Here is a 71,827-nt window from a genome sequence, read left to right as displayed (position 1 = left end):
CTACAAAAAGTTTTCCCAAGCCTTGAACATCCCACGGAGCACTGTTCAAGCATGTGTAGTGGAAAACTAACACTGCACATCACTCTGAAAACACCATCCCCACTGTCAAATATGGTGGTGGCAGCATCATCCTCTGGGGGTGCTTCTCTTCAGCAGGGACAGGGAAGCTGGTCAGAGTTGATGGGAAGATGGATGGAGGTATGACTCACATCAAGTGCGAGAATGATGTCCTGCATGAATATCCTTTAGCCCCAGTGGGAGTGTGCTGTACCACTGTTGGGATGTCTTTGAATGTCTTGGACCTAGAGGTCAGCATCTCATTTTACACGGACAAAAATCTATTACAAAACCTATCTCTCTCCGCTAGCAATATACCCACAGGGGAAGAGAGGCTTTTCTCTAATTGTTTTTCCTTGGCTGCAGTTCTGAGCTGGTTATGAGTGAACCCAGCCCACATTAAGGCTCTGATCGGTGATTGGGTCATTCAGGCCCATCATTTACAAACTGCTATGTAGTGTGTGGTATTATTCATAGAGTTCTTTTTAAATTCTGGAAACAGCATGCATTTGGCACTGAAATTGAAGTTTGTATTAATGGAACATTTTAGTGTTACAACAAATAAAAGAACTCTAGCCTTCCACTACCAACTGCAGTTGAAACAAATATACAGAAATATGGATAAACGATGTATCTGCCATTTTCACAAACATTTAGCAACTAATGTTAAATAGCAACACTGTTGGTTGATACACTGCAATCTAAACAGAGGCTGTGAAAAACACATTTGCCACTGTGTCAGGAAGGACAAATGTGAATTTTAATATCCTTCTCAGTTGCATTTTCATATAGCAAAACATTGAAATGCCATCAAGTCTGGATCTAATATTATGTTATACAATCATCATCTAAATGAGATACAGGTTCTCTTATATCATATTAGAGGAAGAATGATTATAGTGGAATTATTATTAATTTATTATCTATCTTAATATTGTTATTATTATTATTATTATTCCCTGATTAAAAAAAACAAACATTTTTTGTGAAGAGTGTGGAAACCACTTGACCTCTTCACTTGACTTGACTGAACATGACTGAAGTTCAGGAATATAAGGTTGGAGCATTTACAATGTTTAAGAGACGCTAAATAAAATGAGGAAATCTTTAGGTGCATCTTCTTTGAGCTTTTATGTACATAAAATTCTTTTTTGTTGGAATTGCAACAGACCTCTGAACCAGAAAAAATAAATCTTATTGACATTACATGCTTTTCACAACATTTTAACTGTCTTCATTTTCCTTTAAATAAATGCAAACTTTTTGTACATTTTCAAATTGTCCACCATATCTCTTCAGTAATGCAAAATATCCAGTGAAAAGAATCTGCATGAGTGTTCAGCAGGAAGACAATCATGAAATGCTATATTTTCTCAGTGCAAAGGGCACCTCATTCCGCTCATCATGAGAAACATCCAAAAAGAACGGGAAAAAAAAGAAGAAGAAGAAAAAAAAAGGGAAGATGGATGGAGCCAATTACAGGGCAATCTTGGAAGAAAACCTCTTGGAGTCTGCAAAAGACTTGAGACTGGGGCGGAGGTTCACCTTCCAGCAGGACAATGACCCTAAACATAAAGCCAGGGCAACAATGGAATGGTTTAAAACAAAACACATCCATGTGTTAGAATGGCCCAGTCAAAGTCCAGATCCAAATCCAATCGAGAATCTGTGGCAAGATCTAAAAACTGCAGAGTGAGTTCCTGGAGCTCCTGCAAGATGTAACAGCCTCCCCCACCAGTTGAATTTAAATACAACAATGACAACTATTATAAAAATTAACCTAACAATGTGGTTCTGTTTGCCTCATCAGGTGGTGGCCTTGAGCTTGCACTGGAACGGTTCGCAGCAGAGTGTGAAGCAGCGGGAACAAGGATCAGCACCATGGGTAGCTGGACTCTCCCTTAGAGATGGGATAGGACGGCTTGCCATCTGGGAGGGGCTCAGAGTAGAGCCGCTGCTCCTCCACATCGAAAGGGCCAGTTGAGGTGGTTCAAGCATCTGACAAGGATGCCTCCTGTGCGCCTCCTGAGTGAGGTGTTCCGGGCATGTCCCACAAGGGAGGAGACCCCGGGGCAGACTCAGGACACGCTGGAGAGATTATATCTCTTGGCTGGCCTGGGAACACCTTGGTGTTCCCCTGGACAAGCTGGAGGAGGTGGCTGGGGAGAGGGAGGTCTGGGCTTCTTATGGATGGATGGATAGATGGGTTTAAAAGATAGCACTGTAAATTGCATGTGAGATGGGGAGTTTAAAAAAGTGAAACCTCAGCAGTTTGTGTAGAGAAAAAGAGCAGAAATGGAAGGATGGGGAGGTGGAGGTAGAGGTGGGGTTGGTGGTAGAGATAAGGAGAGCTCTATAAGGGAAAGCTTTGATCAGAGAGCTGCAGCAGTTACAGTTGTCTTATGATGGAGATACAGAAAGGAGTCGAGCTCTGTTTTCCAAAACTCCTCAACACTTCCTGCAGGAAGCCGGCACCTCACTGGTCCAAAGCTGTGCTCCTGAACATTGTGCTGTCATGTGTCTCTCTGATCACTGCTGCTCTAAACCTTCTGGTCATCATCTCAGTCTCTCACTTCAGGCACAAAGTTAATATTTTAAATGAAATGGATTTTAAAGTTTAGAAACACAGTGATTGATTGATAAGTGTAATGAATGTGGCACATACTTGATGTACTTTAGCAATGACTGTAATGTTTCATGTGGCTAGAAAGAATCATGTCTTTTTAAAGGAGGTCTTTTACATTAATGTAAAAGACCTCCTTTAAAATGATATCAGTAAGGATATATTGAAATGATTATTGTTGAATATATATATTTTTGTCTCTCTGCAGGAAGCTTCACACACCTACCAACATCCTCCTCCTCTCTCTGGCTGTCTCAGACTTTCTTGTGGGTCTCTTGCTGATGCCATTTGAAATCTTTAGGAACATGGCCTGCTGGGTACTTGGTGATCCTATGTGTTCTGTTTATTGGTATCTGACTGGCAGTGTTGGGGAGTAACGGAATACATGTACCGCCATTACGTATTTAAAATACAAAATATGAGTAACTGTATTCCGTTAGAGGTACCGTTTAAAAAGGTGGTATTTAGAATACAGTTACTTTGTTGAAATAAATGGATTATACGGCGGTACTTTCCTGTTTCATATTGTGGCAGGCAGGGCTGGACTGGGACAAAAAATCAGCCTGGGCATTTTGACTAGAGACCGGCCCACCAGCAAAAACCATAAAGCCTTTCAATAAAAACAAATGTCGTTGTGACAGTGATGTGCACTGTCTTGTTGGTACATATGTATCAATCTAATAAACTTAAACCTACACCATCCTCCCTATTCTGGTATTCTAAACAGTAGCCGAAACCCAAAGAGTTGGTCGAGTTAACCTCCTGAACTACACATGGTGGAAACCTAAAATTAAGCCAGAGAAGACTAGAGGTGAGACATGATCATTACTGAATATTAAAAATAATAAATGACAGATTTAGTGATATTTTCATAAACTATTCATTTACCACATCAATAAACAGCATGGCAGGGCAACATATTTTTTCTAACATGGCAACCTTTAAAAAGTGAAAGGAGATAGACAGATGAGAAAGAATAAAACTTAATTGAAGTTTCTAGAAAATGTGGAAAAACACTGCCATCATATACAGTTCCTACTTCTGAAGAAATTATTTTGGGATCCTCCAAAAAAAATTACTATGTACAATAATAGATTTCTATACATTTGACATCAGATAAAAATTTTGGTTGTAAGATATGGATAATTATTTGTTAAAAGCTAGACATTTTAAATGAGAATAAGAAAGAAACGTATTTTTTGTGCCCTCCTTTTCTTATTAATGCCCAACCTGGCCCCCTGGCAAAATTTTGCTAGATCCGCCCCTGCACAGTTACCAGCTTTCACCTACCAAGAAAAGGATCCTGGTGTTAATTGTCTCTCAGTAAGGACATCTCCTGGTTTCACCTTCATGTTTGCCACATATCCAAACGGATATCATGAGCAGCAACTTTACAGCTGTGGCTCCAACAAACATCAGCTGATACTAGAATGGTAAATGGTAAATGGCCTGTATTTGTATAGCACTTTTACTAGTCCCTAAGAATCCCAAAGCGCTTTACACATCCAGGCATCCATGAAAACAGAATTTATGACATTTAACGGAGTTAGAAGTTAGCAGGGAGTTAGCTCGCTAGCTTCTATCTAAATACAATATAGCATGTCCTGACTGCGGGGTTTTGGAAACAAATTAAAACGTACAGCTCTGCTATCACTTCCAACATAAATGAAGACAGAAAACTAAACAGCAGTGACGTTTGTAGGGTTACTGAAGTTTGGCTAGCTGGTATATAATGATGTGCTACGTGACCGCTCGCGACACAGCTATGTTAGCATAATATAAACAAGCTAACTTTTTTTCCTACTCGATAAAAGTTAACGTGAGTGTTCTCAGTGGTCAGGAACAAATGTAATGGCATGGCAGGATGCTGTAAAAGGACCAAACTTCAGCCAGGAGAACAACTGAGATAATCCATCCACAATACGAGGTTAGTCATTCATATACTGCTGCATGGGCTGGGCTGTAGTTACATCATAAGGTTTTAAAAACTGAGCTTAGATTTGTGGTAATAAAAGCCGAGGGAGGTCAACAGTGATCACTGACTGTTTTAGAAGCTTTTTGAGATCAAATAGAAGAAAATACATAACATTAAACATGTTAACAACACAAAAGCCATATTAAACGCAGACTACTTTAGGCCCGGAAGTAGGATTCGTCGCGTCATCACTGAACAACTGGATAGGCAGAATGTAGCATCATGGGCAGTGTAGTCCGTGCTGCAGGGAGAATAGACTGCCATACTCGTTATGTGTCTGTGAGCGCGAGGAGGGAGAAAAAGGCGAGTGGAAAAGTACGAGCTGTTATGAGCAGAAACGGGAGCTGGAAGCATGTAAATATAATAATAACCACTGCAGCCAAGAAGAGTGCCTGATGAGCCAAGTTGTAAGTAAGCTATTAAAACTCGACTGTACACTTTGTTTGTGTTTTCCTCCGAAACAATAAGTTCCGTTGGAGCAGCCTTTCAACACCTCTCTCTGTCTCTCACAAGCAGAGTTGACCCAGACAACAAAGTAAAGCTATTTTTCGGCCACAAGCCTGACACGACCCGAATTAGCCAGAGGTCCCTTTACTACGGTTCGGAGCCGCGGACCTTCAGTAACAGTAATAAATCACACAGCAATAGTACATAAATATGGAAGAAATATAGTATCATCAGAATTCAAGTATTTTTAGACATTGAATTTATGACACTGAATTTTTATCCTCCAAATTTCCCTGCAAAAATATTCACCTGCAAAAATTCACCTGCAAAAAATTCACTTGCAAAAATTCACCTGCAAAAAATTCACCTGCAAAAATTCACCTGCAAAAAATTCACCTGCAAAAATTCACCTGCAAAAATTCAACTGCAAAAGTGATGAACTTGAATGACCCAAGCCAGAGCAATCAGCACTAGATCGAGTCCAGCGGCTCTCAGCCAATTAAATTACTCTGTTTGATCACATGACACCGTTAGCCAGCAGCTTGTCTCCTAAAAGAGAGCTGTTTAAAGGTGAGTGATTAAGTTTTTCTCCTAAATAGAGATCATTACAGAACGCCTAGTCCTACTTAAAATCCCATTTATTTTTATTTTATTTTATCATCTACTCGAACTAAGGAAAACGTTTGACTAACTCAATTTCCACGCCTCCCCTGCCTGACTGCAGAGGCAGTTTTGAATTTAGGAGCAGCAAGATGGAAGTGGCGAACCCTGGCGATTCTCCGGTAATTATATTGTTTTTTATCTTCAAGTTTGTCTTTTGAAACGTTAATTTTATTTAAATCCGTTGCTCACGTATAAAGTACACAGACGGGGTCTTTGCTCAACTCGTCTGAGGCGTGTCTCACTAAGCGCTACATGCTAGCATCCTGCTAACCGAGCTACCCTTTACATGCTGTGCTTTAGAAAATAGGATACTTGTTAAAAAAAATACTTTTTTGCAGGTGAATTTTTGCAGGGAAATTTGGAGGATAAAAATTCAGTGTCATAAATTCAATGTCTAAAAATACTTGAATTCTGATGATACTATATTTCTTCCATACATAAATGTAGCTGTAAAATGTAATCCAAAGTATTCAGAATACGTTACTCTCATTGAGTAACATAACGGAATATGTTACAGAATACATTTTAGGGCATGTATTCTATAATCTGTAATGGAATACATTTTAAAAGTAACCTTCCCAAAACTGCTGACTGGCAACATTGCCTTTGCCTCAACAGGGAACATAGTTCTAATATCAATTGACCATTATGTGGCTTTTTGTCCCCCTCTGCATTACCCCACCAGAATTACTGTGGCAAGAGTCAAACTTAGTGTTTCTCTGTGTTGGTTATTTGCCATTTTCTACAGCAGTCTCTATATGAAGGATGTACTGATAAAGCAGGTATAATTCCTGCTATGGAGAGTGTGTGTTTATCATTAATGATATTGCAGGGATTTTTGACACGGTTTTATCTTTTTTTTGTTCCAGTTCCAGTTATCGTAATTCTGTATATGAGAGTGTTTGTAGTGGCTGTGTCTCAGGCTTGAGCCATGCGCTCTCATGTTACAGCTGTCACACTGCAGCGTTCATTGAATCACACAAACAAATCTGAGTTGAAAGCATCTGGGACTCTTGGAATTCTTGTAGTTGTGTTTTTAATATGCTACTGTCCATTCTTCTGCTTTTCTTTTGGTGTAGAAGACATGGTCAATAATCCATCTACATTTTTTGTGATCATGGTCTTTTACTTTAATTCTTGTCTAAACCCTTTGATCTATGCCCTGTTTTACCCCTGGTTTAGAAATGCTGTAAAACTGATCATCACACTGCAGATTTTCAAACATGAAACTAGTGAAGCCAACATACTGTAATAAGACTAATTAGACAAAATCATGCTCCCATAATATAGTAAACCTGTAACTTCATTAATCTATTATCTACCCTAGAAATGTAAAATTGCTTTCTACTGTATCATGATGCATGCAATTAAATTTATCTGAACATCCTGTTTATCTACAATGTTTATCCAATTTACTGGATTAACTATAAATTCAGTGCAATCAGTGTTAGCACATTTGTATTTATTTCTGTTCTATTCAAAACACAGACAGATAGAAAATTGCAAATTAAATTTATTTGATTACTTTTTTCTTATTTAGGTAGAAACATTACAAATAATTTTTATGTGAAAACTGTCATTTGTTACTTGTATTTAAGTTTAAGAATAAATTAGCTTCAGTACTTTAGATAAGATTAGATAAGATGAGATAAGATAAGATAAGATAAGATAAGATAAGATAAGATAGAACTTTATTAATCCCTCGGGTGGGTTCCTCTGGGAAATTCGACTTCCAAAAAGCACAGCACCGACAGAAGTTACAGAGTTACAGAATATTATATACACACACACACACACACACACACACACACACACACACACACACATATATAAATACAGAGACAAATATAAATAAAATATACGAAGGGGATAAATAGAATAAATAGGAATAAAAATAAAAATACAAGTGAATTGCACATTTCAAGTATTGAGTCTATTGCACTGTTGACTATTTACAAAAAGTATTGCACAAGGTATTGTACAGTGAGGTGAAGAGGCACTACAGCTTAGTTGTTCCCCCCTCCTTTGTCCTCCTGTTTCCCCTCCCTCTCCCCTCCAGAGAGGAGTTAAACAGTTTGATGGCGTGTGGGACAAAGGAGTTTTTAAGTCTGTTAGTTCTTGTCTTGGGGAGAAGCAACCTGTCACTGAACAGACTCCTCTGGTTGTTAATGGCCGTGTGCAGAGGATGCCTGGCATTGTCCATAATGTCCATCAGTTTTTTTAGTGTCCTTTTCTCTGCCACTGTCACCAGTTTCTCCAGTCTGGATGACTCCCTCTTTGCTGTGCTGCTCCCCCAGCACACCACAGCATAGAAAAGTACTCCAGCAACCACCGACTGGTAAAACATCCTCAGGAACTTCCTGCAGATGTTAAAAGACCTCAGCCTCCTGAGGAAGTACAGTCGGCTTTGGCCTTTTTTATACAGGTGCTCTGTGTTGCATGACCAGTCCAGTTTATTGTCCACCCACAGCCCGAGGTACTTGTATGTGTTGACCACCTCCACCTCCTCCCCCTCTATCTGAACCGGCAGTGGACCTTCTCTGGACCTCCTGAAGTCCACAACCAGTTCCTTAGTCTTTGAGGTGTTGAGTTGCAGGTGGTTTGTGTGACTCCATGCGACAAAGTTCCTCACTAGACTTCTGTACTCCTCTTCCTGATCATCCCAGATACACGCCATGATGGCCGTGTCATCTGCAAACTTCTGAATATGGCATAATTCAGAGTTGTAGCAGAAATCAGAGGTGTACAGGGTGAAGAGAAGAGGGGACAGCACAGTTCCCTGTGGTGCTGTGGTTTATGTATTTTTCTCATTATTGTATCTAAGTTTTCATACATATGACTGCTCTAATTAAATAATTAAAAACATTAGCATGCACATTAACAGGTTCCTATGTATTGCATGTACGGTTCTGTAAATGTAGCTATCAGCCGCCCACTGAGGCCCACTCTTTCGATTACACAGCATTGCCCAATTTGTAAACAAAGTGACCCATTGGAGGCTTCTGCAGCCACAACCAGCATTCGATGGGAGGCTGAAAATCATCCACAGGTGATCTCTGTAACAGCTAGAGAAGTCAAGTGGCCTGGATGCGTACAGTAGCAGGTGAGCGAGTCAGGGATGCTCAGATGGCAACTACTATTTATAGCAGCACCATCTAATGTGATTGGCTAGTAGCAGGATCAACAAGCCAGTATTGAAATATAATATTCATTCTGCTACATTGGCTAAACCCAGAGATTGCCTGATTTGTTTCCCCGGAGGAGGATAAGCGCCAGTCCACAACAGCCCCGGTTGTGGTCTCCATTTCAACTTGTGTTAAAAGTGTAGACTGCAAACTATATGCCAGTTTAATTGGCACATAAAACTAGAGTTTTGATAGAAAATACACACGAAACAATAAAAACAGCCTTTTCTAAGCACAGCGCTCGAAAGCACAAGGTGCTTGTGACAAAAGACAACCAATGGCCATTAGGTGACATCAAGTTAACACAGATGATATTCTAGCCCTACACCAGACTCTGCAGCAAGGACGTGGGCTCTGCCCTATGCTCTCCTGGCAAAACTATTGAATCAGCAGGCAGTGGCATCTGAAAGGGCCGTGGTTTCATTGATACAGGGGGATCATCTTTAGTTGAGGTCCAGGCTTCAAGGAGGGTTATATGCTCAAGCTGCCTCTGGTATGTTCTGCAGAAATGTGTTTAAAAATAACTGAGAGTAACATACGTTCGGTTCAGATAAAATATAAAGAAGGTTTGAAGTTCTGAGAAAATTTAAGCTGATTAATAAAAGACCCATTGTCGTTTATCCCCGCTTTTGCTTCCTTTCCCTTCATCAGCTGCATCGCTTGCTGTTCCCAACAGTGCATTGCAGGAAGACAGCAAAAAGGAATCATCATCTTTTGATAGTGCAGTGGTAGTAAAACAAACAATTAAACAAATAAAAGTAAACTGCTATAAATTACAGGGAGCAATAAAATAAACTAATAACTCTTTTAGATAACGTCCCCACCTACACAGGTATTTTTGAAAATGCAGCTTTTTCTATGCGTTTGGACCTTTCATTCACACCTAAACGGCGTTTCAAATCACCAAAAACTGAGATTTTTTAAAACTCAGTTTTTGCGTTTACGTGTGGAGAAGGAATTGGGTGTTCGTCACGCAACGTCAAAGGTGTGTGCCTTTTTTTTTACATCACGCTGTTTACATGAGAAGAATTTCTACAATGGCGGATACAGACACAATACTGTTACTGTTAATCTTACTATCTGCAGGTTTTACACGCTTACATATACACATGCAGTTACTGTCCCTCCATTTAGAAAGGCAGAGGCGTCATGGTGTAATTATTTTAGGTGTAGTTGCTTTTTTTCTGTGTAATAATATTCAACATTGCTATCAATACATTTTTCAAAAAATGCCTCTCTGTGCAAAATGGGTTCAAAAACAAACAACTGTGGGATACTGTTGCTGTGATTTGGACAGAGGGAACAAATCGTGACAGGATCAGCCTGATATTGTTAGTATCCCACTGTGACTTTACTGTATAAAGAACCAACATCTCCAAAGTGTCAGGAGAAGTTAGTCAAGAAGTAAGAAGTGTTTGTGAACTAAAAATCAAGAATGTGGGATACTGTTTGTCCGTGATTTGGGCAGCCCAGTGCGTGCTCCTGACGTAGGGAAAACTAATTCTGTTGGGAATTGATCAGTGGTCTTTGATCAGTGGTCTTTGATCAGTGGTTGTTGATCAATGGTCATGAGAATTTACATAATTATGATGAAGGAACTGACCTCACAGCCCATTGTTCCTTCAGTGGGCTTGTTTCAGTCATTATGCAAATGTACTGTTGATAAGATTGGGGAAACCTGCAGTCAGCTGAGACTGAAGAAGTCACTTGGATGAGTGATGAAACGTTTCTCCCACTGAAAACACTACGTACAGATGAACAGAATCAACTTTTGGAGATTTACTTACCTGGACGATTGAGGATGCATCAAGACGACTCACAGACATGCTTCATATTTAGCTCTATACAATGGTTTTTTTGTTTGTTGGCCAACTATTTTCTTATTCACAAAGGTTATATGGAGACATTTTGGTTATTGCCACAGACTCATTCTCTTACTACGGATGGAGGATGTTGCGGTTTTACAACCCATGGACCAAGACTCAATATGTTCACTTAATATCAAATTGAGACTCACTTGTGTTTAAGCCTCTCACACACCCACACTGCTCTCCTCCAGCTTATATCACCTCTGGAGGGTAATTGGTGATAAACGAGGGCAGATGAGCAGCAGAGAGAAACATGGGGAGGGGCAAGAAAGAAGGGGGGGGGGGGGGGGGAGAGGGAGAGGACAACACCATGCCCACACACTTCCACAGCCTCACAGGATGTAACAGGTTTCCTTTAAACTACACATGTAATGCGGATGTGAGAGAGGCTGTGATGAAGTCCAAGAGTTCTTAAAGGACGTATGTGCTCCGGTCCAGAAATTTGTATGAGATATTGGACACAGGTGGTAAAGTGCTGTCACACCCTGAATAAATTGTCCTCTGTTGTTACAGATATTGTTTCAGTTATTCTTTGGTTAGCTGACATATTGGTTACATAATCATATTGTTTATCAAATCAAATCAAATTAAATCACTTTTATTGTCACATCACATTGGTACAGCACATGTGAGTGAAATTCTTGTGTGCGAGCTTCACAAGCAACAGAGTTGTGCAAAATACAATAATGTAAACAAGCAAAATACAAGAATGGCTACATCTGAAACTAATAAATATATGTACAATATATAATAGTATATGCATTTCTGGATGTGTATACTAAATATTTTTCTACGTGTGTGTGTGTGTGTGTGTGTGTGTGTGTACACATATTTTACAAATTAAATAGAGTAAACAATAAATAAAATATATAAAAATATACAGAGTTGAGACATGTGCAAAACAGTGGCATTACTGTACAGTATGGAGTGCATAATGTTAAAGTTCCAGTAGTGAAGCTGAGGTGTCTATGACGTGTTCAGCAGTCTGATGGCCTGGTGGAAGAAGCTGTCTCTCAGTCTGCTGGTACGGGACCGGATGCTGCAGAACCTCCTTCCTGATGGAAGTAGTCTGAACAGTTTATGGCTGGGGTGACTAGAGTCCTTGATGATCCTCCCCGTTTTCCTCAGGCACCGCTTCCTGTAGATGTCTTGGAGGGAGGGAAGCTCACCTCCAATTATCCGTTCAGAGCACCGCACTACTCTCTGGAGAGCTTTGCAGTTGTAGGCGGTGCTGTTGCCATACCAGGTGGTGATGCATCCAGTGAGGATGCTCTCAATGGCACAGTGATAGAAGGTCCTGAGGATGCGGGGGCTCATGCCGAATCTTTTCAGTCTCCTGAGAAAGAAGAGGCGCTGCTGCGCCTTCTTCACTGTTTTGTTTGTGTGTACTGACCACGTAAGATCCTCAGCCAGATGTACACCAAGGAACCGGAAGCTGCTCACTCTCTCCACAGCAGCGCCGTTGATGGTGATGGGGGTGTGTACTTCTCTGCACCTCCGGAAGTCCACTATCAACACCTTTGTCTTTGCGACGTTGAGTGTGAGATGGTTGTCTTGACACCAGTGGGTCAGGGCGCTGACCTCCTCCCTGTAAGCCGTCTCATCACCATTGGTGATAAGACCCACCACTGTAGTGTCGTCCGCAAACTTCACAATGATGTTGGAGTTGTTAGTGGCTGTGCAGTCGTAGGTGTAGAGTGAGTACAGGAGAGGGCTCAGTACACACCCCTGTGGAGCACCAGTGTTCAGTGTGATGGGGGATGAGGTGATGCTGCCCAGTCTGACCACTTGTCAGTCAGACAGGAAGCTAAGGATCCAGCTGCAGAGGGAGCTGCTCAGTCCTAGATCCTGCAGTTTCCTGTCCAGCTTCGAGGGAACGATGGTATTGAATGCTGAGCTGTAATCTACAAACAGCATTCTCACATACGTGTCTCTCTTCTCCAGGTGTGACAGGGCAGTATGTAGTGTCAGGGCTATGGCATCATCAGTGGACCTGTTGTGGCAGTATGCGAACTGTAGAGGGTCCAGTGAGTCGGGTAGTGCAGAGCAGATGAAGTCCCTGACCAGCTTCTCGAAGCATTTGCTTACGATGGGGGTCAGGGCTACAGGTCGCCAGTCGTTCAATGAGGAGATGGTGGAGGATTTGGGTACAGGGACGATGGTGGCCATTTTGAAGCAGGCTGGGACTACATACAGAGAGAGGGAAAGGTTGAAGATGTGTGTGAATACTCCAGCCAGCTGAGCCGCGCATGACTTGAGGACGCGGCCGGGAATCCCGTCCGGACCAGTAGCTTTGCGTGCGTTCACCTTCCTGAAGCACCTCCGCACATCCTCCTCAGACACAGTGTGCGCACTGACGTCATCCGCGGTGCGCACACTGTCCGGTCTCATGGTGTTCGCTGTGTCGAATCTAGCGTAGAATACGTTTAGATCCTCACACAGAGAGGCCGTGGTCTGCGGTGTGCTGGTTTTCCCTCTAAAGTCTGTGATCGTGTTTAGTTCCTGCCACATACTCCGAGGGTTGTCAAACTGTTGCTCCACCCTGTCCCTGTACTCACGTTTGGCTGCTTTGATCGTCTTCCGGAGTTGGTAATGTGCGTGTTTGTAGTCCGATGTGTTCGCGGAGGCAAAGGCGGTGCTCCGTGCCGCGTGAACATCTCCGTTAATCCAGGGTTTTTGATTTGGGAAGGATTTAACTGTTCTGGATGGGACGACATCTTCCACGCATTTCCTGATAAATCCGCAGACTGAGTCTGTGTATTCATCAATGTCTCTGGCGGCCACGTGAAACATTTCCCAGTCCGCGTGATCAAAACAGTCCCGCAGCGCAGACTCCGATTGGTCCGTCCAACAGTGCACCGCCCTCCGGGTTGGAGCTTCCTGTTTCAGCTTCTGCGTGTAGGCGGGCAGGAGCAGGATGGAGCGGTGATCTGATTGGCCGAATGGGGCGCGGGGGAGGGCTTTGTACGCATCCCGGAAAGAGGTGTAGCAGTGGTCGAGTAGCCGGTCTCCACGAGTGTTAAAATGGATGCGTTGGTGGAGTTTGGGTGAGACTTTCTTCAGGTTTCCCTTATTAAAGTCCCCGGTCATGATAAATGCTGCCTCTGGGTGTGCGGTTTCCTTGCTGCTGATCGCGCTGTACAGTTCCCTGAGTGCTCGGTCAGTGTCGGCTTGTGGGGGAATGTAAACAGCCGTAATAATCACTGCTGTAAATTCCCTCGGTAGCCAGAATGGCCGGCACTTAATCATCAGGTACTCCAGGTCCGGTGAGCAGAAGGATTTGACCGGGTGCACGTTCGCATAATCACACCAGCTGTTGTTGATCATGAAACACACACCACCGCCTCTGCTTTTCCCAGTAAGATCCTGTGACCTGTCCGCGCGATGCACGGAGAACCCCGGTAGTTGTATTGCGGAGTCCGGTACCTTGTCCGATAGCCAGGTTTCTGTGAGGCAGATCACGCAGCAGTCCCGCATCTCTCGCTGGAATGAGATCCGTGCCCGAAGCTCGCACAGCTTGTTCTCCAGAGACTGCACATTAGCCAGTAATAAACTGGGTAACGGTGGTCTGTTAGTGCGCCGTCTCAGTCGAACCAGAACGCCAGATCTTCTCCCTCTGCGTCGGCGTTTGCGGCCTCCAGGGCCAGAGAACAAAGGCGTCTCAGGTGAGATGAATGGGGGGTCTGCAAACGGAGCGTCCGTGTTGCAAAACTTGAATTCCGGAAAGTTATAAGAAAGACCGTCTTTTATGTCCAGTAAGGTTTGTCGGTCGTACACAAGGAGACATGTGCTACTCGCAAAAAAATGAAGGAAAAGTAAAATTAAACACAGAAAAAAGCTGTTGCTTGGGGGAGCTCGCGACGAGGCTGCCATACTCGGCGCCATCTTGGACATCACATCACATTATCAGAGGAGAAGTGAGAATTTTATTATACTGGAGCCTAAGGTTAGGTGCAATAATACTCAACCGTAATATTAGCTTATAACTGTGTTGTCAGTTAGCCAGTGTTGTGTCAAAAAGTCATGTCTTCCATAAACTAATTTCCGGTATTTGTCAAAAACTGCTATGGACAACTTTTTGGTCTATAATATGTGAAACATATGTCAAATGTATCCCTCTCGGGTGACATCGAGTCATCTTGTGCCACAAACAACATTCCTGTAACAAGGTAGAAACTGCAATCAGTTTTTGGCAGTGATGTTTATTTCTCATTTATTCATTTGACATTAAAATTACTTTTAAAGAGTAATCTGTCCAAGAGGACAGTAGAAATTGCAACAAATATAATAATCATTCTGCAAACATATTTTAAGTGGCCCAAAAGGACTGGATTAGTTTTAACGTAGTTACAATAACACAGAGTTATAAATGTACTTAAAAGATGCAGGGGCGGTCCTAGTCTGTTTGGTGCCCTGTGCAAACACTCCCTCTTCTGGAAAAATGTGTCTGTACTCCAAATTTCTCTCCCATGTTTTCCTTAGTGGTGAATCTCTCTTGGATGGAAGATACTGCAGCATCAACAACAACATTAAAAAAAGGTCACCTCCAGCTCTTTGGGGCATCACTCAATGGCTCACCAAATGACTCGTAAGAGAAGTGCTGCTTTGTAGATCTCAGTCTTTTCTGTTGCAGAACAGCCTCTATGTTCATGTCCTGACACATATCATTGGCTGACATTTGTGCAGCTGATTAGCCTGTTGCTCTGTAATTGCGGAGACCTCTTTCTGTCTTTTTGAGGAGATTGACTGCTACATGCACATGTATGTTGGGAGACTGCATGAGCTTGCTCACATGGTGGATGTCATACCACACCACTGAACAAATGCTGAATCTGTATGATCCCACCTCCTCAGACAAAGACTGGGCCTCAATATTTATAACTGAGGGTTTGGTGTGGTCTCTCACCTCCATTAAAGCCTCTCTCACTGCAGATGCTTGGTACCTCAGGGGCTCAACACTGTTGATCTTACTTTCCCACCTTGTTTCAGACAACATCTTTAGTCTAATGTTAGCATGTTTTTCAGGATGGCCCATCTCTGAGTGGAGTCTTAAAATAAATTGTAAAGTTTTTGAAAAATCCCAAATTAACTTGTGGCATCAATAGATCCCTTTGAAGCATCAGCCGCAACCAAATTCAGTGTATGAGCTCCACAGGGAACAAAAGAGCTCTAGGATTCAGTTCCAGCAGCCTGGCTTGAATGCCCTTGTTTTTTTCCTCTCATGTTAGCCCCATTGTCATATGAATGACCTCTTCAGTCCTGAAAGGGAATTTTCAGCTCTTCCAGACTGTTTAAAATCATGGATGTGAGATGCTTCCCTGTGGATTCGTCAGTATTCTGTCCCCTGCGTGCGTGGTTCTGGTACACGAAGTGACAGATAGCTAAACATATGCCGTAAGCACTGAAAGCGTTGAATGATGAGTCAGGCGTGAAAGTAAAGTTGAGGGCTGTTTACTTGTTTGTCTTCATCAACGTACAACTTACAGTGATTTCCCAGAACTTGTGAAACTACAAAAAATACAAAAAGAAATATGCTCAATAAAGAATTATGTATTTGCTTCACATGGCGAACAGATCTAGGCATTTATATATACATCTCTCCAAATATGCATAAAATCAATAAAATATACAACACTCACTACTTATAAAGATGAAACACAATTCAAACTTACAAACAAAGCTTCTCCATGGCATAACACAGGTGGATGCTTAAGGATTAAACAGGGAGACTTCTGGTACGCCTCATTGTGCAAATCCCAATACTAAAATGGCTTCCTGCATTACCCCACTCATGTGACTCTAAACATCCAATAGGAAACTCTTCCTGTATCACCCCACTCATGTGACTCTAAACATCCAATAGGAATACAAGCCAAACCACATAAAAATTCACTTGACTGCAGTCTCCAAGCTAACCACTAGGAGATGCTAAAATTCTCACTGTGCACATAACATTACACTCCCCGCCTGGTATTGAACACAATACCACTATCAATTTCTTAGCAGTTCAATCAGCTAAAGAAAATAACACATTGACTGTCCATGGTAGATAATCAGATAGACAAAAGTACCACTACTTCGGTTACTGGTCTAAAGAAGGTCTTAATGGTACCTCCTTTCGTGACCCTCAGTTCGAGTTTCCTGACCTTTCCATCGCTGTCTGGGTAAGCCTTGGTGACAAGAGCCATTGGCCACTGATTTCTTTTTACCTGAGGGTCTTTGAGCAACACCAAGTCCCCTTCCTTGACATTGGGCTGACTATTTTGCCACTTGCTTCGATTTTGAAGAGTAGAGAGATATTCTCGCCTCCATCTCTCCCAAAATGTATTCGCCAAGTGCTGAACACGTTTCCACTGCTGACGATACATATCTGTAGCTTCAAATGATCCTGGAGGAGCAAGAGGGGTGCAGACCTTCTGTGTCAAGATCATTGCTGGAGTCAGAAGAAACGGTGAATCTGGATCACTTGAGATGGGAGCAAGAGGCCTTGCATTTATTATCGCTCCTACTTCAGCCATAAGGGTCGAAAGCACTTCATGAGTGAGATGCGAGGGACTGATCTGAGAAAGCATAGAGTCAAGAATCCGTCTCGAAACCCCAATCATTCTTTCCCATACTCCTCCCATATGGGAAGAATGAGGTGGGTTGAACAGCCATGTGCATCCTTCCTCACTGAGGTACCTTGAGATATCGGTTTCATCCCGTAGGAGAATTTGAAGTTCTCTGCAAGCCCCCTTAAAGTTTGTGCCACAGTCAGAGCGGATCATCTTCACAGGACCACGCATAGCAAAGAACCGCCGTAGAGCATTAATGAAGCTCGATGTGTCCATTGACTCTATGAGCTCGATATGTACAGCACGAACACTTAAACACGTGAAGAGTACTGCCCACCTTTTAGAGTTTGCGGCACCACCTCGGGTGCGACGGGTGGAGACATTCCAGGGGCCGAATACATCCAGGCCCACATTTGTAAATGGAGGTTCAGTGCTAAGACGATCAGGTGGAAGATTTGCCATCTTTTGCTCTGCGGGTCTACCACGAAGTCTGTTGCATGTAACACACTTGTGCAGGTTTCTGGAGATACATTTCTTTGCCCCTACAATCCAGATGCCAGCCGTGCGGATAGCTCCCTCAGTAAAAACTCTGCCTTGATGGTGAACCCGCTCATGGTAGTAGTTTACAAGTAGAGTAGCTATGTGGCTGCGGCCAGGAATGATGAGAGGATGCTTTTCATGTGTCTCGATTGAAGCATGCTGGAGCCGCCCACCAACTCTTAAAAGTTTGCTATCATCAAGAATTGGGCTGAGCTTCCTCAGAGGACTGCTTTTGGGAATTACTTCGCCTTTCTCCAAACAAGACACTTCCACTTGGTATGTCTCCTTTTGTACACATCCAATAATGGTATGCCTTGCTTGCGACAGTGTATCCATTTTGTGTGGCTTCAAACAGTGATGCCAACCTTTGCAGTCTTGCCCATTGCTATCCTTCTCAGACCTGAAGGATTGGACGATGTGGATTAGGGAGGCCACAGCTCTGACAAGGGGTTGCCACATGGAGAATCTTTCAAATCGATGCGACCCCATACTCCTATGGGGGTTTGCAACAGTAGTAATGTGGCTTCTGACCTCTGTATCAGAGTCTGGATCAATGAGGTCATAGGATGTTTCTTTACCTGAGTCTATGTCCCCAGAACGTCTCAGAAAACGTGGACCTGTAAGCCAGTTGGTGCTTAAGAGACGAGCTGGATGCACTGACCTGGTGGCAACATCTGCAGGGTTTTCATCAGTGTGGACATATTGCCACTGTTCAGGGCATGAGAACTTCCTTATCCGTTCCACTCTGTTGCTGACATACACATAAAATCTCCTGCTTTCATTGTAAATATACCCCAGCACCACCTTGCTGTCAGTATAGAACTTCAGACTATCAAGACTAATGTCCAGCTCTTTCACAAGCAGCTCAGCAATTTCCACTGCCAGAACAGCAGCACCTAATTCCAACCTGGGAATAGTGTGGAATGGCACGGGGGCTAACTTGGCTTTCCCCATTATGAAACCTACATGACATTTACCTTCCACATCTTCCACTTTGAGATATGCCACAGCCGCAATGGCCTTGGTGGAAGCATCCGAGAAGATATGGATCTCTGTACGTTGTGCAGTGGACAGGGACGTAGCAATGTAGGCTCGGGAGATTGCAAACTGTTCCAAATCCTGCAGTGAATCCCTCCAGGTAATCCACTCTGTTGCCTTTTCAGACGGGAGGGGAGCATCCCAGTCACTGCTGTCACGAGTGAGCTGCTGCAACAAGAGCTTTCCTTGAATAGTAACGGGAGCTACGAGACCAAGTGGATCAAACAAACTATTGATAGTTGCAAGAACTCCTCTTCGGGTGAATGGCTTCTCGCTCCTGGCAACACGGAATGTAAAAGTGTCATTCACAAGGTCCCAGCTTAATCCAAGACTTCGCTGCAAAGGAGGTGAATCTTTGTCCAGGTCGAGATTTTTCAAGTCTTTTGCATGATCTGTTGATGGGAAAGCCTGCATGACAGTTAGGCAATTGGATGCTATTTTATGAAGTCTCAAGTTGGAGATGGCAAGCATGCCTTGGGCTGCCTTGAGAAGACTGATAGCTGCTGTTGCAGATGGCAGTGACTTGAGTGCATCATCAACGTAGAAGTTCCTGTGTATGAACTCCTTTGCCCCCTCCCCAAACTCGCCCTCTCCATGTAAAGCTGCTCTCCGAAGCCCATAAGTAGCCACAGCTGGAGAGGGGCGGTTGCCAAACACATGGACTCTCATACGATATTCCACAACTTCCTTCGTGATGTCATTGTCTTTAAACCACAGAAATCTGAGGAAGTTCCTGTGGTCTTCCCTGACAACAAAGCTGTGAAACATCTGCTCAATATCTGCTGTGATGGCTACCTGTTCATGCCTAAACCGCATTAGGACTCCCAGCAGAGTGTTATTTAAGTCTGGCCCTGTCAACAGCACATCGTTCAAGGAGATGCCAAGATAAGGAGCGCTTGAATCAAACACAACTCGGATCTGTCCAGGCTTGCATGGATGATAGACGCCAAAACTGGGAAGGTACCAGCATTCATCTCCATTGTTGAGTGCTGGAGCTGGTTCAGCATGATCTCGATCAAAGATATTCTGCATGAAAGCCAGAAAATGTCTCCTCATCTCAGGTTTCCTTTCTAGAGTTTTGCAGAGACTGGTGAAACGAGTCAGAGCTTGTCCTCTGTTGTTAGGCAGCCGTGGTCTTGGCATGCGAAAGGGAAGGGGAGCTACCCAACTGTTAGCATCATCTATGAACATCTCATTATTCATCAACTGAATGAACCGTTTGTCCTCAATAGATGGGGCAACTTCATTGTCATTCTCTGTTCTTTCGAAGATTTTGTTGCCAAGTAAATGATCATCAGAGTTCTGAAACAGGCTGTCCAGAGGATGAAAGTGTGACAGGGTTTGAGAGTTGAGAGGTCTTATGCCTGTCCTTGTTGTAAGCTTCTCTTTCACAACTAGGTGGTTGGGACATGGACTGAAATGAGAGTGACGCCCATTCTCCAGAACGTTAGTGCGGTAGACATTAACTGCTTTCGGCTTGTGAGCTGCACCCAAACAGACGTCTCCAACTACGACCCAGCCAAGGTCCAGTCTTTGGGCATAGGGTGCATTATTGGGCCCGTTGCGTTGGTCTCTCACTTTATGGACTTGTAACACATCCCGACCCAGCAGAAGGAGAATTTGCGCATTTGGATCAAGTTCAGGGATGAGATGAGTGATAGACTTTAGGTGTGGGTGGTGTTTGACTACATCAGGAGTAGGTATCTCCGATCTATCATCTGGGATATGGCTACACTCAATAAGTGTGGGAAGAGGAATGCTGAGACGTCCATCCAATGGCTGAGCAACAAATCCAACTCCTCTTCGGCCAGATAACTCAGTGACTCCTGCACATGTGCGCAGCGTGTAGGGAGAATCGCTACCCTTGAGGCCAAACAGGTTGAAGAATTTGAACCGAGCAAGAGACCTATTGCTCTGGTCATCAAGTACGGCATAGACTTTTATAGATCTTTCTGGTTGTCCTCTACGATGCACTTTTATGAGACAGATTTTAGAGCAAGAGCGGGAGTTATTGGCAATTCCACACACTTCTGTGCATTTGGAGATTATGTCAGGAGAAGCCGCTTCATCTTCCTCCCCGCCATGCTCATCCTCAGGGTCTTTGACAGCCCATGGAGCTGGTCCTGGATGAAGTGCTGTGACGTGCTTGTCACTGTTACACTCTTTACAGTGAATAATTGTTTTGCAGTCTTTAGCAACGTGTTCAGTTGAGGAGCAGCATCTGAAACAAACTCCACTATCTCGCAGGAACGTTTTGCGTTCATCCAGTGTCTTAGCTCGGAAGCCCCTACACCGCTTGAGAGGGTGGGGTTTTTTGTGAATCGGACACTGTCCACATCCAACTTACTGCTAGCTGACTCTGTGGGCTTGATGGCAGATGTTGATGTAATCTCCGTTTTGCTGGATGAGACGTGGTTCCTGGAATGCGTGTACCTTCTAGGTGAGTTTTCTGGTTTCACTGTCGTCATCCCAAATGAGCTAAATGCAAAACTTGGATCATTACGATTGCGGGCTTCTTTGCAGACAAAGTCAGTGAAGAATGAGAATGGTGGAAACTGGCCTTGGTTTTGCAGCTTGTACGCACTGCCTTGTGTCATCCATTTTTCTTGAAGGCCATACGGCAGTTTCTCCACTATTGGGTTAATGCCGCGAGAGGTATCCAGATAGGCGAGCCCAGGCAAACAACCTTCTAACTTTGCTGACCCCAACTCCCTTAACAAGTCACCAAGCTCTCTCAGGTTGAGAGGGTCCCTGTTGCTGATCTTAGGAAATCTCTCCAGTTTGTCCAGCAGAGCTTTCTCAATTATTTCAGGAGACCCGTAGTTCTCTTCAAGTCGCATCCACGCCATCCTGAGCCCTGCAGCGGGGTCATTGACATGAACAGCTCTGTTTCTCCTGACTTGCTCAGATGATTGAGGACCTAACCATCTAGTGAGAAGGTCGAGCTCTTCATTGCAGGTGAGTTTTAGCCCTTCAATGATGTTCATGAAGGTAGACTTCCAGCCCCAATAATTCTCTGGACGATCATCAAACTTTGTCATCCCGGATGTCACAAGTTCCCGGCGAGCCATGTATACAGCAAAGTCATTAATGCCGGTATGGTTCAGAGCAGAGGGCTGCGCTGCTTGCATTCTAAGAGGATGTGTGTGTGGTTGAGGTTCCTGCAGGGGGGTGACACTACATGGATAAATCCCAGGGTAATTCTGAGCAGATGGATGCTTCATACCATTTTCTTCAAAGGTAGTATGGCTCTTGACACGAGCTGGAGTGGAGCTCAGTCCATCAATGGCTGTACGAATGGGATTCAGTTCGTTGTCCTGGAGTGGTGGAGCATGAGAGAAATCGCGTGGCCGACTGGAGGTGATATGGGACTCAAGGCCGGGCAACGACAGCTGACTAGAGTGCATTCTTGAGTGACACTCAACATAATCATTTGTTCTTTTTTCTGTGGAGTCAGGGGGAATTCCTATGATGTCCGCTGCCCTGAGATCTTGTTTAGAGCCGAGTTCTGCTACGGCTGATTCCAAAACCTCCGCCTCAGCTAAAGCCGCTGCAACTTCTTTCTCTTGCTTCAGTGTGGCCAGAGCAGCCTCCATGCGTGCCTCTTCTACTCTCAACTGGGCTTTTTCCACCATGAGTTCAGTTTCTTTTTTGACAAAGGTGGAGCGAGCACGCACTGCTTCAGCTCTTGCGCGTGCTTTAGCAGCTGCTAGGCTTGCTGAAGACTTGCAGGAGCTGTTAGAAGAACTAGCAACAGATCTGGTCACATATGATTTCACAGATGTTCCTGGAGATCTAGTCTTCTGTTGATCTTCTGTATCTGGCTTATTGTCCATGATGACTATTCGGCATGCAAGGTAAAACTAAACGAGGCAGGAAGACTAATGAGCGTTAGCGGTCTCTGCTATCCAGACTTACTGTATTATCCAAGGTGTGATGCTGTTTTTTCACTATTCTGTCCCCTGCGTGCGTGGTTCTGGTACACGAAGTGACAGATAGCTAAACATATGCCGTAAGCACTGAAAGCGTTGAATGATGAGTCAGGCGTGAAAGTAAAGTTGAGGGCTGTTTACTTGTTTGTCTTCATCAACGTACAACTTACAGTGATTTCCCAGAACTTGTGAAACTACAAAAAATACAAAAAGAAATATGCTCAATAAAGAATTATGCCGGGAAAACGGTGTTCCTCCCGGCTGTAGTAGGTCTCGACCTCCCGTTAGCTTCGAGCTAACGGGAGGTCGAAGGCCGAAGAATGCGGCTAAAACTTTTGCGAGATCCCGAGTTTGTTTTGCAAGATCTTGCCAAACTTTTGCGAGATCCCGAGTTAGTTTTGCGAGACCTTGCAAAAGTCTGTCTTAATTTTTTTTTCTCCCATGTCCCCTGCGGGGCTCCGTAAGAAGCAGATTTGCGTCGCAAAAACGCTTTTCTGCCTGATTCGCGCAATCAAGTAGCACGACTGACACGTTTGAAGTGCGAAGTAAAATACGTGCTGCAGTTTGTGTGGTCCATTTTGTGCATTCACGCTTATCGCGTCTACCGCTCGAGTTGAAAAAATCTGAACTCCAGCGTCAAGTCGTGCTGCAACAAACAAACAGGAGCCTTGTGATGTGATACTCTGACCTAGTTCAAAGGGGCAGGTCCAGCCAAAGCCATTCATTCTAGCAATCAGTGTTTTTGTGATGAGTCAGCAGGCTCTCCAGGGCAGAAACAGTGTTCTTATTTTTCTCCTCCTTCTCCCTGAGGCTCTTCCACTTTAAGCTGGGTCCTTTTTATTCCTGTCTCTCTGTAAATAGTTATATTTTATATATTTATGTTTAATGTTTTTCTGTTTGAGCATTTTAATTAGGGATGGGTACCGGTGTCCGGTGCCATGATGGCACCGGTTCTGACATAAACGGTAGTAACCAGACCGAAAAGCAGCGCACATTTCGGTGCTTTATTTCGGTGTTTTTTTTTCCTGAGCTGTGATACACTTCTAGCCAATCATTTTACGTTTCCGAGGATAGTAGGCGGGGCCAGGTACGTACGTTCTGTTAGAGCAGAGCTACAGATTAAAAATGCCCAAGGCGAAGCGGTCAAAAGTCTGGCTGTACTTCACAGCAAAATATGCAAACTCAGCAGCCTGCAACAAGTGCTTTAAGCTGATACTGTCAAAGGAGGTAACACCAAGAATCCGATTAAACAGCTGGCGACGCATAGCGGGTTTTTTTTAAAAGCCGAGAAATGCGCCGTATTTGATAGCTTGCTGCGAGACCTCACACCGTGCACGTCGGGTGGATTGCCAGTTATCGGACCCGGAGCAACATCCCCCAAAAACCCGAAGAATAGAGTCCTGGCCCCTAGCCCTGCCAGTGTAGCAGAAATGATGAGGATGATGATGCAGCAGCAGCCGTTCTTCTCTGCGTGAGTAGCTTAATGTTGTTAGTGTGTAATTTACGTTGAGTAGGCTAACCACGTTATTACATTAATGCAGGTAAGGTGAACTAGCAAACATCATCATAGCTACATGCAGCTGTCTTCTTGTTTGATGGCAGATACTCCCTTCACCCTGCCAAAAAGGCTAAAATGACCAAAGAAAAAGTGGAAAACAGTTAAACATGAGAGGTTTTTGGACAAAGTTTATGTTTTTTACATTGTTTAAGCACTGCTTCCAGCCAAGAGTGATACCATATATGCCACATAGCTGCAGAAAAGGCTGACATTGTTATCTTTTTACAAAAAAAACCAGCTGAACATGAGAGGTTTTTGGACAAAGTTTGTGTTCTCCATTCTTTAAGCACCGGTTCGAGCACCGTTTAAGCACCGGCACCGTTTCAAAAGTACCGATTTGGCACCGGTATCGGATAAAACCTAAACGATACCCATCCCTAATTTTAATATTATGTCAAATACATTTTTGTAATGACTAATGTGTACAGCGTCCTTTACGACGCTGCTCTGCTCTCCACAGTGAATAGAGGCAAAGCAAGGCAAGTTTATTTGTATAGCACAATTCAACAACAAGGTGGTTCAAAGTGCTTTACAGAGACATTAGAAACAAAAACAAATAAAAAGCATGATTTAAAATTGATTAAAACAAGCAAACAAACTAACTAAATAACAAACAAACAAACAAACAAAACAGTATGTAAAAAAAAAAATCAAAACAGATAAAATCAGAACAATAGATAAAATCAGTAGTTAAAATGTAACTTTTTGAAGTTTAAGCTTAAAAGTGTGGATTTGGTGCTTTATTCAAATGCAGCTGAGAACAGGTGAGTCTTCAACCTGGATTTAAATAAACTGAGTGTTTCAGCTGATCTGAGGCTTTCTGGGAGTTTGTTCCAGATATAAGGAGCATAAAAGCTGAATGCAGCTTCTCCGTGTCTGGTTCTGACTCTGGGAACTGATAAAAGACTGGATCCAGATGACCTGAGGGATCTGGAAGGTTCATACTGGGTCAGGAGGTCACTGATGTATTTTGGTCCTAAACCATTCAGAGCTTTATAGACCAGCATCAGAACTTTAAAGTCTATCCTCTGACGGACAGGCAGCCAGTGTAAAGACCTCAGAGCTGGACTGATGTGGTCCACTTTTTTGGTCTTAGTGAGGACTCGAGCAGCAGAGTTCTGAATGAGCTGTAGTTGTCTGACTGATTTTTTAGGTAGACCTGTAAAGATGCTGTTACAGTAATCAAGCCTACTAAAGATGAATGCGTGGACTAGTTTTTCCAGGTCCTGTTGAGACATCAGATCTTTTATCCTCGAAATATTTTTGAGGTGATAGTAAGCTGATTTTGTTATTGTCTTAATGTGTTTTTCTAAGTTTAGGTCTGCATCCATCACTACACCCAAATTTTTCGCCTGGTCTGTGGTTTTTAGGTGTATAGATTGAAGTTCTCTGGTGACCTGTAATCGTTTTTCTTTGGCGCCAAAGACTATTACCTCAGTTTTGTTTTTGTTTAGCTGGAGAAAATTTTGGCACAACCAGTCATTAATTTCCTCAATGCATTTACCAAGAGCCTGTACAGGGCCTTGGTCTCCTGGTGACATTGTGATATATATTTGTGTATCATCTGCATAGCTGTGGTAGTTTATTTTGTTGTTCTTTATAATCTGTGCCAGTGGGAGCATGTAAATGTTAAACAGAGGGGGTCCCAAGATGGAACCTTGTGGAACTCCACATGTGATACTTGTCTGCTCAGATGTGAAGTTACCTATTGATACAAAGTATTTCCTGTTTTCTAAGTATGTTTTGAACCAGTTTAGTACAGTTCCTGGGGGACCGGGGAAGATCGTGGTCCCTGGTCCTGGTCCTGGTCGTTGGTGTTGTTGAGAGAGTTGGAGGCAAATAGGGACCCCTCTTCTTGCCTCAGATGTCTCTCCTTTCTGAGGCTCTTCCCGGGTGGGGGCAGATGGAGCTCCTCCTCAAGGTATCTGCTGGGCTTTGTCTGTTCTTGGAGTACTGTTTGTTCCTCTTTATGAGACTCCTCGTTTATCTCAGCCTTGGCACCAAGCACAGATGGATGACGTATGGAATAAAACAAGTTGGAGGTGAACAGTTTCACCCCTGACTTGTTAAAAATAAATCCATTTGCTTTAAACAGATGCCTGCGTTCCCAAGAGAAGGGAGACTCTCTCTTCAAACGCTAGATCGACACCTGCCGTCTTGGAAACATACCGTCTGGCAGTACTTCCTCCCACATTTCTGCTTCACGCATGTGAAAATTGCATATTTTAAAGCACAACCTGTTGCATGGTTGAATTTTAGCCAAGCTTTAGCTGTTGGATAGGTATTAGATGTCTGGTTTTCACAAAAAGTGAAAACAAAAGCAGAAAAACAGTAGGTCTTTGGTGATGTAGGTCTTTGGTGTTTTTCAGTTTAACTGAGTGTTGCATAGTCTGACCTTGGAGCAAATTGCTGAGCTGTCCACTTCTAGGTGGATTGGCAGGTGTCTTGAAGGTTTTCCACTTGTAAATAACATTTGTAAAATGATGGGTGTCACACTGTTTAAAAAGTTGTTACAGCCTTTCCCAGACTGATGTCCATCAAAGGTTCAGTCTCTAATATAACTGCTGATGTTTTTTCTGCCTGGCAATATTTTAACAGACACCAGAATGTTGACCAGTAAACTGCCATTCCTGGGTTTATAGATGTGGTCACATTAATGCTGATCAGTTAATCAAATCCATTTGATTATCAGCACCAGGCTGGGTTCATACTCAGGACAGTTTTGCTATGAGGCAACAGTGCAAACCACAACATCACCATGCTGGTCAGAGACAATAACTAAGGTTCAAAATGTGAAAGAAAATATATAAAGCTGAAAATGTAAAATACATGAAATACATGGAAAATAAAACTAAGAACCAAACAGAGAATACCAAAAAACTGACCATAATCTAAGAAAATCTATTAACCAAGCGTGAATGAGACAGTCAGTGTTAAAAAAATGAAATTGTGAAGGAAAGGAAGAAGAGAAAAGGAGGGTCATGTTTTAGACTGAAAGAGATTGGTGGGAGGAGTGAGATAAATTAGCTGTATGAGAAGAATTTCTAATTAGAGAGCTGCAGGTGTCTGATGATGGAGATACCGAAAGGAGTCGAGCTCTGTTTCCCACAACTCCTCAACAGCTCCTGCAGGAAGCCGACACTTCACTGGTCCAAAGCTGTGCTCCTGAACATTGTGCTCTCATGTATCTCTCTGCTCACTGCTGCTCTAAACCTTCTCGTCATCATCTCAGTCTCCCACTTCAGGCAGAGATTAACTTTTCAACTGAAACTACAGTTTAAGTTTTAGATGTGTGAAAGCTTCCATTTACATTATATGACTTAGTGATTAAAGAATGAATTTTAACCATGGTCATAATGTCTTATTTGCTTGAATTGAATCATGCCTTAGTAGTGCAGCATTTTCACTGAAGACATGTTGACATTAACGATGTGCATTATATTCTTTTCTGTCTCCCTGCAGGCAGCTGCACACACCCAGTAATATCCTCCTCCTCTCTCTGGCCGTCTCAGACTTTTTTGTGGGTCTCCTGTTGTTGCCTTTGGAAATTTTTAGAAACACAAGCTGCTGGGTACTTGGTGATCGTATGTGTTCTGCTTATTGGTATTTGACCAGCAACATTATCTGTGCTTCAATAGGGAACATTGTTCTAATATCAGTTGACCGCTATGTGGCTATTTGTGACCCTCTGCATTATCCCAGCAGAATTACTTTGGCGAAAGTCAAACTCAGTGTTTGTCTCTGTTGGTTTTATGCTTTTTTCTACAGCAATCTTTATACAAAGAATATCATGATTGAACCAGGCAGGTATAATTCTTGCTTTGGAGAGTGTGTATTTTTTAGCAGCAATATTGCTATTGTTGCTGACCTTATTTTATTCTTTTTTGTTCCAGTAACTGTTATCATAGCCTTGTATATGAGAGTATTTGTGGTGGCTGTGTCTCAAGCTCGTGCCATGCGCTCTCATGTTACATTGGTCACACTTCAGCGTTCACTGAATCAAACAAACAAATCTGAGCTGAAAGCAGCCAGGACTCTGGGGATTCTTGTAGTTGTGTTTCTAGCATGCTTCTCTCCACTCTACTGCTACTCTCTTGTTGATGAAAATGCAATCAATAATCCAGCTGCATCTTTTGCGGTCATTATCTTTTACATTAACTCTTGTCTAAACCCTTTGATCTATGCCTTGTTTTACCCCTGGTTTAGAAATGCTGTTAAACTTATCATCACGTTGGAGATCTTCAAGTATGACACAAGTGGTGCCAACATACTGTAAAAAGAGTACGAAACCTGCTTGTGCAATGGTTAGCACTGACACACCACAGCAAGAAAGCCCTGGATTTGAATCCAGCTGGTGCATAGTTTTAATGTTCCCTTGTCTATGTGGGGTTACACAGCTTCTGCTCAGAATCAAAAGACTTGCATGGTGATTCTAAATTGACTAGGTGTGAATGGCTGTCTGTCTCTACTTTTTGACCTTTGACATACTGACCACCTGCCCAGGGTTTATAGTATGTGTCTGCCCCCTTGGACTATGATATGGGCAAATAGAAGAGAATGGACGGTTGAAACTGACTTACTGAATTATGGTTCTAAACAATGATAGAAAAAACATCACTATTGCTGTCACAGTTGTGACTGTGGTGCATATTCTAAATGAAAATTACGAGAAAAATATATGTAAGTATTTTTAATTCTTCTTATGTTTTTTATGTGTTAATTATTACCTAGTAAATCTCACTCCATTTCTTTTTCAGTGTATTCACCTTTTGGCTCCAATAATGTTCACTTCAGTGGTTCGTGTTTTCTTGTTTTCTCTGGTTATTATACACTGTTGTTATATTTGTATTTTATAAATACTGTGTTGTCAAACATAGTGTACAATAAAATTAAGATTAGATAAGAACTTTATTAATCCTGGGATAAATTATTGTGCCTTTTACATACACAAAAAGAAACACTGTGTTCAGAATCAGAGAGAGTAATAAATGTAACAGCTGGAATAAATTTAAGAACAGAAAGTTAAACAGCTAATGAAAAAGATAAGAAGAATTGTATAAAACATAAATATGAGTATGACCAGTAGTGCAAGATGACAGAAAGTGTCACAGTAATGATAATAATGTTAATGCTTCTAGCAAGTGCAACAATTGTTAACTAAAACTAAATTACAAACAATAATAATAATACAAATAATGACTTACTTTCTGTTACAGCTCAGTAATAAAGTGGAAACATTAGGATAACAGGGCAAAAATAAGACCTTAATAATGTGGTAATTTCTAAGTTATTACCACTCAGTTTTCAAAGTAATAACCACTTAATATCCAGGTAAAATCATGGTAGCACGATTGATTACAGTTGAGTCATAATACACTGAAATGTATATAATTGGATAATAAGTGGGGGTGTAGAAAAATACAGTTCAGTAACAAAGGGGTAATACTAGGGTAACAAGGCAGAAAAAAATAATATAACAATATAGTAATTTCAAAGCTATTACCACTTTGTAGATACCACTTTTCACACCTTGGCTCGTGTGATAAGACAGAGGAATAATAGGAGGCTCAGGACCTTATCAGGACACTCTCAATAGAATTTAATGATCTGGGACTCTCCACTAATTGCTCTTAGAACCTCTCAGATGACAGGCAAAATGTCTTCAAGAAACATAAGAAGTCCAGAAGCTTTTCTTTCCAAGCTCCTTCTCATTTAATGTTTTCTTCGTTATTTCTACTACTTTCTAAATTGTAGATACATAATAAAGACATCAAATATATGAAGCAATATATGGAATCATGTCGCAAAGAAAAAGCTTAAAAATAACTGTAAACATGTGTTATATTTTAGATTCCTGAAAGTAGCCACCATTTGCTTTGTTGACAACACTGCAAACCCTTGGCCCTCTCTCAATGAGCTTCATGATTTAGTCACCTGAAATGGTTTTCACTTCACAGGTGTGCCTTGTCAGGGTTCATCAGGGGGGGCATGAACCACAAAGAATGGATGTTAGACCAGTGGAAATCTGTGCTTTGGACTGATAAGTCCACATTTGGGATCCTGTTTCCACCCTCCGTGTGTTTTTGCATTGCAAAAAAGGTGAACGTGAACATGATTGGTTGAAACAGTTCAATGTAGCCTTAGGTCTGATATGGGCTCACGTTTCTTCTTCTTCAACTTTCTGGACATCTCCTTATATGGAGATGACCCTTCTATAGGCAACACTCCTATTACCATGATAACCACCTCTTTCCTCCCCCAGGTCTGTAGAATTAAAAAGGGGGGTATAGGGCTTTGGAGCGTGATGTCACGGGGGTGGGCGTGGAAAGTATTTTGGCCCGATCCGCCATTTTGGGGGTCTAGCGCAAGTGAAAAGGGAGCAAAGTAACACACAACAGCCATGGTTCGTATTTGCTGTGTGGTCGGCTGCAATGCTCGATCACACGACCGGCAAGAGAATAAGCTTGAAAATGGTTTATCTTTTCATTCTTTCCCAACCTGGAAGCAACATGAGGCAGCTCGTGTATCGATGTTACCAAACGAAGGTGTCTAGTCTGGATAGCAGCTGTGAGACGAGCTGATATCCAGTTCTCTTCCATCTCCAAATATCTGTCGGTGCTCCTGACATTTTCATTCCGGTAAGTTCTAAATATGTTCATATCACTCTTTATAGCCTATTAGTTTTATTTTCAATGCGCTCTGAGCTCATAGCAAATTAGAACAAACATCCTACTGAGTAATTTTGCAGAACTACCTTCTATTTATAGAGTTGCTAATTATTTGGCATTATTGCAGCAAACCAGCCTATGAAATGGATGAAACATCGTGACTGGTTTCTGCTTCAAACATACCACCATGCCAATCAGATTACTTCTTCCATGTGAGGGTGAAGAGGTGGATAAGATGGTGAAGGTTTGCTGCGTTTGGTGAACAGTGTGATAATAAAACCAGGGAAAAATGAAACCTGCTCCTGTTAAATATTCTTAAGTCTTGTGCTGTTAAAATTGCTGTATTTTTTCAAAAGATACAGTAAATAATGTTAGTAGTGGGTGATATCATGTAAACACTGTCATGATTTTATGTAAACATTTTGTCATTTGTAAACTATAAATGACATGGATTCTACATTGTAACTGATGTGATGTTCTATAAGGTGGTTTTAATAAAAAAAAAAAAAAGAGGCAAAAATTAGTTTGTTTCTTTATTCAACTTTTGAACAGTGGTACTCAGTCAGTACATATTCAGTAAATGCTAATTATTTACACAGCAGTGCACTACGGGCATAAATCTAGACCCCTAGATAAAACATTATGGGTCATTCCCACAACCCACAGCTTTACTGTGTTCCAGCAAAGTATCCAATAGCAGTGACAACTCCTCCACAGTAGCAGGTGGGATTTTTCTGTTTTGAGGACGGCTCCTTTTCCCTGTCACTACAGATGGTCTGTTTATGTTTTGATTGAGAGCCTTTTTTTGGGCAGCTGAAGAGGAGAAGTCTATCTTATGGCCAACCTCTGGCTGTATCTTGGTCATATTACCCAGCAAAACCCAGTATGCAGGTTCATCTGTAACAGTCCTTGTGCCACGGATCAACACTGTTGCTTCTACATTAAACAGAAGAGCAGTGACGTGGGTGCAGGTCTCCGCGACTCCGGCCTTACAGGTGCAGTGGGCGGCTTCAACCTTCCCTGTGATGCTCACAGTGACCCATGGCTGCAATGCTGGTTCATTCAGTCTTTGAGAGTGCAGGACCTGAAACACACACAGACAAAGTTCATTTAAAGACAAGAACTAATGAGCCAAGGCTGACATAAATGCCTTTAATCTACTTTATCATAAAAAAGTTAGCACATACATGTAATTTTTCATTTTTTTTATGTATCCATCTATAGAACGCTGCATGTTATATTCTAAATCTGCCTGTTCTCTGTCAGAAACCTGCCTGCAGAAAATGAACCTAAAGTATGTAATGCAAGGATGTCATCACTTTAGAGATGGAGAAAGCATAAAGTGACAATTATGAATCACTTAATATGATAAGGAGATTCTGCAGGTCATTAATCAATGTATAAAACTAAAATACAATGTATTTTTAGTGACACAGGATACAAACATGGAAGCAAGATGTATAATTAGAATTATTTATAATAAATATGAATAAATTGGTGCAATTTCTTTAACCATAAAGAACAACAATCCTTCAGGACAATGTCTCATCAATGCACTGAACTCACTATGTTATCCCTCTAACAGCCTTCACATGTTCTCACTGTAATTTCCCCTCATGAATGAATTTATGCTGCACTAATGTGAATGTTTGCAGGGAAATCAAAAGCATTTCACTCGCAGTACTCGAGCTGACTTACCTTTGTTTGAATGATAACTGCTGCACTAATGTGAATGTTTGCAGGGAAATCAAAAGCATTTCACTCGCAGTACTCGAGCTGACTTACCTTTGTTTGAATGACGACTTGTACGCGCTGACTCCACAGACAAGGTCAGGCTACGTCAATAGCGGTTGGTCTTCAGGGTTTCTACTCCACGGCCGTATTTCATACGGGTCCACATTTCCAATGCACGCTATTTTCTGCAAGTACCGCTGCTTCGCCTCTGGACGCAATCGGTCTCTAAACAGTTCATTCTCTTTTGAGCTGCTTTTAAGCATCTTTCTTGTAGTCGTCGTTCCAACACAGTGTGTTTGTGTTGATTCGTAGACCCCGAAAATGGCGCTGCGCTCCCATAATGCATTGCGGCGTGACGTCAACTCCAAAGCCCTATAGTGCATACTATAACAGCAGATTTATGATCGAGGCCACATTCCTGTGAGGAAGTTGTGAGGAAGTGTTGTTTCTGTTAGTATCCGTGTGAGTTCAAAACTATTCTACAATGCACTGTGTGCAGTAAAAGACAAAACACAAATATATGATGCTAATTATGAGATATTAGTCTTAACATTAAAATACACTAATACACTGTTGGGGATTAATTCAAAACTGAAGGCACATTGAACCAGTGTGGGTACCACAGCATCTTTTGGTGACCTCAAACACACCTCCAGGCTGTGTATGGCGTAGGGGTATTTTACCAAGAAGGAGAGTGATAGAGTGCTGTGGCACTGCCACATAGAATACTGAACTTGCCACCATTGAGAACAGGCAGCATAGTCCTCAAGACATTGAACGACTTCAGCCTAGATAAAGGCTAAAACTAAAACAATGTTATTAACGGTACAGGGGGACTACGGGGGGATTATTTAGAGGTCAAAAGGTCTATTCAGGGTCAACTTTTCGCATATCCCAATTTTGCCAGGTGGCTATTGTCCTTAGTCTACCATTTGTATAATATAGAGGTGGACAAAGAACTGCTTCACACAGTGTTCATAAAGTTATGACAAAGAGCCTGGCTACCAGTGCCAGCAGGAATGGAAAGGGAAATAAATGAAAATAAAATAACAACAATACAAACAAAAACAGAACAGCTTTACAAAGAATCACAACCTACATTTTAGAACCAAGATAAAAAGACTTAGATTAGCTAAAACTTAGATTAGCTTCTTAGATAAGCTTGACATAATGAGAGCTTGAGGAAAACGTCAAATGACAAAAAAGTTTTTTAGTGCAACAAGACACTACAGGCTTGGCAGCCACAGCTGGTACCGGCCACTTCAAGCCACTTCGACAATCTCATTGGACCCCCCCCCAAAAAAAAAAAAAACAGCTATGGAAAAGTACAGTAAGGAGTCACTGGAAGCCAGGTTAAATCTACCTTGGTCCATACCTCTCGCCACCAGTTTCTTTCTTTTGAGCAAAAAGGATGATAAACTCAGGCCTTGTATAGATTTTGGAGGACTGAATGAATTAACTGTGAAGAACCCTCTGAATCATCGAAACCAGTGCATATCTTACTTGCATCCTGTGTAGTGGGCGCTGTTACCTGGGAAATCAAGACATTGGTGCGCTGTGCACAGCCAGAAGAGCCTGATCCAGCTGCGGCCCACCTCACAGGCTATTTGCTCCACCTACCGCACACTCCCATGTGCTGCACTGGCTCCACACAGCGCACTTTGATCGCAAGGACAATTTCCTTGTTAAAATGCTTTTAGTGACTCTCTTTAGAAGGTGATGTATACAAATATGTTTTGGCATTTTTTACGCCCCTTAACGGTTTTAAGTCAGCCCTGGTCTCACATTGCCTTAGATTTTGTCACCGGCTTGCCGTACTGCTCTAGCAACTTTGTCATATTTTCCATAATTGACAGGTTCTCCAAAGTGGTCCATTTTGTGCTTCTGTCTCGATTCTCTATTTCTAGTCATCGCTATTCAGTGATATGAATTATATCAGAACGCGGCAAATAGACTCCAATTTGTTCATGTAAATGGGGAGTCTTCTTCACTCGGTAGGATTAATTACAGAGTACCACAAAGTCCTGTGCCAGGATGAACGCTGTTTACTTTATGCATTCTGCTTATGTATGCTTGCCTTAGGCAGTATCTTTGAAAGTCATAGCGTACATTTTCAGTTCTATGTAGATGACCCCTAGCATCATCTAGCCATGAATCAGATAGCACACCAGGTTAAAGTACAGGAATGTCTTGAAGACATAAAGACGTGGTTACCTCTAATTTTCTGTTTCTATATTCAGATAAATCTGAACTTATTGTACTCGGTCTTGAAAATCTGAGGAAAATAGTGGCAAACCAGATACTTACTCTGGGATTACCTTGGCCTTCAATAATTCTGTAAGGAGTCTTGGAGTCATTTTTAAACAGGATATGTCCTTCAATGTGGATATTAAACAAATATATAGGAGAGACAGACACACTCTATTACATTTAAAAGCGACCTTTTTAATAAAGCTGAAAGCTTAGGGCTGAATCAGGTGACCTTGAACCCTCACTGCAATAGGACTAGGCTGCTGGAGGATTCCCATGATGCACTGAGGGTTTCTTCTTCACTTGCCTTTTGTTACTTTTTTGTTTAAATACCACTTTAAGGGAGTTTTTCCTTCCCGTTGTCGTCAAATAATTGCTCATAGAGGGTGTTTTAATTTGTCGGACAATGCTTATGATTTTCTGTGAGTCTGTTCACCCCATTGCCATCCTCTATGCTGTTGCATGCTGGAGCAGCAGGTTAAGATGCCAACACATTTTATGTGTCACACAGAATGAAAAGGCTTCACCACATCTACGAAATTAAAAGAAAAAGGTTGGTCATATTATTCCTCAGAACACCTCAGCGATTCCCCTCTCGAGTATATTTGCTCCGGGCCTGCAAACCTGTGTTAAAAAATGAAATCAGTTTAATTATCATGTCAAATCTTTTGAACTCCTGGCTCCACCCAGAGCCTACATCCACAGAACTACCTAGAAACAAAACCTGTGTGTTAACATGAACTTCACATTTGAGAACCCCGTTTTTATTTTTTTCTCTTACTTTGCTCTTGTTTTCCTGCTGTACCATGTCCGATCGTGTCAGGCGTTGTGTGGAGGCGAGGAAGAAGGAACCCAAACGCAGGACTGGCAGGTAGGTGAAGGTTTATTATAGGGAGTGGGTGAACAGAGGGTGAACGGACACTGACTGGCTAGACAACTGAACGGCTGACTGAACTGAGGGAACACACGGGAAGGACAACGTAACATCAATGACACGACAGTGAACGAATAGAAACAGAGGGCTTAAATACACAGACTGGTGAGTATGATAATGAAAGACCGGTGAGTACACAGCTGAACATAATCTGACTAATGATACGTGGGAATAACTGGAACACAATACGCAGGCGGTATGCTGCCACAGAAAACAGATGTGAAAATAAACTGAAGATGACAAAACGGAAAACACTGGGTCAACAACCCAGGAACCCTGACAGATCGCATGCCCCTACCGGTTGTGCTCTCTTTTTTAATAATTGACTATTTTAAAGGGAAAAACCTGGGTCACTTGGACCAGTGTTTGTTATTCCATAACTGTATTTTGAATGTGACAAGTCTACCAATCCCCTATGTAATTCATAAATATTGTTTTGGTTCTGACTATTTTGCTCTATAACATTTAACTGACTTCTACAGTGGCCTGCTATGGTTAATGGTTACATGAGTGATATCAAAAATTTGGGTCTGGAAAATCCAACAGTTCATCTATATGTAAAAGGCACTTAGACTCAACTACGTTAATCCTACCATAAAACAAAACAAGGTACGACCTCTTCCCATGCTCCCAGGATGTAGGTGTGCATTCTGGAATGCACACCAAGCCTTTGTAGCCTGCTAAAGATCACACATCCTATCACTACACAATTGATTATACACCTCTAAGCATATATGGTTAAATATTTCTAAGCATAAATGACAATCAACAATACAAAACCTAACAGCATCCACCCTTTTCTGTGAATATTTGTCAACATTTACTCATCCTAACGTTGGTCCAGTCTTTGTCTCAGTGTCAAGTCAGTCAACACTTTAGTCCCCATCGTCAGTCCATCACAGCCCAGTCACACACATTCATGCACACACACTCACCCGCATTCACATGAGATATTACTGATAATAGAGTCCTGCGCGCAACCTTTTCCAGTGTCCATCACCAGGAAGATGACGTCATCATTTTAAAAAGAATAACAAGTGTTTATGATTTTGGACTGATCGGGTCCCCATAGGTAGCTGTCTCCTCAGCCCATTGTAATCTGGAAAAGCTCACCTTATATTTGCTCTCACAACAATGTTAATTCAATCTTGCAGGCCTGCTTAGAACAAAAAATAATAATCAGCTCTTTTTTTTCTAAGTCATCAAAACAGAAAACATCATCACCATAAGGGTGACACCTGACAGGTTTTCGCTAAGTGCACTGTTACAAAAATAATGGGCCCAGTTCTGGACATGTCCATGTATAGAAAAACTCTTACTAAAACAAAACCCCGAAAATCTGCCAGATTAATCACAGAAAAGTTTTGCTTACTAGTGTAACAATATGTTATGGGACATCACTAAATTATAATTTATTTATTTACCTTTCTGTGGCGATGCTCTGGACATTTCTAAACCTCCACAAGTTCAGCATCAATTTTCATATGCTCTCACCTTAACACGTCCAGCCTTCACCTCTCCCCTGTCCTCATCTACTCTTCTCACAGTTGCCTGTGTGTGCTCCCGAATCTCCTGCAAGCACAGGCCCAAATCAGCTGTTTCTTTCTCTCTGTTATTCTCTCTTCCTCTTTTCAGTCTCTTTTGCCGCTTAACTCCCAGCATGGCAAACATAAACCTCAGACAGTCCCATCAAGTCCATCCACACAATGATGTCACTGGTACACTTCCCAGCTGGTGATCAGAGCGCATGTTTCCCATCAATGATGGTATTTATACATGCTCCTGGAACCTTCAGAGTTTTAGGTCAGTCCTGCTGTCTTTTGCTTTTGCCTGCTGTTAATTCTTGAAGTCCACAGTGTTGCTCTGCCTGTCTTCTGTCTTCAGGAAGAGATTGACCGTCCTCACAGCTTCTTCTCAGGATAAAGACAGGATGAAAGGTGAAGCTGTGAAATTTTCAGCCAAAACATGGCCTGTTTGTCGTCCCAATTAAGTTAATCTAACATTTTGCCACTGTACTCATCCAGGAGGTTGAGCCAAGTCCATGGGCACCTGTATTAACACACTAAGACATTTCTTTAATATAATTTTCCTAGTTATCAACACATTCATTGTCTAATTCTTCTATCTAGATTTTAAGACATCTTTCTCTCTCTCACGTTGCACACACACCAGGCAATTTCCATCAAACTGCCTGCAAACATTTCACTTCCTGTCACAGACACACACACACAGCGGTTTTCACACACACTCCTCACCTCACTCCATTTCATCAATTTCTGCAACCTAATCGAACTCTTGTTTTATGTTCACTCTCTATATACTGTACCCTCTGTAACTCTACTCATTTTTAATGTACTCATTTTAAGAATGCACCCTCAGCCACACACACACAAATTGAGCAGCTTCACACAAATATATACTCAGGTCTTTACATTTGCAAGCATTAACCAAACGAAATCCTTCACATCAAAGTCTTCAACGTGTTTATCAGAATTCCTTCAGCACAATTTTTTTTTCTTTTTTTGTGTCCCGTTTGGATCTTTAGCCATCAGAATTGTTGTCTTAAGGCCAAGAAAGATGCCAAGCGGATATCTTCAGCACAATTAACAGTTTTTCCACACACATAACAATTCTTTTAGCTCAGCTCTGCGGCACAATTCACTCAGCTCCTTTAGCAGATCTTCTCTTACACAAGCCACACCCTTTTTCTATCACACTTTCAAAACAATATGCACTTTTGATCATGCATCCAAAGAACAATTTTACACTTTCCTATATATTCACACGTTTATACGTATAACAAAATAACACCAAATGCCAAGATACATTATTTCAATTTCCTTACCACACTTTACATCATCCTGTACTGGTACCAGTTTTCCCTACACAATTTTGACAACTTTAAAAGCCTATGAGCCCAGGTCCAAATTAATTAATCGATTAAACCGTTTCTGTCCCGGACAGAGGCCTGATTTCTAAGTCTTATTTTAATTTAAAAGTGTTTCCCCCACCCGCAGCTTTACCGGAAGCTTTACTTTACCAGCATCTCTCACCTAAAACTTTACCAGCCACTCTATGTTGAGGTGGTCATGCTCGAGGCCCGGCCTCTTCACTCAAACAATGCACCAAAAGTGGTCCCTGACCACTGGCCGTTAACCAAGGTCCCAAGTCTTGGCAGTGGCCAACTGAGATAATCCTGACGCCGCAGGGTCTTGCCACACGTCCGAAGCAAGGAGGGGGTTCTCACCCCTGAACTTGTGTGCACTCCTAGGGATCGCCCTCCCCGTCCTAAATCAATTTAAATAAATTTTCAAACACCACTGGGGACTCTAACCACCAGTTTACTGATGTCCAGGCCTGGCCTTCTGCCCAAAACGGGAACTCAAATCCCTTAAACAAGTGATCAATTACCTACTCTAATCTCTTTTCTCTTGGCTGACACAATATACTTAACATTGCACACAACACATGAACATTAAAATTCAACCCAACATTAACAGTAATACATTTTCATCAGATATTTCCCCAGACTTTACTGTTATTATCACAAATTTCCCAAAATCACCACGGATATTTCACCAGAAATCCACTGAACAAATTTTGTAATTTAGCTTAATTTTACTACAACTGAGCCAATTTAACTGTGAAGATCATCAACTCGGCGAACAGATAATTTAGAATTCCTCCAATAAGCACACTTTGCTTTTTTAACAGGTGGTGCTTAACTTTAAATTTGGACCTGTCCTCTGTTTGCCTCATGGCCAAATTGGTCCTCTCAGCCGTCAAAGAATCCGGGTTCACGGCACCAATGATCAAATCCGGTTCCTTTATATTCTTTTACTGACCAAGAAAAAACCCGACTCAGTGTGGTCAAAGCTCAAAAATCCTCTTTAGTCTACGTTTCTGGAAAAGTAGATGTGCACAGGCTAAATCCTGAGCAGATCTGAAGCATTACAAGCCAAATGAGCATAACATAATCAGTCATACGTCACACATGGTTTTGATCAAAACAACTGCTGCGCTGCACTCTAGTTTCACTTCCTGTACTCTGCAGGCCTGCACAAAGCGTCTTCTGCAGTTTCCTGTCTTACACAGTACTCTGTGACCTTTAGCACACATTCTAACTCAAAGTGGCGTTTTTTCTACACTGGCCTCTATAAAACATTATAAACAGAAAATAAGCACTAAGAATATATATTTATTCCGTAACACAGTTCTGTGATTTCCTGGATACTGAGTGATCCCCTTTGGTTATCCTGGTTCAGATTTCAATAGGAAGATGAGGCTTGTCTGCTCAAGTTGCCTGTAGTATCATCTGCAGACATAAGTTGAAAATAAAATAGTCATCCCATTTTAGTACTGTTAAAAAAAAGATGAAGATGGTTAACAATTATGACCCAAGTGTCTGCTTGTATAGAAATGTTCAACATTGAGTCCAGAAAAATAAAGGTTTATAAGTTGACTGTGGGAGAGAGCGAGTTTGAAAAAAAGAAAGCTCCAAAGGTTGTGTCATTAGAAAGAGGAGGGATGGGACTGGTGGGTGAAGGACAAAATAGATAAATGAGCTCTGTGAGGAAAAGCTTTGATGAGATGCAGCAGCCTGATGATGGAGATACACGAAGGACTAGAGCTCTGTTTTCCACAACTCCTCAACAATTCCTGCAGAAAGCCAACACTTCACTATTCCACAACTATGCTGCTGAATATTGTGATGTCATGCATCTCTCTGATCACTGCTGCTCTATCACTGCTGCTCTAAACCTTCTGGCCATCATCTCAGTCTCCCACTTCAGGCAGAGACCAACTTTTAAATTAACTTAGATTAAGGTTTAGATATATGAAAAGTGAGATTTGCATCATTGGAATTAGCAAAGAATACATTAAGTGAAACTAATAAATGTCTTTGGCTCAACCATGACTGTTAAGTTGTGTAAGGTTCACCGTGTCTTAATAAGGAAACAATTTCACTAAATACATTTTGACATAATTAACATATGACATAATCTCAACTATCTTATCACTATCATTTCGCTGCCCCACCTTGGGCATAGATAAACCTCAGCTGAAAGGTGAGGTTTATCTTTAGACTGTAATTTAATTTAGTGATGAGTTAAGTTAGTTTGGCACATTCTGTGTATTTTAAACAAGAATTGAATCATGCCTTACTAATAAATCATTTCTACTAATGGAATTTTCACTAAAAACAATGTAACATTTTTAATGTGTATTATTTATTTTTTCTGTTACCCTGCAGGCAGCTTCGCACACCCAGCAACATACTCCTCCTCTCACTGGCTGTTTCAGACTTTCTCGTGGGTCTCCTGTTGATGCCGTTACGAATTTTAAAAAGCACCACCTGCTGGATACTTGGTGATTTTAATTGTTTTCTTTATTGGTATCTGACTGGCAACATTACGTGTGCTTCAATAGGGAACATAGTTCTAATATCAGTCGCTATGTGGCTATTTGTGACCCTTTACATTACTCCACCAGAATTACTGTGGCAAAAGTTAAACTCAGTGTTTGTCTGTGTTGGTTTTATGCTATTTCCAGCATTAGTCTTTATGCAAAAGACTACCTGATTGAACCAGGCAGGTATAATTCCTGTTATGGAGAGTGTGTCATTAATGATATTGCAAGGACTATTGACCTTGTTTTATCCTTTATATTTCCAATTACTGTCATCATAGTTCTGTATATGAGAGTATTTGTGGTGGCTGTGTCTCAGGCTCATGCCATGCGCTCTCAGGTTACAGCTGTCACAATTCAGTGTTCTCTGAATCAAGCAAACAAATCAGAGTTGAAAGCAGCCAGGACACTTGGAGTTCTTGTAGTTGTGTTTCTACTGTGTTTCTGCCCATATTACTGTGTCTCTCTTATAAGGGAGGACTTTAGCTCAGTAGCTCCTGTAATGTTTGCATGCCTCAAACATTAATGATGACACCTTCAGTATTTCTCAGTTCCATTCTTTAATTCGCAGGCTTGCAGCGGCAACACAGTCTGCAGCGCTAACTTGTTCATCTACCGTTTTTCATTGTCCCTCTTTTCTATCCTCTCCTTCCGCCTAACATTCGACCTTTCAAAATAAAATCTCTGTAAACATCACAGCGCTCATTGTGATCAGTCTGTTCTTTTCAAACTCCTGTTTAAACCCAGTGATCTATGCCTTGTTCTATCCTTTTTTTCATAAAAGCTTTGAAACTAATTGTCACTTTAGAGATACTGCATTTGTTGTAGAATATGTAGACAGTAATTCATTGTGACAGGAATCACACCCACTTTTACGCTTTTCACAAACTTTATTTCTTATTGTTACTGTTTACACACTGGTTGCAGCTTTGCAGCTCACAGCCACAGACGCTAATAACAACAACAGTGAGGACCTAGTTCATTCTTTTAGTACAGGTGTGGCATGTTTACTCATGCCACTCAGGTGTGTCTGCCTCCCCACGCCACAGACCGCCACATTCATCTACATATTCTGTGGTCATAGTACAGGGTGGGCCATTTATATGGATACACCGTAATAAAATGGGAATGATTGGTGATATTAAAGTCATGTTTGTGGCACATTAGTATATGTGAGGGGGCAAACTCCTCAAGATGGGTGGTGACAACCGCCCCACAACCACATAACGATGTCAGCCTGGAAGAGGAGTATAAGCTCTTTGAGAAATAATTCTTTATTTCCATGAGATTCTTACTGACATGTATCTGGACCACAGTGAGGCTGTGAATGGGTGGATTAGATCAGTAGCCTTCAAGAATCCCAGGCGAATGAACCTGATTTCACACTTCATCCTCCCCCAACAACTGCTCTGGACTCCACACCATAGCATCCTGCCTCGTCTCTTGCCTCCAGCTGTTCATCTTTGCCACTACAGTATTACAACTCCTCACTAAACAGGTCCTTGCTGCTAAAGCCCTGAACCTCAATCACACTGTCATAGTGGTCCTGCTCGACAGCTGCCCTTGCTTTGTCAAAGGCTTCAGTAAAGCTTCTTTAAAGCCCGTTGCTGGTCAGGTTTATGTTGATGGTCAGCATATGCACATGGATAAGAGAGAGTTGGTTGCAGCCCACACTGCAAAATCTCCAGTGTTAAATTGACACTAGAAAGTGTCTATGTGTCCACTCTCCTGAGTGTTAAATTAATGCTTTTGACAGTGTTAGATTTCTAACAGTAACCTAGTCAGTGTTAAAGATTAACAATGACTAACACTGAGTAGTGCTGATTTTCTATCACTGGAAAATAACTAAAAATGCTGGTAACATTTCAGTGTTAGAAAAAACACACTGCTAATGTTAGTCATTGTTAATCTTTAATACTGACTAGGTTACTATTAGAAATCTAATACTGTCAAAAGTGTTAATTTAACACTCAAAAGAGTGGACAACTATAGACACTTTCTAGTGTCAATTTAACACTGGAGATTTTGCAGTGTTTCTTTTATCATCTGCATTGCTTCCTGTGCCCAAAAATAACCCACAGAGTGCTTGATCATTTTGCAGTCTCGGGTGGGATGCTGTAAAGTGTGCGTTCAGGCTGAGGCCACTGTCATTCAGTTCTTGACGACTGAAAGTGATCAGTACGTTGCTGGAGGACACAATAAAACAGAACCACAATCTGTTGATTGTGTATGAGGTTCTGTTGGTAGGGAAGAGAAGAAGGAGAGGTGAAGGGGGTGTGGAGGTGTGGCGAGATAAATCCCCTATGTGACAAGAAGCTCTGATCAGAGAGCTGCAGCTGTATGATTTTGGAGATGCAGAAAGAAGCCGAGCTTTGTTTTCCACAACTCCTCAACAGCTCCTGCAGGAAGCCAACATTTCACTGGTCCAAAGCTGTGCTGCTGAACACTGTGCTGTGCTGCATCTCTCTGCTCACTGCTGCTCTAAACCTTCTCGTCATCATCTCAGTCTCTTACTTCAGGCAGAAATTAACTTCTCAGCTGAAATTGTAGTTTAAGTCTTAAAAACCATATGGAATTAGTGAAGACATTTTTACATTATTAATGTGTAATATATTCTTTTTTTCTCTCTCCTTAGGCAGCTTCACACACCCACTAACATCCTCCTCCTTTCTCTGGCTGTCTCAGACTTTCTCACTGGTCTCCTTATGCTGCCACTAGAAATAATTAGAAACACGGCCTGCTGGGTACTTGGTGATCTTATGTGTTCTGTTTATACTTATCTGACAGCCGGTCTTTTCTGTGCTTCAACTTGGAACATAGTTCTCATTTCAGTTGACCGCTATGTAGCTATTTGTCACCCTCTTCATTACCCCACCAGAATTACCGTGGCAAGAGTCAAACTCTGTGTTTGTTTGTGTTGGTTTTGTTCAACCTTCTACGGCAGTCTTTTAACAAAGGATGTTCTAATTAAGCCGGCCAGGTATAATTCCTGTTATGGAGAGTGTGTGTTTGTCATTAATGATATTGCAGGGTTTATTGATCTTGTGTTATCTTTTATTTTTCCAGTATCTGTTATCATAGTTCTTTATATGAGAGTGTTTGTGGTGGCTGTGTCTCAAGCTCGTTCCATGCGCTCTCATGTTACAGCTGTCACACTTCAACGTTCAAGCAATCAAGCAAACAAATCTGAACTGAAAGCAGCCAGGAACCTTGGAGTTCTTGTAGTTGTGTTTCTCGCATGTTACCTTCCGTTTTACTGTTACTCTCTTATTGAAGTAAATGTGATCAATGACTCATCTACATTTTTTCTGATCATTGTGTTTTACTTTAACTCGTGTCTAAACCCACTGATGTATGCCCTTTTTTACTCTTGGTTTAGAAATGCTGTTAAACTTATTATCACTCTGCAGATTTTTAAGCATGACACTAGTGAAGCAAACATGTTTTAAAAAGATAAGGAAATCCACTCTACTAACAATTGAAATCAATAAATCAATAAATTCAGAAATCTGAAAATGAAAATTTTGACCTTGTCACAAATGAGGAAATATAGAAAATGTCATTAAAGTATGATAGTGTTGCGGCAATGTATTTTATTATTTCTTATTTTTATTTGATTATTTATATTATATGCCACTTCCGAGAAGGAAATTGCCAGTAAAATTTCATGAAGTACTTTTTTAAAGGTACTAATACTTTTTACATAGACTTTATCCAGCTTTTGGCTCAGTGTGATTAAAGAATGTGTGGGGATTATATCATTTTAATATCATGTTTATTCATTCATATCCTTTTTATTCGTTTATATCCTTTTTATTAAGCTTTGAGTAGCGGCATTTGATTAAAACATTTATTCAATATATTACACATATAGTTTCAGTTACAGAGGAGTTGGCTTTCTGTCTAGTAAGAGGTTATAAGCTTTAGTTGGCGAGGTGAGACATGAGACAGAGTGCACTGAGGTGTCTCGACCTCAGTGCGAGACACACACAGTTTGCCTGCACACACACACATAGTATATAGACTCATATTTTGCTTGTAACTGCATTTTGTGCCTGCATAAGTGACAGTTTTTTGTAGGATGTGGTTCTGATGTTCCAGAGATAAGCGAGAGTAAGAAGATCAACAGGAAGCACCTGGCGTCAAGACGGAGAAAATGCTCTTTTTGAATGTGTCAAAGGTTGTGGTTATTGTAGTTTATGCATGTTATGTATCTGCTTTGACGCATGAAGGGGCATAATAATACATAAAACATTCTGAGTAAGCTTTCTTTGGGGGATTCATGCTGAGGATTGTGATGGTGTATTTCCTCCACATAAAATCATTGTTTTGACGCACTTGGACTTGTGGTCGTTTGTCTCTCACCTCAATCACGAATCGGGACAAATGTTAACTTTAGTATTGTCTCTCTGTCTGTTGCTATTATCATTTACCACTGTTATACTGGTTTCATAAGTACCATATTACCATGTATTTTATTTTTAAAGGGGCCTACAGAAATAGGTCATACCATAAAAATAACTTTCTATCCAAATTTAAAGGTTTTCCAAAATTATGTTAACATTAACTGGAAATGACAAGTAATGAAAATAAGACAGATGTATAAGCAGGCTTAAGCTTTTATTACTCATTTTATATAATTATCTATATACAACAATAATAAAATATAATGTAAGAAATGTAACAATAGCTGTGTTTTAAAAATACATTTTTGCCATTGAAAAGACTGTTTAGGGCTTAGTGGTCATAGTTTTGTTAGGTGTTTGTTGTCCCGACACCAATATTTGTATAATTATACTCCTATAACGACAACTCCTCACACAGTGTGTATGATGTCATCATAGACAGACTGGCTGCCTATTCCAGCAAAATAAGGTATAAATAAATGCAAATTAAACAAGCTGTTTTATAGCTAAAACTTTGAGAAGCGTTACACAACAATTTTATTACATTGTGTAATAATGTATTAATGCATGCTCAATCATCCAGGTAAGAAAATCCCAAAATGCTGATTCTGTTCGTCTGGACGTAGTATTTTCAGTGAGAGAAACATTTCGTCACTCATCCAAATGACTTCTTCAGTCTCAGCTGACTGCACGTTTCCCCATTCTTATAAAAAGTACATTTTGCATAATAACTCAATCTAGCGCCACTGGCAAAAAACGAGCTGTGAGGTCCGTTTCTTCATCATTAATATGGTAATTGTTATGACCATTAATAATAATAATAATAATAATAATGGATTGGATTTATATAGCGCTTTTCAAGGCACCCAAAGTGCTTTACAATGCCACTATTCATTCACTCTCGCATTCACGCACTGGTGGAGGCAAGCTACGGTTGTAGCCACAGCTGCCCTGGGGCAGACTGACAGAAGCGAGGCTGCCATATCGCGCCATCGGCCCCTCTGGCCAACACCAGTAGGTGGTAGGTGAAGTGTCTTGCCCAAGGACACAATGACCAGGACAGAGAGCCCAGGGATCGAACCGGCAACCTTCCGGTTACAGATACGCTTCCCAACCCCCTGAGCCACGGTCGCCCCAACAACCACAGATCAAAGACAATGATATTGATCATTCATCACTGATCAGTGACAATGGCCATGAGTACTATTCTCAGAGAGTTGGGGAATGGTTGCAATCACAGCATTACAAGATCTGTCCACCTCAATTCAAAGAAGGTCTTTTCCTTTTTCATGTATATGGCCTCCTTGACTCCTCACTTTCTTCCTGTTCAGGATGTGTACATCCTCATCATTGAAAGAGTGTCCACTGTCTATCTCTCCTGTTGTACAATCCACTTAGGCAGCGGTTGTTTGGTTTTCACAATGTATAAATCATGGCGATCCTCTTGGCTCTTGACAGCGTACACTGTATTACTCTGTTCGTGTCAGGGGATTCGAACCTTGGGGTGCACCACTTTTTGGCACAGCTTGTGTTGAGGTTTAAAAGCCACAGAGACGCGGTGTTTAGAGATAATGTTTCTCAACTGTTTCGATAATCCTGACACATAAAGGATCACTAAGGGTTTTCGCTTAGACAGCAGTTGTCTTTCTCTCCTGGATCGCCTGGAGCTTTCTTTAGGTGCCTTCCCAGCTTTGACAAATGTCTCACTGGGATAACCACATTTACTCAGGGCCTCCATGATATGACGTTCTTCTGCTGGCCACTGTATGTCTGGTGATGGTGTTTGCTCTGAGAGTCAAACCTTAAAAACTGATCCGTATGTATTGGTTTAGGGTACACATTGACTTTTAACTGTCCCCCATTACTGATGAAAGTCTCACAGTCTAAGAAGCCTAACCTGTAATTTTTCTTATCCTCTCTGGTGAACTTGATGTGTTGGTTCATCCCTTGATATGTCCAGATTTGATTTTCACCCAGGTGTCATCCACATACTTGAACCAAGTAGGGTTTCAGCAAAAAGCAAAATCATAGCAGTCCCTTTATACCCTTTGTGTGGATACAATCTTTGTCTGTTCAGCAGTTGGGAGTTAAATTCTCAACATCATGTGAGCACCAGCCTGATCATGAACTGTGCTGTGGCCATCAACACAACTTAGAGTCAGTTGTTTTCCCATCTTTGCAAATACATTTTTGTACAAGACAGTTCAAATTACATACCAATAATTGACAGAGGTTAGATGACTGGAAAGACAAATTTTCCATCACACCAACCACATTCATATACATTTTGATGGTCCTCAAGACATTGAAAGACTTCAGCTTAGATAAAGGCTAAAACTAAAACAATGGCATTAACAGTAAAAAATGACTACAGGGGGATTATTTTGGAATATCAGAGATCAAGCGGTGCTTTTGGCATGAGAAAAAAAAGTTCTATTTAGGGTCTAATTAAAATAGAATTTCGCCAGGTGGTTATTGTCCTTAATGTACCATTTGTGTATTATAGAGCGGGAGAAACAACTGCTTCACACAGGGTTCATAGTCATGATCTGGCTGACACTGTCAGCAGAAATGGAAAGGGAAATACATAAAAACTAAAATAACAACAATATACAAAGAATAAAAAACCAGAACAGCTTTACAAAGAACCACAAACTACATTTTAGAACCAAGATAAAAAGACGATAGCTAAAACTACATAAGCTTCTCAGATAAGCTTGACATAATGAGAGCTTGAGAACAATGTCAAATAGCAAAAAAAGTTTTTTAGGGTAAAATAACACTATAGGCTTGACAGCCACAGCTGGATTTATTGCCCCCACCTCACAGTCAGTGATGTCAGAGTTGGTTTGGAGTCAAAATGTGAGGCAGAGTGAAAAGCCTAATGCCAGAGCTCCAGAAACCCTGATGCTTATAAGATTCAAGATTAAAGATTCAAGAGCTTTACTATCAGTACAGTGGTCTACACAGTATACCAGGGGTCTCAAACTCAAATGAGCCGCGGGCCACTTCTGGCACCGTCATCTCATTGGAGGGCCACTTTAGTGTCCAAGTAGTACAAAAAAACAAAAACGAAAACACCCACTAATATTTCTTAAAACGTAGTGGGTTTTTTTAAAAAAATTTAATTCCAAATATTGTGTAACAAGACAAAATTGCAAACATGAATGCAATTTTTTTCTCACTCTTAACTATCTGAAGCCTTTCAGTTTCAGTTTCATTTGTCATACGCAAGTTAGCGCAGGGTCAACATTGCAATGAAATGTATTTGACCAGAAGACAGTCACTCAGCAGTATAGTACAGTATAGTACAGTAGTTTCATTGAACTACCAAATAAACAGCTCTTTCTGGCCAGACACGTGGAAGCACTTTTGCTACAATTTTGTTTGTATTTAACAAAATAAAAATGCAGGCATAAGTGTACACATTAGTTTTCGACTGCAAGTGAAAATTGTTTTCTTTCCAAATAAATCTCTCACTGAACTAACACAGGCCTCAACATGTTTGCACTCTCTTCTTACCTCGGCCAGGTCCGCGGCTCCGAACCGTGGTAAGGAGACCTCTGGCTATTACTTTGGGTTCCGTGTCGGGCTCGTAGCCGGGAACTAGCTTTACTGTCTACGTTGCAAGCGAGAGACAGAAAGAGGCTTTGAAAGGCTGCTGCAGCAGAACTTTTTTGTTTCGCAGGAAAACACGAACACAGTGTAAAGTCGAGTCTTAATAGCTTACTGGGCTCGTCAGGCACTCTTTTTGGCTGCAGTGGTTATTTTTATATTTACATGCTTCCAGCTCCCGTTTCTGCTCGGTAGCACCTGTACTTTTCACTTTCCTTTTTCTCCCTCCCTCACGCTGTCACGAAATTAATATATTGTTAGTGCTTATTTAGTGCATATTGTTACTTGTTTTTAATGTAGTCTAAAAGGGCCAGCTCTGACTAGAGTCTGAGCCAAAACGTACTGACAGGAAACTGCATGCTTTTGCAGAGCATATGAGGTGCAGAAAGAAAGTGAAACTAAGTGTTGGATCGAAACTTAAAGTGTGCGTGACGTCTAGAGGAAGTATATATGTACATCAGGCAGGCTGCTGCTGCTTCAGAGCTGTGTGTGCTCAGTCTCCTTTTTTGGAAATGTAAAATTAAAGATCATTTTTTGAGTTAGACCACTTTGAGCCATGTTTTTCTTTGCCACCAAAAGAATGCAAAGAACTGAATTTAATAATTGGTGCAGTGACCCGGATTCTTTTGCGGCTGAGAGGACTAATTCGGAGCTTAAGGTACAATCTGATATGAGGCGGACAACAGACCGGTCTAAAAAGATTTAAAGGTAGGCACAAGCCTGTTCAAAGTAAAAGCAAAATTGTGCATATTGGATGAAATCTAAATTATCTGTTCACCGAGTTGATGATCGTCACCGTCAAATTGGCTCAGTAGTGGCGAAATTAAAGTCAATTATAAAATCTGTTAAGTAGATTTCGGGTGACATGTCCATGGTAATTTTGAGTGAAGTAAAGTAAAGTCTAGGAATATTTGATAAAAGCTTATTGTTGTTAATGATAAAGTAAAGTTTAAAGTTGATGTGTTGAGTGTAATCTTTTCAGCCAAGTGAAAAGAGATTAGAGAGTAGGTAATTGGACATTGGTTTCAGGGTAGGAGTCCCTTTTGGTCAGAAGGCTGGGCCTGGACATCAGTAATGTTTTTAAAGTTATTTAAATTAATCTAGGACGGCGGTGTGACCCCCAGGAGTGCACACAAGTTCAGAGGTGAGAACCTCCCCCTTCGCTCCGGTATCTCAGTTGACCACACTGCCAAGACTTGGGACCTTGGTTAATTGTCAGTGGTCAGGGACCACTTTAGTGCGCTGTTTGGTTGAAGAAGCGGGGCTTCAGGCGTGACCACTTCAACGTGGATTGACCGGTAAAACTTTAAGTAAAGCTTCAGGCCGCAGTTAAATACTGGACGCTAGTTAAGTGGAGTTATTGGTCAAGCTGCGGGGAGCGCTTTTAAATTAACATAGGACTTAGAAATCTGGCCCCTTTGTCCCGGACAGAGAAGGGTGTATTGACCAGCAAGGTGGGCAAACCTGGGCTTAGAGGCTTTTAAATTAAGTCAAAATGGTAGGATGACTAGTACTAAAGGAAGATGATGTGAAGTTGTGATTTGGAAAGGAAAATTATTTATCTTGGCAGTCGGTGTCTTTATAAATGTGTGAATGTATAAATGAAGTGTAAAATTGTTATTTGGATGAATGATTAAAGGTGCACATTGTTTTGAGAGAAAAGGGTGTGGTATGTGTGTGTGTGTGTGTGAGACGATTATCTTTTAAGGAAGCTCAGGGAAGTGTGCAAAATGCTGATGAAAGTATTGTGTGAATGATGCTACAAAACTGAGCTGAAAGAATGGTGATATGTGTGGAAAAACTGTTAATTGTCCTCAGGATTTGTGCCAAAAGAGCTCTGATAAGCACATTGAAGATTTTGATGTGAATGCTTGCAAATGCAAAGAGCTGAGTATATTTAAGTGTGTGCATGTGTACACGGAATCCAAAGTACCATCAGGGTGTACACCCCACCCCTGGCGTCGTTGCCCACCTCTCAATGTTAAATACACGTAGACATTGAGGGCCAGCAGGAGGGACCATGCGCTTACCTGCTGCTCTCTGGCAGGTAGCTCCATGCCCTCCTGGGTTTTAAATGCACCTTAGAACACACATGCATCAACATTACAATGAGCGGGTGGAGGGAGGTTCGGAGTCTTCTCTCACCCCCATTCTCTGCGACCTGCTGGAGCGGGGGGGCTAGGAGGAGGAGTTGGCCGTCCGACTGCGGTCTGGAGTGTGGGGCCTCCCTGCTGCTGCGGAGTCGGGGCGGTCTGCCTCCCCCCACCGCAGGGAAAAGGGTAACACCACCTGGGTCTGGGTGCAGTTCCCCCCCCTCCAGGGGCAAGGGTACCTAGACCCGGTTTGTAGAGTACGCTTGGGGAGTGTGATCGTGTGTACAGCGTCTCTTTATGTCTGTCTCCACGTTGGTTGAGTGTGGAGTAAGTGTATATGAGAGCATGAGGGTGGGAATGGATGTTTGTATATGTGTGTGCCTGTATGTCTGTGTCTATATGTCAGGTTGGGTGTCAGGCGCCACCTCTCTGGGGACATCTTAGGCCCTCCAAGGTATGGAGGCCTATCTCCCCCTACCACCACTTCCCCTGCCAGTGGCGGACTCCCTCAGATGTCGGTGCATTGGTCGTTCTTTGTGTCCGGGGATGGGCGTCCAGGTACACACCGGCTCACTCCTTGGCGGCCGCTTATCGGGGCCTGGAGCCTGGGGCTCGCTCGGGCCACTTCGGAGGTGGGGCGCCCCCGGCCTCTCGGCCTGGGGCTCGGTCACTCAGGCGCGGCTGGCTGCCGGCGGAGCTCACGGGCGCGTCACTGCAACTCCCCCTGGCTTCTGCTCCGCGGCTGCTGAGTGAGCCCTCATCTGGGACTCTCCTCAGCTCTTTCCGGGACAGTGGCGCAGCTGCCCCTCTGTTGGTCTTCCTTGGTCTCTTGTGTTCTGGGGGCCTCTGGATGTCTGGAGTTTTGATCTCCTCCATACCTGCTTCATGCCCTGGAGGACGGGGCTGTGGCCCCCCCACACCCTCTAGCAGATCATTACATGAAGGAACCTTTTAAAAACAAGCGCGTCCATGCTCACAGGTGTACACACGGGTGATCACACCCACAAACTACACACTTTTTGGCTCCTACCTCAAAGCACACTGTGTTCTGTTGATCTTATGTGCTGCACAATAATGTTTAATATTTAGTATTTACTGTCATATTCCCATATATCATTGTGATGTTGTTTATTCTATTACTCTTGTTCTGTTCTGCTTGTTTTCTTTTTTCTTTCTCAGCAGGTGACCCAGGTGATTGATATATGCATTTTTTTTCTGTTTTTCTTCTTTTTTTTCTTTTTCTGCTCATTCTGTTGGTTTTTGGTTTTTGCCCTTCTCCCCCGTCCCTCTTCTCAGCTGTTTCTCTTTCCCTCTTTCTTTCTCCCCTTCTTTCCCCCAGTCAAGTCTGTCCCATGTTCAGTAAGTGAAAATAAAATAAACAATAAAAGGTGAATCAAATGGACCATTATGGCAAGGCTGGGATGGTCAATTTGGTAAAGTAAATCCGTTGGGCATCTTTCTTTGCCTTTAGACAACAATTCTGATGGCAAAAGAGCCAAACGGGACAGGCCAAAAAAAAAAAGAAAAAAAAAGTGTGTGCATGTGTGTGTGTACTGAGGGTCCATTCTTTTTATATTAACACGTAGCAGAGTTACATAGGGTCTATAGACTGTAAATATAAAATAAGAGTTCGGTTAGGTTGTAGATGAAAATTTACTGAAGAGAAGAGTGTGTGTGTGTGTGTGTGTGTGTGTGTGTGTGTGTGTGTGTGTGTGTGTGTGTGTGTGTGTGTGTGTGTGTCTGGCAGGAAGTGAACAAGCTTGCATGCCCATAAAAGGAAACTGGCTGATATGTGGAGTGTGCAATCAGAGAGAGAGAGACGTGTTAAAAATCTAGGTAGTGTTAAGAAATGGTAATGAAAATGATATTAAATAAATGTTTTAGTGTGTCAATACAGGTGGACTCTTCTCAACTTGAAAACGTGAGTACAGCGGCAAAATGATAGATTAACAGAATTGGGACGAAAACAGGCCAGGCTTTGGCTTAAAGATTTGACAGCTTCACCTCTCATTCTGTCCTCATCCTGAGAAGAAGCTTAAAGGACAGTCAGTCTCCTGATGAAGACAGAAGACAGACAGAACACCGTGTACTCGAAGAATTAACAGCAGGCAAAAAGACAGTGCAACTGACCTATAACACTGAAGACTCCAGCAGCAGCATGTAAGGAAACACTTGATGGAACATGCACTCTGAATTACAAGCTGGGAAGTTGAACAGTGGGATGACTGTGCAAAAGCACTGGACAGTACTGGATACTGAGTTTCATATTTGCCATGCTGGGAGATATCCTCCAAGAAAAGACTGAAAAGATCAAGAGAGAAGGAATGGAGAGAGGAAACAGCTGATTTGGGCCTGTGTTGATCTGCGAGGCCACACAGAAAACTGTGAGAACAGGGACGAGGATCAGTGAGAGGTGAACCGAGACATGATGCAGTGAAAGCATGTGGGAAATTGGATTGAAGATTGAGACTGAACTCATGGAGGTTTAGAAATGTCCAGAACATCACAACAGAGAGGTAAAAAATAAAAAAATTAAAAAAAAGAGAGAGAGAGAGAGAGATAAAGAAATAAATAAACTAACAATTATTGAATTGAACAATTGAATAGAAAAGACACATATACAAATTGTTACATGTGAAATTATTTTTGGAGAGAATCAGAAGTGAGACAGTTTGAATCCACAGCTCAGTGCAAAGATGCATGAATTAAACCTGATTATAAAAACACATCAAGGCAATGAAGACCAGCTTACACTCAATATTAATCTGAATACAAATACATACACGCAATGAAGACATGCTTACATTCATGAATGCGAATACATGACATAAATGCTAAATGGTAGAGATTTAACACACTTAAGTTTGAAGTTGAGGAATAACTCAGGGAATTCCATGAAAATAGAGGGATTTTTGTGAAAAGGAAAAAGGATAAACCAGTGATTGGAAGTGTAAAGTAGTTTTAGAATAGTGAATTAGAAGTGCTTTTGTGCCAATTGAGCAAAACAAGTTATTACTCTAGAAAGAAAATAAAATAATAATTTAATTATGTGGTAATGTTTTAAATATGCATTTCTCTTGTCAAGGCAACTTCTTATGAGAGGAGAGAGTATGAAAATTAGCTGAATGTGTGGCGACAAAAAAAAAAAAGAACTGAAGCTTCCTTTCTGGCTGTGAAAGAAACATGTGTCATGACCCTGTGCCTTCTCGGCTGACTCTGTATGGCTACAAGTGTTTTTGTTGTGCTGCATCTCTCTCTCTCCCCTCCCGCGCACTGCGCTCTACCGGGGCGGAGTCGTGACGGCTCCAGCCCCTGGCTTGGACACCTGCAAGCAATCATCTCACCCACTTCTTAAGGCGGCTGCTGAGAGTGCTTCCTCGCTGGATTATTGTGTAACACTCGTCAGTGTCATCACCTATCTGAGCCGTTTTTCGAGTTTCTGTCGTGCCACTACTTACCTGCCTTTCCTCTCTGTGCCAGAATTCTCGCCAGCCTGAGGACCGCCGTTGGTGAGCTAAAGCCGGAGTCCGAGCTACCTGAGCTTCAGTGGATTTTGTACCTAGCCCTCGTCTTCCCGTGCCTGTGTTCCCCGGAGACCCTCTTCCTGTGCCCCCTCACCCGTATATATTTGCACCTGGTGTCTGTGTGTGTAAATAAATCACGAACTTAAGTGACGGTCTGCCTCCGAGTCCCTCCTGAGCCTGACAACATGTCTGTGAATGAGAAGAATTGCTTGGTAAAATATATAATGGTAAAATACAGGATAATTAAATAAAGTGGTCAGGTCTGTGACTAAGTGCAGTATTCCAGATTTGGAAAAGAAATTTAGAATTTAGTGATGATCGATTGTTATAATGTTTTTAGAAAGGGCTTAATGGGAATTAATGTTAATGTTGTGCAAAACTGTGTGGCTTTTAACAAGATTTTCTGTGTATTTAGCAGGTGAAATTATGTCAGTTGACCTCAGAGTGTCAGGATGCTGAAGAACCTGAGGCCAACATTTTGTTAGATTAGTAAGCAAAAGTTTTCTCTGATTAAGATTTTTGGGGTTGTTGTTTTATTGATGGGTTGATTCTGTCAGTTAGGTTTGGCTTGTTTTCTTATTTCAATAGAGGGAGTTTTATTAAACATGGACATGTCTATAATGGGCCTTTATAATTGTAACAGTGCACTTAGGGAAATCGTGGCAGGTGATTATGTTTTGTGTTTTGATGAGCTAATAATCAGCTCTCTTTTTCTCATTTTTGTTCTAAGCAGGCCTGCAAGATTGAATTAACAGCGCTGTAAAAGTTTTGGGAGAACAAATTTAAGATGACCTTTTCCAGATTACAACTGGCTGAGGAGAAGGCCATCTGTGTGGATCTGATCAGGTTGTAAGATAATAAAGAACTCTTTTCCAAAAACAAAAAACAAAACAAAATAAAACAAATGAATGAGCTCATGTTGCTGAGGGTGGAGAATTTGATTATTAGTCTCCACTGTCAGCAAATATCTTGAGTGAATGACTGAATGTGTGACTGAAATGTGACCTGACACTGAGACAAAGACGGGACCAAGGTTAGGATGCGAAGGGGGAATGCTTTGCTTTGTTTTGCTTTGCCATGAGCAGGAGGAGAAGAGAGAACGGAGGGGAGACTGAAAGGTTCACATGAGAGTTTGGAGCTGCAGACTTTTTTGGGTCGCTGATGTCTGCTTTAAGAAAATTCTGTTTTATTGACTGGGTTTAGATTATGGTAGTACATTATATAGTTGGGAAGATGCCAAATGCTAAAGGGGAGAAAATGTTGGACGTTACTCATGTTACTATTAACAAAAGCAGGCCACCGTAGAAGTCAATTAAATTTTATAGAGAAAGATAGTTACAACCAAAGTAATATATAGAAAAATAAAATAGAATAGGAAGTTGTTGACCTGTCCTTTATGGGCTGAACTGTCATTGCTTGCTGTACCGGAGGAGTTGGTGAAGATGATGGCTGAATAGGTGGCTGAGCTGATGATAAGGCTGATGAGTCGTCTACCAACTGAGCTATTGACTGGGCTATGGATTGTGAGGCTGAATGTGATGGAGGTGACGGCTGGGCAGCTGACTCAAAAAACACAGCCCCGGTATAAACAGTCACAAGGTCTGGCGAAACAGACAGAGTGTCTTTTCCACTCACCACAGCAACTCAGAAGTCTCGGGACCCGGCTGTGGCGATGGGCGTCGGCGGCGTGAACGTCGCTTCCTTCTCGGGGATAGCTCCGACCGGCCGGGTAATTCCACATCCGGCGGGCCGGGCCGCAGATTGCCCGGCGGGCAGTGCAAAACATTCACCACCGGGCTGGGTCGGGAAGCAGTAGCGGCTGGAGGTCGAAGGTGCAGTTCTTTCAGAAGGAAGTCCTGTGCAAGCGGGTGAAGAGAGTCCAGTAGCCAGGGGTGAGCAGAAATTAGCTGCTGTAGCCTGGCTTCTACAGCGCGGTGAAATTCCTCTCCCTCACGTTCAAGCCACAGGTTAACCAACCTCGAAACAGAGTCAATCACTTCCTCCCGAAACTCCTGGGAAGGTGCGGATAATGCTGGGTCCATGTTTGGTCGGCTCGTACTGTCACGGCTGGGGCAGCAGTCGTGTTGTGGAATGAAAGGAGGACCCAAAATGCAGGCAGCCGACTGATGATATGAGTGAGGGTTTATTTACAGGTGACAGTGGCAGGAACAGGCAACGAATCATGAGACATACTAACGGAAACCTAAACTGGGAAAACTAAAGAGCAACTAGAAATCCTCAGGGCACGGGGTGAAAAGTAGAGAGATGCAGACTGACGGAGGATACCAAAAACGCAGAGATACACAGATGAACGCAGACGAGCCGACAATGAACACAGACCGACACCCACTAAATATACACACACAAGGTAATCGGGTAATCACACACAGGAGGGAAGAACAGCTGAACCCAATACACATGAGGTCCGGAGGAGACAATCTGAACACAATGACAACAGACACAGACTTTCAGAACAAAACAGGAAATCTAGAACCTAAACCGGACACAAGGGGGGAGGACACAGAATAACTAGAACAGAAGGACATAATCATAAAACACAAAACGCTGGGCCAACGACCCAGCACCATGACAGAGGGGAGAAGAGACGGTGAGAAAGGGGGGAAGAAAGAAAGAAAAACAAACAAAACACCTGGATCACCTGTATGGAGAAAAAAAAACAGAAGAGAAAGCAAACAAAAAAAGAGCAGCATAATAAACACAGCACCATCACAATAAACTAGCTAGCAGTAGATAACAGTAGATACTGAAAATAAACGATATTGTGCAGCACGCAAGATCGACAGTGCACAATGTGCTTTGAGGCAGCAGCCAAGAAAGGTGTAGTCGCGTCTGTGAACACCCGTGTGTACACCTGTGTGTACACCTGCGTGGATCAGCATGCTTGTATTCCAAAGGTTTCTCTATGTAGCGATCTGCTAGGGAGTGTGGGGAGCCATAGCCCCGTCCCCCAGGGCATTAAGCAGGTATGGAGGAGATCCAGGCCCCAGATATCCAGAGGCCCCAGAGTACAAGGACCCGAGGAGGACCACCAAAGGGGGGGGGAACCGCAGGGAGTGTGGTGAGGGGAGATAGGCCTCCGTACTTTGGAGGGCCTGCGATGTACCCAGAGAGGTTGAGTCTAAGACCCAACCTGACATATAGACACAGACAAACAGGCGCACGCGGACACAAACGTGCGTTCCCACCCCCATATACACAACCAAATACTCGGCACTCACCCAACGTGTAGACAGACACAAATAGACACTGCACAGACAGTCGCACTCCCCAATCATACTCTATATCCCGGGTCCAGGTACCCTCGCCCCCAGAGGGGCAAGCCGCACCTAGACCCAGGAGATGTAACCCTTCTCTCTGGGGTGGAGGCAAGCGGACCACCTCCTTATCTGCAGTAGCAGGGAGGCCCCGCATCCCAGACCCCAATCTGACGGCTAACAGAACCGGGGTGAGTGAAGACCCCAAACCTCCCTACGCCTGCTCATATGTAGTGTTGCTGTGTGCTGTTCTAAAGTGCATTTAAAACACAGGAGAGCATGGTTCCTGCTTCCTCTCAGAGAGCAGCCCGGCTCCTCCCGAAAACCCTTAGTGTCTATGTGCATTTAAAAAGGCTACAGTCTTAAAGGGCTGTGCTTGTAACACTCTGCCTTCATATTAAATAATTTTTCATATAATATTTTTTTACAACTATTTCTTCACATCAATATGCGGGCCGCAAGTAGAGGTGACGTGGGCCGCAAATGGCCCGCGGGCCGCGAGTTTGAGACCCCTGCAGTATACAGTGTACCAAAATGCTGTTTCACTCTAAGCCGCATGGTGCATTTATAAATATATAAAGGATATATCTCCAAGAGATATAAAATTAGGAATTATAAATGAATAACATGCTAAGTTTCAGTAAGACCTTAGTAGTGGTTTCCAGTATGATATATATGTGTATGTGTGTGTATGTATGTGTGTATGTGTGTATGTATATGTGTATGTATGTGTATATATATATATATATATTAAATATATATAAAATTGTAGGTTGTGTATCCTTCAGGTGTTAATGGGGTTATTGAAAATGTGTATATGTGCGTATGTGTGTATATACGTAGGTATGGATAGATAGAAACATATATGTGTATATATTTAAAAAAAAAAAAAAAAAAATTACACATAACATATAATGTAATTACAAGGAGGTATTTCTGTAGTCTATTGATACTAGATAGTGGAAAAGGGGTGGGATTAAATAAGCTTATGCTTCTTCCTGCTCCTTTTTGAACATGGACGTTATTTGGAGTTGTGGTTGCTCGTTTTCCTTTTGTTTGCTTTGTTCATTTGTCTCTTTTAATTCTATTTTTTTTTATACTTTTTCAACATGTTCAAAATAAAGATTCAATCAATCAATCAATCAATCCGCTGTTTTTGTTTACAGTTCCTGTTCAAACAGTGTTCTGCCACACAAAGGATGTCCTACAGTTGCCTCCATCCTGTAGACTGCTGCCATCTGTGGCCACAGTTGGCTGTCATGTCTTGAAGCTAACTTCACTACAAGCCACTGGAATCAACAATTTGTGCGATGGGCATGTCTGTGTCCTCTTACGAAGAATTGAACCTCTGCAAACTGTGGGGGAAACAGCTTGTTAAAGTTGTTTGCTCATTGCAGAGTGTGGATGAAACCTGATGTTAATTGAGGTCACCATAACAAGACAATAATCTAACTATAATGAGCAATATTAATACCAGGTTAATGACAAAACTATTTACCAATTGTGTGTGAGACAGTGAGTATAAAAAAAAGTTGTGTTGCGTTAACAGGTTTGGTTGAGAGAAAGAGGAGGCTCCTCATCTTGAAAACTGAAAGAGCTTGGTGAGAAGGTGGAGATTAATCAGCTTTATAAGAAAAAGTTCTGATCAGAGAGCTGGGGCTGTCTGATGATGGAGATGCAGAAAGAAAACAAGTTGTGTTTTCCACAACTCCTCAACAGCTCCTGCAGGAAGCCAACACTTCACTGGTCCAAAGATGTGCTCCTGAACACTGTGCTGTCCTGCATCTCTCTGCTCACCGCTGCTCTAAACCTTCTCGTCATCATCTCAGTCTCTTACTTCAGGCAGAGATTAATTTTAAATATATGACAACTTTAATGTACATTATATCACTTAAGTGAATTTTGCTTGATGTATTTTAACCATGATTGTAATGTCCTGTTTGCCTAGACTGAATCAAGCCTTACTAATGCAGCATTTTCAATGAAGACAGTTTGACATTAATAATGTGCATTAAATTCTTTTGTGTCTCTGCAGGAAGCTTCACACACCCAGTAATATCCTCCTCCTTTCTCTGGCTGTCTCAGACTTTCTTGTCGGTCTCCTGTTGATGCCATTAGGAATCCTTAGAAACACAGGCTGCTGGGTACTTGGTGATATAATTTGTTCTCTTTATTGGTATTTAACCAGCAACATTGTCTGTGCTTCAATAGGGAACATTGTCCTAATATCAGTTGACCGCTATGTGGCTATTTGTGACCCTCTGCATTATCCCAGCAGAATTACTTTGGCGAAAGTCAAACTCAGTGTTTGTCTGTGTTGGTTTTATGCTTTTTTCTACGTCAGTCTTTATACAAAGGATATCCTAATTGAACCAGGCAGGGATAATTCCTGCTACGGAGAGTGTGCATTTGTCATCAATGATATTGCTGTTGTTGTTGACCTTGTTTTTTCCTTTATTGTTCCGGTTTCTGTCATTGTAGTTCTGTATATCAGAGTATTTGTGGCAGCTGTGTCTCAGGCTCGTGCCATGCGCTCTCATGTGACATCTGTCACACTGCAGCGCTCACTGAATCAAACAAACAAATCTGAGCTGAAAGCAGCCAGGACTCTTGGAATTCTTGTAGTTGTGTTTCTGGCATGCTTCTGTCCACTCTACTACTTTTCTCTTGTTGATGAAAATGCAATCAATGATCCAGCTGCATCTTTTGTGGTCATTATATTTTACTTTAACTCGTGTCTAAATCCTTTGATCTATGCCTTCTTTTACCCCTGGTTTAGAAATGCTGTTAAGCTTATCATCACTCTGCAGATTTTCAAGTATAACATGAGTGAGGCCAACATACTATAAAAAGAGTATGAAACTTGCTCTACTAAGATATAAAATCAGTTGTGCAATGTTTTGCGCTGTCACCCCACAGCAAGAAAACCCCGGGGTCTTTCTGTGTTTAGTTTCTGGTTTCTGCAGCAACTACATGCATGAAATTAAAAATGGAAGTTAGCTGGTGAATGGTTGCCTGTCTCTATGTGTTGGCCATAAATAGACTGGCCACCTATCTGGACCCTGATTTGGATAAGCATAAGGAAAAGAATGCATTTTTACTGTATTACTGAAACTGACTTTGAATTATGGGTATATTTAGTGATAGATGATGTCAGTAATGATTAGTACAGATGTAAAAATGAAAAAAGATATGAACTGTGACTGCAGTATGTCCTTACCAGTAAATTATAAGTAAAATTAACTTTTGCACTTATGATGACTTCTTAAGTAAAAATTATGAATTTGGATGTGTTAAATGTTTCCTACTAAATCTCACTCCCACTCTTTTTCAGTATATTCAGATTTTGGCTCAAAGTAATAAAATATTCTTAACTTCAGTGGTTCATGTTTTCTCTTGTTATTATATAGTGTCATCATCTTGGTGTTTTATAAGCACCATATTATCCAGTTGGGGCTGCTGCAGGGGCCCAATTCACCCATTCGCTGTAATCTGCCCCTCATTTTTTTTTAACACTTTATTTGTAGTGTTAAAAAAATCATTCTCCCACTGTTCTCGAATGTGTGTAATAGACAGGTTACACCTATTCATGATATTTGAGTAAATAAATGATATTCTGCCTTTTTTCATCTCATTGACCCTTAGTATGGAATCCAAACAGGGAGGAGCGGGTAATGTAGCAAAGTTAGAACCCTTTTTACATATAAAATCTCTAATTTGCAAGTATAGCAAAAAATTATTATTATTCAGATCAAATTTTCCAGATAGTTGTTCAAAGCTAGCAAACGTATCTGTTACTGTTTGCCATGAGGACTCACATGCAGGACTCTGAATTAGGAAGCTTCACAAGCAATTTATTTACACAGTTCACCGAGCGTATACACAAATCTGCAGAAATAGTGCTATGTACAAAAGTGGGGTGATGGGGCTCCAGGGAAATCCAGGGAAACAGACTTTCGCTCTTCTTGCAACAATCCACACATATGATCAGGCTCTCTTTCTCCGACACTCACCACACGGGAAACGGGAAAACAGTCCTGGGAGTCTGTACACAGGGAAATGTTCGGTAGTTCAATGCTCAGAAACACGAAGGGAAAACTTAGCTGGCAACTTGATGACACTAACGCGAGTCAAACACAATGATCAAGTGAAGAACAGCAGTCATCGTCTGGCTTAAATGCTGGTTGCGTTAATAAGCCTCAGGTGCTTCCTCCTCCAAGGGGCGTGGGCCGAGGGCGTGAACCCCGGCGAGATACAGGAAGAGAGAGAAAGAGAGGAGGCGAGAGAGAGAGAGAGAGAGAGAGAAACAGCTGATGAGCGCCCTGCTGATCCCCCAGGCTGTGACAGTATCAATAATATACAAATCTTCAATGCTGTGAATGCCCCTGTCGTACCAAGTTTTGATAGTTTATCATTCCAGTCCTTTAGCCATAAAGGGATGGCATTAAGATTTGCCGCCCAATAATACGTGTGCAAGTTTGGCAGTGAAAGCCCACCTATGTGTTGGTCTTTCCATAAATTCTTTTCCTGTGTGAGGTGATTTATTATTCCATAAACAAGAAGAAAACATTCGATTTAATTACTTGAATAAAGTCTTGATGCATTCTCAATCATCCAGAAAAGTAAATCTCCAAAAGTTGATTCTGTTCATCTGGACGTAGCGTTTTGTGAGAGAAACGTTTCGTCACTCACCCAAGTGACTTCTTCAGCTGACTGCAGGTTTCCCCAATCTTATTAAGAGTACATTTGCATAATGACTGAAACCAGCCCACTGAAGGGACAATGGGCTGGGAGGTCAGTTCCTTCATCATAATTATGCAAATTCTCATGACCACTGATCAACAACCACTGACCAAAACCCACTGACCAAAGACCAAAAAAATCTAAATCTTGAGCCCATAAAAGAGGTCAAAGTAACAGAACTCTACTCAAGGTTGACAAAAAAACAATACTGATAACTCAAACAAGCTGACTGTTAGGTTTAATGTATGTATTGTAGGTTGCCATTTAGAAAGCTAGAATGCTTCTGTTTGCTATCTCGGTAACCTAAGCATATGACCACGTACATGACTTTGATAAGGGGAACAAGCAGCCTTGAGAAGAACAGATTCTACCAACAACAATCTGGGAGAGCTGCACTCCCATCATATAACCACACACAATGTATAATCACGCTTGCACAGCACAATCACACTTTGTATCTAGTTATAGTAATTTCTCATAGGTAATACAGCAACAAGCTTTATGAATATTCATGTGTATAACCAATAAAAACAACCTGCAGGGGGAAAGCAAGTTGAAGTGGGTTGGAGACAGCTGCTTCCCCCTCGCGAGTGAAAACTTGAGCTCTGTGTGACCTTGTTCCTGAGTGAGTTTCTGTTTTATCCAGCAGTATCAGGGGTAAAACTCTGAAACTGACCTAACTAAACAAGATGAAGGGGAAACTTAAATAGTGGCTGATTAGCCCACAAAAACACAAAAAGGGGTAAAAACACACAAAGCCTAACTGAAACTAACATAACAAACTAATTCTAAACCAAAACCAGTTATTCACTGTCCTTTAAATTAATTCCTATATTTAAAGACAGACAAATGTGAATCCAGTGTTATGTATAAGCCTCTACACTGATATTGCCACTGTGTGGCTGAAACTGCAGCCATCACACTGACAAAGAATATCCATGCCTCATCCCCATTAGAAAATTGAATGGACCACTTAAGAATATTGAGGAGGAGAGTAAAAACAACCATGGTCCAGAAGAGCTTGGTCGTTTTTACTCTCCTCCTCAATATTGAACCCTTAACAGACTCCATTAATTTTCAGTACACTCATAATGTCATGGTACAGAACCTGAATCATTGCTTTAAAACCTGGGCTGAAAGCAAAAAGCACTCAAAGTTTACCACAAATATTGGTGTTTAACCTGGTCAAAAGTTTTTTGTTGGTCTATAAAAATGAGACCAATATCTATGTCCAAAGAGCTAGAGATTTTCAAAATATCTTGAATTAAAGTGATATTATCACTTATTAGTCTGCTTGTTTGGTCTCCATGAATGACAGAAGCCATCATATCCCAAAGTTTAGTCCCCAAGGCTTTGGAAAGAATCTCACAGTCTGAACACAGAAAAGAGACTGGTCGCCAGTTTTTCAAATTGCATAGAGCTCCCTTCTTTGGTAGCAGAGTAATGACCACTCTTCTAAAGCTCAGAGGCAGAAAGCCTCTATGCAGACTATTCGTGATAACCTCCAGCAAATCCTCATCCATCACCGACCAAAAAGATCTGTAAAATTCGACAGGAAGACCATCTATGCCAGTGTGATGCCTGTTGTACTCCTTAGCATCTAACATCCTCTTCAACTTTTCTACCTTAGTGAACATAATGATGTCGGGCCAGGTAGGATCCAGAAGAGAAGGAAGTATTAGCACTGTGGTGCAAAGCTGAGCTGAGCTGTTCTGTAACCACTCTGAAGGGGGATAGATCTATAGTCAAGAAGAGCCAGATAGGAATCCCTGGCTTTTTTAACAGTTTGAACAGCCAGTACCAATACTCTTTGGAAACCTTGGACTGCTGGTGAGATGCTTCAATCTATATGATCCATGACCCATATGTAACTGCAAAAATGCCAAAGAGATGTCATGAAAACTGAGGGCCATTATCTTCCAAATGACTTCCAAAATACCATGGTTTGCAAAAATAGACCTTAGATGTACAATGGCATTTAAACACAATATATAATCACATATAATGTAATGTGTAAAGACTTATATCAAATGATAAAAATAGATTTTACAGCGTCACACCAACAGTCACAGGACATGCTTTGACCTTTTTCCATTAAATGTAAATACCTGAATCAGTCACAAAATTATTGTCAACTGCCATAAATTATTCATAATTATCTGCCCATACTGACCATGGAACACCAGTATGATGAAACTTAAGACTATAGTTTATGAAAAGTTGAATGAGTTGTTATAAAAATTACAAATGGATAAATTCATGGAAGATGATATGCTTTATCTAAAACATGAGTAAAGATGATTTGGTAATGTGACTTTAAGTTTGTACAACAAATTAATTTATGTTCTGACTAAGCTATTGCAACCTTTGAAATAAGATCTCAAAGGATTATTTACACTCATGAAAACTTCTTTTTCCATATGACTATCCAGTTGCTGAGTTTGCAGGCAGTTTTTTTTTTCTCGTATGTGCATCGAGACTTGGTGAGGGATGGTGAAGGAGCTCAGACCCTGGTTCAGCCCGGAGAATTGTGGAGTTAAAATGTATTCATGGTGAAATTTACGAATATCCTACGAATGGGTCTATATGGTTCTGTGCGGCCTACACACAGTTTAATGCTTATCCTATGCCCTGAATTGACGAGCTCCGGGACTGATTGGGCACTGCTCTTTTTTCACAACACTAGATTTGACCAAGGGATACTGGCAAATTAACTAGTCTCCAGAGTCTAAGGAAAAAATGACCTTCTACATCTTGTATGGCTTTTGCCAATTCGTTTTCAGCTTTGCTTGTTCAGAGCCAGGCCACTTTCCACTTTCTCATGTACAGGGTGCTGCAACCGCACATGCATGTGCTGCTGCCTACTTGTATGACATTATCAAAGACAATGACACCTGGTCGGCGCATGTACAGATGATGGCCATGATGCAGGAGTCTCTGAGGCAAGCGGGGCTCTTGGCTGCCCCCAAAAAGTGTGCTTTGGACATACGGAGGTACAGTATTTGGTGTACCACTTGGGGATGGGCAGGTGCACCCTCAAACAGGAAAGACAGCGGCAATCGAATCCTGCCAGACCCCCAAAACCAAAAACAGAGGTGAGGCGGTTTTGGGGGGCTGGTCAGCTGCTATCACTTTATTTACTGACCAGCCCCCTTACCTACCTGTTTTGTCAGCAAAAGGATCAACTGTCAGGGTCCTGGGTCTGAGCGACCCAGGATCCCTGATCAGTTATGGACTAATATTATAATATATATTTTGTATTGCTGTCCCTCGTTATCCCTGCTTGTATGTGTGTGTGTGTATGTGTTTCTGCGGGCGCCTTCAGGCCTGGTGGGTGTGGCCTTGCTGGCGGACTGGCCACACCCGAGCTGGTCTGTTTGTGAGTGTGAGCTTACCAAGTGAACTGAGGGTACTAACTACTGCCTCTATTTTCCCAGGAAGGATTGCTGGATGAGAGGGCAGCAGACACAGAGTGCACTGGCACTAGGGAGCAGGCACATGGGCACAAACACTGGGAGAAGACACGGAGTGGAAGTCGGGAGCACACGGGGATGTATTATTGTTGTGTATCAGTTCCATCACTGTAAATAAACGCACTGCTTGTACATAGAGCACCGCGCCTGGGTCCTCCTTCTCCACACCCCCCACGGTTTGCCATGCCGAACCGTGACATCAACTGTGTACAGCAAGAAGTTGTCTGAGCGAAAGAGTGCTTGGCGATCCAGGGGGTGACCAACATTCAAGTTCAAGATAGAGAGAGAGTTACCTCCTATTAGTATTGTTACCTCCTATTAGTTAGAAGGGACAGTGTGTTTGAGTGTGTATGCATATGGGTGTTTGTGTCCATAGGCTGGTGGATACTGATGTCTCTGTACCAGATGGCCTTTCAAACCTCTGCTCAGACCATTCCAGTGCATTAATAATGTCACTGCCTTAATTGCATTGGTATCCAGCTCTGCAATTGTTCAAGTTCAAGGTGATCAGTGGGTGTGTGTGTGTGTGTGTGGCACGGTGTGATTTATGGCTGAGCTGCAGGGGAGGTGTGGAGGTTTCAGCGGAAGTGCCAGGTCATGCTGCCTATTATCAATTAAACACATCTCCCTTAATTTGTCTCAATATTACTCTAGGAAAGTCTACCTGACTAGGTAGAGTTAAACTGAGTGTATGGAGTCCTGTGGGGGGTTCTGCCATAACCATCTTGTTACACTAGTATGTAAGTAATCAAAAGACCTCATCATCATCAACCCACTGTCATGGTCCTGGGTCGTTGACCCAGCGTTTTGTGTTTTGTGATCATTTTCCTCTGTTCTAGTTCTTCGGTGCCCTCCCCCCTTGTGTCCGGTTCAGGTTCTAGATTTCCTGTTTTGTTCTGAAAGTCTGTGTCTGTTGTCATTGTGTTCAGATTGTCTCCTCCGGTCCTCATGTGTATTGGGTTCAGCTGTTCTTCCCTCCTGTGTGTGATTACCCGATTACCTTGTGTGTGTATATTTAGTGGGTGTCGGTCTGCGTTCTATGGTGTTCCGTTCCTGTCTCTGCCCCACACCCCTTTTGTATGCTCTCAGGTTTGTCATTTAGTTCTGCCAGTTTAGGTTTCTTCAGTTGTTTTCTCATGCTTCGTTGTCTGTTCTGCCACTGTCACCTGTAAATAAACCCTCACTCATATCATCAGTCGGCTGCCTGCATTTTGGGTCCTCCTTTCCTCCAACACCACACGGCTCACCCCGCCAGCCGTGACAGTACAAGCCGACCAAACATGGACCCAGCATTATCCGCACCTTCCCAGGAGTTTCGGGAGGAAGTAATCGACTCCGTTTCAAGGTTGGTCAACCTGTGGCTCGAACGTGGAGAGGGAGAGGAGTTTCACCGCGCTGTAGAAGCCAGGCTACAGTAGCTAATTTCTTCTCACTCCTGGCTACTGGACTCTCTTCACCCGCTCGCACAAGACTTCATTCTTAACGAGCTTCACCTCCAGCCGCTACCGCTTCCCAACCCAGCCCGGCGGTGAAGGTTTTGCCCAGCCCGCCGGAGGTTTTGCCCGGCCCGCCGGAGCAGTCGGCAGGGAGGAAGTGACGATCACGCCGTCAGCACGTCACCCCACAGCCGGATATTAGGACTTCAGAACTGCCGGCTGTGGTGAGTGAGAAGGACCCTTTTTTGGACTGTGGGACAGTTTATTCAGGGGCCTTGTTTTGTGCAGCAGATGACAAGGAGAACTGTTTGTTGCCTGTTCATTCTCCTGCTCAGCTGTCTTTACCCCAGTTAGCTTCCCAGCCAGAAGCTCAGTTAACTGCCCAGCCGTCACCTCCATCTCATTCAGCCTCACTACCCATAGCCCAGTTACAGTCACAGTCAGACTTATTAGACACCATGTTACAGTCCATAGCCCAGTCAATAGCTCAGTTGGTAGGAGACTCATCAGCCTTATTATCAGCTCAGCCATCGTCTTCACCAACTCCTCCTGTACAACAAGTTGAGTCAATCCAACCCGAAAAGAACTACACTGAACAAAAATATAAACGCAACACTTTTGTTTTTGCTCCCATTCCCCATGGGATGGACGTAGAGACCTAAAATCCATTCCAGATACACAATATAACCATCCCTCCCAAACAGTGGTCACAAATCAGTCCAAATGTGTAGTAGTAGGCACATCTGCTATATTGAGATAATCCATCCCACCTCACAGGTGTGCCACATCAGGATGCTGATCTGACATCATGAGTAGTGCACAGGTGTACCTCAGACTGCCCACAACAAAAGGCCACCCTGGAATGTGCAGTTTTTTGCGCTATTGGGGGTCTGGGGACCCAGAAGCGGTCAGTATCTGGTGTGACCACCATTTGCCTCATGCAGTGCAACACATCGTCGCATGGAGTCTATCAGATTGTCAATTGTGGCCTGTGGAATGTTGGTCCACTCCACTTCAATGGCTGTGCGAGGTTGTTGGATATTCGTGGGAACTGGTACACGCTGTCGTATATGCCGGTCAAGCACATCCCGAACATGCTCAATGGGTGACATGTCCGGTGAGTATGCTGGCCATGCAAGAACTGAGACATTCTCAGCTGCCATCTGCCCTGAACAATGTGAACCATGATTCATCCGTGAAGCGCACACCTCTCCAACGTGCCAGACGCCATCGAATGTGAGCATTTGCCCACACAAGTCTGTTACGGCGACGAGCTGGAGTCAGGTCAAGACCCCGATGAGGACGACGGGCATGCAGTTGAGCGTCCCTGAGACGGTTTCTGACAGTTTGTGCAGAAATTGTTTGGTCGTGCAAACCAATTGTTCCAGCAGCTGTCTGGGTGGCTGGTCTCAGACGATCTTGGAGGTGAACCTGCTGGATGTGGAGGTCCTGGGCTGGTGTGGTTACACGAGGTCTGCGGTTGTGAGGCCGGTTGGATGTGCTGCCATATTCTCTGAAACGCCTGTGGAGACGACTTATGGTTGAGAAATGAACATTCAATGCGCGGGCGACAGATCTGGTTGACATTCCTGCTGTCAGCATGCCAATTGCACGCTCCCTCATTGCTTGTGGCATCTGTGGCATTTTGCTGTGAGACAAAACTGCACATTCCAGGGTGGCCTTTTGTTGTGGGCAGTCTGAGGTACACCTGTGCACTACTCATGATGTCAGATCAGCATCCTGATGTGGCACACCTGTGAGGTGGGATGGATTATCTCAATATAGCAGATGTGCCCACTACCACACATTTGGACTGATTTGTGACCACTGTTTGGGAGGGATGGTTATACTGTGTATCTGGAATGAATTTTAGGTCTCTACGTCCATCCCATGGGGAATGGGAGCAAAAAGAAAAGTGTTGCGTTTATATTTTTGTTCAGTGTATTTTTCAACTGTTCATTCCAAGCAGAGAGACAAACCACCCAATATTGTAATCAGTCCTCAAAAGCTGGCCAGTTCAGAGACTGTGAGTGTGATTCTGGACCCCTGGAGGTTAAGAAGCCAGCTGAGGACTGCACCCGGCTGTCGCTGCCTGAGCTGAGTCAATGCTCTGTGCAGCTGCAGGCTGCTTTGTGTTTGCCAGAGGCCCGTGCGCCTGCTGGCTCTGATCCGTCCCTGCCAGAGGCCCGTGCGCCTGCTGGCTCTGATCCGTCCCTGCCAGAGGCCCGTGCGCCTACTGGCTCTGATCCGTTCCTGCCAGAGGCCTGTGTGCCTGCTGGTTCAGCCCTGCGTGTGCCAGGGGCCCCTGTGCCCGCTGGTTCAGTGACTATTTCCGCTGGGGGTTCTGGAGAGCCCGGCCAGCACTTTCCTGTCTCCGCTGGAGGGTCCGAGGGGCCCGTTCAGCCGCCAGTCTCCGCTGGAGGGTCCGAGGGGCCCGTTCAGCCGCCTGTCTCGTCAGCTGGAGGGCCCGAGGAGCCCGTCCAGCCTCCTGCCTCGTCAGCTGGAGGGCCCGAGGAGCCCGTCCAGCCTCCTGCCTCGTCAGCTGGAGGGCCCGAGGAGCCCGTCCAGCTGCCAGCTGCAGCCTCATCATCCTCGCCGGCTTCAGCTTCATCTTCGCCTGGTCCGGCATCTGCATCCTCAGCGTCGCCTGGTCCGGCTTCAGCATCCTCAGCGTCGCCTGGTCCAGCCTCTGCTTCTGCCTCACCTGGTCCGGCCTCTGCTTCTGCCTCGCCTGGTCCGGCATCTGCATCCTCAGCGTCGCCTGGTCCGGCCTCTGCTTCTGCCTCGCCTGGTCCGGCCTCTGCTTCTGCCTCGCCTGGTCCGGCATCTGCATCCTCAGCGTCGCCCGGTCCGGCTTCAGCATCCTCAGCGTTGCCTGGTCCGGCCTCTGCTTCTGCCTCGCCTTGTCCGGCCTCTGCTTCTGCCTCGCCTGGTCCGGCCTCTGCTTCTGCAGGGGCCACGCAGCCTTTGGGTCCCAAACCGCCGCCTCGACATCGGCGGTCATCTGCCAGGCCGCTAGTTGGGCGTCATCGTCGATATGGACGACCTCCCAGACGCCGCCGCTGCCTTCCGCGTGGCCGGCCTCCAGACTTGTGTCACTGCCACCGTTGCTGTCCGCACGGTCGGCCGCCTGAACTGTTTCCTTGTCGCCGCCATTGCTGTCCGCACGGTCGGCCGCCTGAACGGTTTCCCCGTCGCCGCCGCTGTCGTGTGCACGGTCGGCCCCCTGAACTGTTTCCACTTCGCCACCGCTGCCTTCCGTGCAGTCTGCTTTTGGATCTGTGTCGTCAACGCGGCCGGCCTCAGACGATGAATCGTCCTGGACTTCTGAGTTGTCAGCCTCCGGGCCGGCCTCCTGAACTGTGTTTTGTTATTGAACTCCAGCATGTGTGTTTGTGTTTTGGACAATTCACTTGGTTCGCTGGAGCTTGTTTTTGTTCGGTGTTGGTCCCTCCGTCCTGGGCCCCCGCCGCCCGCCCTGGGTTGGTCGTTTGTTTTTGTTTTGGGCTGTCTGGAGCCAGCCCTTGGAGGGGGGGTACTGTCATGGTCCTGGGTCGTTGACCCAGCGTTTTGTGTTTTGTGATCATTTTCCTCTGTTCTAGTTCTTCGGTGCCCTCCGCCCTTGTGTCCGGTTCGGGTTCTAGATTTCCTGTTTTGTTCTGAAAGTCTGTGTCTGTTGTCATTGTGTTCAGCTTGTCTCCTCCGGTCCTCATGTGTATTGGGTTCAGCTGTTCTTCCCTCCTGTGTGTGATTATCCGATTACCTTGTATGTGTATATTTAGTGGGTGTCGGTCTGTGTTCATTGTCGGCTCGTCTGCGTTCTATGG

General features: G+C 42.7%; 4 protein-coding genes and 2 pseudogenes across 4 annotated transcripts; 5 read left to right on the top strand and 1 right to left on the bottom strand.

Annotated features, from left to right (window-relative positions):
* The first annotated feature begins 2,462 nt into the window (after window positions 1-2,462).
* On the top strand, window positions 2,463-7,017 carry LOC113007296 (trace amine-associated receptor 13c-like; annotated as a pseudogene).
* A 9,134-nt stretch (window positions 7,018-16,151) lies between these two features.
* Window positions 16,152-19,838, bottom strand: LOC113007300 (uncharacterized). The gene is made up of 2 exons (XM_026143716.1): window positions 16,491-19,838; window positions 16,152-16,326 (listed from the first exon to the last, which is right to left on the bottom strand). Exon 1 carries the CDS (start codon window positions 19,764-19,766, stop codon window positions 16,872-16,874), a length of 2,895 nt encoding a protein of 964 aa, XP_025999501.1. The 5' UTR covers window positions 19,767-19,838; the 3' UTR covers window positions 16,152-16,326; window positions 16,491-16,871.
* A 7,674-nt stretch (window positions 19,839-27,512) lies between these two features.
* On the top strand, window positions 27,513-28,716 carry LOC113007270 (trace amine-associated receptor 13c-like). Its single transcript, XM_026143661.1, has 2 exons — window positions 27,513-27,685; window positions 27,903-28,716. Exons 1-2 carry the CDS (start codon window positions 27,513-27,515, stop codon window positions 28,714-28,716), a joined length of 987 nt encoding a protein of 328 aa, XP_025999446.1.
* Window positions 28,717-40,632: 11,916 nt separating this feature from the next.
* LOC113007268 (trace amine-associated receptor 13c-like) lies at window positions 40,633-42,263 on the top strand (annotated as a pseudogene).
* A 1,512-nt stretch (window positions 42,264-43,775) lies between these two features.
* LOC113007267 (trace amine-associated receptor 13c-like) lies at window positions 43,776-44,884 on the top strand. Its single transcript, XM_026143660.1, has 2 exons — window positions 43,776-43,954; window positions 44,071-44,884. Exons 1-2 carry the CDS (start codon window positions 43,776-43,778, stop codon window positions 44,882-44,884), a joined length of 993 nt encoding a protein of 330 aa, XP_025999445.1.
* Window positions 44,885-60,014: 15,130 nt separating this feature from the next.
* Window positions 60,015-61,197, top strand: LOC113007299 (trace amine-associated receptor 13c-like). The gene is made up of 2 exons (XM_026143715.1): window positions 60,015-60,190; window positions 60,384-61,197. Exons 1-2 carry the CDS (start codon window positions 60,015-60,017, stop codon window positions 61,195-61,197), a joined length of 990 nt encoding a protein of 329 aa, XP_025999500.1.
* The last annotated feature ends 10,630 nt before the right edge of the window (window positions 61,198-71,827 follow it).

Source organism: Astatotilapia calliptera, chromosome 16 (genome assembly GCF_900246225.1).
Source record: "Astatotilapia calliptera chromosome 16, fAstCal1.2, whole genome shotgun sequence".
Lineage (NCBI taxonomy): Eukaryota > Metazoa > Chordata > Actinopteri > Cichliformes > Cichlidae > Astatotilapia > Astatotilapia calliptera.
This window is presented reverse-complemented; position numbering and strand designations above follow the sequence as displayed.

Excerpts from the sequence above, each read along its gene's own strand:
- LOC113007299 (XM_026143715.1), top strand. The coding sequence starts at position 60,015 with ATGATGGAGATGCAGAAAGAAAACAAGTTGTGTTTTCCACAACTCCTC. Across the intron at positions 60,191-60,383 it reads ATCTCAGTCTCTTACTTCAG|GAAGCTTCACACACCCAGTA; the intron begins GCAGAGATTAAT and ends GTGTCTCTGCAG.
- LOC113007270 (XM_026143661.1), top strand. The coding sequence starts at position 27,513 with ATGGAGATACCGAAAGGAGTCGAGCTCTGTTTCCCACAACTCCTCAAC. Across the intron at positions 27,686-27,902 it reads ATCTCAGTCTCCCACTTCAG|GCAGCTGCACACACCCAGTA; the intron begins GCAGAGATTAAC and ends GTCTCCCTGCAG.
- LOC113007267 (XM_026143660.1), top strand. The coding sequence starts at position 43,776 with ATGATTTTGGAGATGCAGAAAGAAGCCGAGCTTTGTTTTCCACAACTC. Across the intron at positions 43,955-44,070 it reads ATCTCAGTCTCTTACTTCAG|GCAGCTTCACACACCCACTA; the intron begins GCAGAAATTAAC and ends CTCTCTCCTTAG.
- LOC113007300 (XM_026143716.1), bottom strand. The coding sequence starts at position 19,766 with ATGCGGTTTAGGCATGAACAGGTAGCCATCACAGCAGATATTGAGCAG.